The sequence below is a fragment of the Oncorhynchus clarkii genome, chromosome 32 (genome assembly GCF_045791955.1).
Source record: "Oncorhynchus clarkii lewisi isolate Uvic-CL-2024 chromosome 32, UVic_Ocla_1.0, whole genome shotgun sequence".
In the NCBI taxonomy this organism is placed as follows: domain Eukaryota; kingdom Metazoa; phylum Chordata; class Actinopteri; order Salmoniformes; family Salmonidae; genus Oncorhynchus; species Oncorhynchus clarkii.
In genome coordinates this window covers 14,799,517-14,860,464 of record NC_092178.1, presented here as the reverse complement: position 1 = coordinate 14,860,464, position 60,948 = coordinate 14,799,517, and the positions used below count along the sequence as shown (strand labels likewise).

At 44.1% G+C, this 60,948-nt stretch overlaps 1 protein-coding gene across 1 annotated transcript; it reads left to right on the top strand.

Moving 5' to 3' along the window:
- Positions 1 to 4,914: 4,914 nt before the first annotated feature.
- LOC139392222 (zinc finger protein 385D-like) lies at positions 4,915 to 45,435 on the top strand. Its single transcript, XM_071140054.1, has 8 exons — positions 4,915 to 5,006; positions 9,267 to 9,388; positions 32,609 to 32,719; positions 34,401 to 34,566; positions 43,330 to 43,587; positions 43,973 to 44,154; positions 44,390 to 44,494; positions 45,084 to 45,435. The coding sequence occupies exons 1-8, from the start codon at positions 4,997 to 4,999 to the stop codon at positions 45,321 to 45,323; spliced, it is 1,194 nt and encodes a 397-aa protein (XP_070996155.1). The 5' UTR covers positions 4,915 to 4,996; the 3' UTR covers positions 45,324 to 45,435.
- The last annotated feature ends 15,513 nt before the right edge of the window (positions 45,436 to 60,948 follow it).

The following is a 60,948-nucleotide window of genomic DNA, read 5'->3' as shown; positions in this document are numbered from 1 at the left end:
AGTTTTACAGGATAAAAATAAATGGAATAGAGCTAAGCACAGGCAAACTTCTAGTGGAAAACCTGGTTCAGTCTGCTTTCCACCAGAGACTGGGAGATGTTCACCTTTCAGCAGGACAATAACCTAAAACACAAGTCCAAATCTACACTGGAGTTGCTTACCAAGAAGACAGTGAATGTTCCTGAGTGGCCGAGTTACAGCTTTAACCTAAATCTACTTGAAAACCTATGGCAAGACCTGAAAATGGTTGTCTAGCAATGATCAACAACGAATTTGACAGAACTTGAAGAATTGTAAAAAGAATGGGCAAAAGTTGCACAATCCAGGTGTGGAAGCTCTTACACCGAACCCAAACCGGATGCGCGCATGCGCCATCGTGCATACAGTGGGGCAAAAAAGTATTTAGTCAGCCACCAATTGTGCAAGTTCTCCCACTTAAAAAGATGAGAGAGCCCTGTAATTTTCATCATAGGTACACTTCAACTATGACAGACAAAATGTAGGATTTTTAATGAATTTATTTGCAAATTATGGTGGAAAATAAGTATTTGGTCAATAACAAAAGTTTATCTCAATACTTTGTTATATACCCTTTGTTGGCAATGACAGAGGCCAAACGTTTTCTTTATATTGCGATTGGCAACTTTCATAAATAAGGTGCATTACCACTACCGACCTCTTTCATCTTTCAGTCACCCACGTGGGTATAACCAATGAGGAGATGGCATGTGGGTACCTGCTTCTACAAATCAATGAGGAGATGGGAGAGGCAGGACTTGCAGCGTGATCTGCGTCAGAAATAGAACTGATTTCTATTTTAGCCCTTGGCAATGCAGACGCTCATTGGCATGCGCGAGCAGTGTGGGTGCAATAATTGAATAACATGTATGTCTAAATTTATTTTGCAACGCTCGCGCTCACGCTTGCGCACGCGAGCGGTGTAGTCAGCCTGTTAGAAACTTACCCAGAAAGATTCACAGCTGTAATCGTGAGTGGTGCTTCTACAAAATATTGACTCAAGGGTGTGAATACTTATGTAAATGAGATATTCCTGTATTTTATTTTCAATACATTTGCAAACATTTCTAAAAACATGTTTTCACTTTGTCATTATCGGGTATTATGTGTAGATGGGTGAGAGAAAATCAAATCTATTTATTCCATTTTGAATGAATTCAGGCTGTATAACACAACAAACTGTGGAATAAGTCAAGGGGTATGAGCACTTTTTGATGAGAAGAGTGTATTTAAGAGCCATGCTTGAGCCAGCCTGCGTGTGCGTGTGTGTGTGGACATCTTTAACTATACTTGTGGTTTACTACCACGAGAGTACATTTTGTTTTGTCCCCACAAGGTGAAATGTTATTTCTAGGGGCTTTAGGTTTAAGGTCAGAATTAGTGTTAGGGTTAGAATTAGGGTTAGGAGCTAGGGATCGTTTTAGGGTTAGGAGGTAGGGTTAGGTTTAGGGGTTAGGAGGTAGGGTTAGGTTTAGGGTTAGGAGGTAGGGTTAGGTTTAGGGGTTAGGAGGTAGGGTTAGGTTTAGGGGTTACGAGGTAGGGTTAGGTTTAGGGGTTAGGAGGTAGGGTTAGGTTTAGGGGTTAGGAGGTAGGGTTAGGTTTAGGGTTAGGAGGTAGGGTTAGGTTTAGGGGTTAGGAGGTAGGGTTAGGTTTAGGGGTTAGGAGGTAGGGTTAGGTTTAGGGGTTAGGAGGTAGGGTTAGGTTTAGGGGTTAGGAGGTAGGGTTAGGTTTAGGGGTTAGGAGGTAGGGTTAGGTTTAGGGGTTAGGAGGTAGGGTTAGGTTTAGGGGTTAGGAGGTAGGGTTAGGTTTAGGGTTAGGAGGTAGGGTTAGGTTTAGGGTTAGGAGGTAGGGTTAGGTTTAGGGGTTAGGAGGTAGGGTTAGGTTTAGGGGTTAGGAGGTAGGGTTAGGTTTAGGGGTTAGGAGGTAGGGTTAGGTTTAGGGTTAGGAGATAGGGTTAGGTTTAGGGGTTAGGAGGTAGGGTTAGGTTTAGGGTTAGGAGATAGGGTTAGGTTTAGGGGTTAGGAGGTAGGGTTAGGTTTAGGGGTTAGGAGGTAGGGTTAGGTTTAGGGGTTAGGAGGTAGGGTTAGGTTTAGGGTTAGGAGGTAGGGTTAGGTTTAGGGGTTAGGAGATAGGGTTAGGTTTAAGGGTTAGGAGGTAGGGTTAGGTTTAGGGGTTAGGGAAAATAGGATTTTGAATTGGATGAATTGTGTCCCCACAAGTTTAGTTCTACAATACTGTGTGTGTGCGTGCATGCGTGCGTGCGTGCGTGCGTGCGTGCGTGTGTGTGTGTGTGTGTGTGGTGTGAGAGAGAGAGAGAGAGTCTATGCATGTGCACATGTGATGATGATGGTGATGATGATAGCACCTAGTGTGATGTTATGTGTGTGGGACATACGGTGCATTCAGAAAGTATTCAGACCACTTGACTTTTTCTACATTTTGTAACGTTACAGCCTCGTTCTAAAATGGATTAAATTGCTTTTTCCACTCATCAATCTACACAAAATACATCATAATGAAAAAGAAAAACAGATTTTTATACATTTTTGCTCATTTATAAAAAGAAAACAACTGAAATATCATATTTACATAACTATTCAGAACCTTTACACAGTACATTGCTGATTACAGCCTCAAGTCTTCTTGGGTATGATGCTACAAGCTTGGCACACCTGTATTTGGGAGTTTCTCCCATTCTTCTCTGCAGATCAAGATCTGTCAGGTCTCTCCAGAGATGTTCAATCGGGTTCCAGTCTGGACTCTGGCTGGGCCACTGAAAGACATTCAGAGACTTGTCCCGAAATCACTCCTGTGGTGTCTTGGCTGTGTACTTAGGGTTGTTGTCCTGTTGGAAGGTGAACCTTCACCCCAGTCTGAGGTCCTCTGGAGCATGTTTTTATTAAGGATCTCTCTGTACTTTGCTCCGTTCATCTTTCCCTCGATCCTGAGTAGTCTCTCAGTCCCTGCCGCTGGAAAACATCCCCACAGCATGATGCGGCTACAACCATGCTTCACCGTAGGGATGATGCCAGGTTTCCTCCAGAAGTGGCACCTGGCATTCAGGCCAAAGAGTTCAATCTTGGTTTTTACTGCATTTTACTGAGGAGTGGCTTCCGTCTGGCCGCTCTACCATAAAGGCCTGATTGGTGGAGTACTACAGAGATGGTTGTCCTTCTGGAAGGTTCTCCCATCTCCACAGAGGAACTCTGGAGCTCTGTCAGAGTGATCATCAGGTTTTTGGTCACCTCCCCGACCAAGGCACTTCTCCCCCGATTGCTCAGTTTGGCTGAGCGGCCAGCTCTAGGAAGAGTCTTGGTGATTCCAAACTTATTCCATTAAAGAATGATGGAGGCCACTGTGTTCTTGTGGACCTTCAATATGGCAGAAATGTTTTGTTACCCTTCCTTAGATCTGTACCTCGGCACAATCCTGTCTCGGAGCTCTATGGACAATTCCTTCGACCTCATGGCTTGGTTTTTGCTCTGATATGCACGGTCAACTGTGGGACCTTATATAGACAGGTGTGTGTCTTTCATAGCAAAGGGTCTGAATACTTATGTAAATAAGGTATTTCTGTTTGAATTTGTATTTTTATTTAAGCAATTTTACAATAACACTGTAACGTAACAAAATATGGAAAAAGTCAAGGGGCCCGAATACTTTCCAAATGCACTGTATCTGCATGCTGTATGTGGTTTCCTTCCGAACCAGTGAACACAGGGAGCATCTAAAAATACCAGCCACTGGAGGAATGGAGTGAGGATGTTAAAGGATTTACACACAGGCTCATCCAAAGACAACAGCCTGGTCAGCCTCCATAGACTCACAGTGGAGTGAATGAATCACAGTGAGGAGGCAGGGATTTCCCCATTTTTAGGGCTGGATGGTGACCATGGTATCCCATATGCCGCATCAGATCACATCAGTTCTCCTGCCTGCCTGCCTCCCTCCCTCCCTCCCTCCAACCCTCTGGAGTGAATGAATCACAGTGAGGAGGCAGGGATTTCCCCATTTTTAGGGCTGGATGGTGACCATGGTATCCCATATGCCGCATCAGATCACATCAGTTCTCCTCCCTCCCTCCCTCCCTCCCTCCCTCCCTCCCTCCCTCCCTCCCTCCCTCCCTCCCTCCCTCCCTCCCTCCCTCCCTCCCTCTATTTATATGTGTGCACGCACACGTGTGCATGTCAATAGGTTAACAAGAGCACCTGGCTCAGTGAGGAGTTGACCAATAACCTCAAATAGCATACTACAGATGACACAGACACACCCTGCATATGGAGCCTACACTCCAATAAAGTAAAATTCTTCACACATCTCAGAGCAAGACAGAGGGAGGTGGAGGGGGAGGGAAACAGAAGCCATGTTTACACCTGGTTCTAACATGTACCATTTTTCCTGATCTTGTTTACATTCTGATTGTGCCCACATTTTCAGGCAGGTGTAGACGACTAAAAGACCAGCCTCAAGAGGTATTCAGGGACACATTGTACATGGATATCAATCAAGTTTTAACAGATCTGGATGGTCAAATAATTTAAATCACTATTATACCGGCCTCTCAAATCATTGACAGGTTGCACCATTGGCGTATGGCATCAATAACTGTCTTAAAATAAATACATTCATATTATTTTGAAAGAAAGTCAAATAATTTGTATACAGGCAGGCACCAGGAAATCTAGTCACAATGCGAGCACAGTGGACGGAAAAGAGAGACATTTTACCTCCATGTGTAAACGAACCAATAGTGATTGGGACCACATGTTAGCTCAAGGTGTAAACAAGGTTAGAGAGAGAGGGAGTTTAGAGGAGGGAGAGTAAGCCTACCTCAGCAGTGAGTGGTAGACTATTGTGGAGGAGAGGAGACTCATTCTGGACCCATCATACCACCATGCTCAGCTAGAATCGATTGAAGACTTGACCAGGGGTGGTGAAGTTGCATGCAAAAGGAATACTGATTGTTGATAAGACCAGCATGTATTTTGGTAAGGAGATACTTATTTTTACTTCAAGTATAGTAGGAAATTACCAGAATGCATTTAGGTAGCCTTAAATAAATACAACATTGCCTACTCAAACGGGTTAGGTTAATTACAATTTAAGGCTCAGTAAATGCACAGTTAGATGCTTCATGTAAATGTCTGCTGTAAAGATGCAGACGTATGGATCACAGAAATAGCCTGTTGCCCATCCTGGCAAGTTGAGTCCACCTTTTTGTTTTGTTGTCCCCAACGATGAAATCGGGAGGGGTCTGTGGATCTGTCTACGTCCTTTAGTACGTACATACATACATGCTTTTGCAGACTGTACGATTTTAGCCGTTTTATGCCCCAATTGTATCCCCAGACAAGATTGATTTCCACGTCGTGGGAAAATTCTTAGGTCGTAAAGGATTGTCGAACGTCTTGGACCGTTCAGTGTGACAGGGTCTAGGTCTGCCGATTAAATACCACTACGTGAGATTGTAGATTCCGACAAAGTTCTGGTAGTGTCAGAATGTTTAGCCTTTATAGTGTAATGCGGCAGCTGTTACACAACGATCCGAGTGACTGACCAATAGGAAAACAGCTGGCACTGAGTAGTATGCACACAGTAATACGGAATAGTCAGATTCATATAATTGTCCATGTTTTAAACGTTGATGATGTGCAAAAAGAACGATGTCCCAAAAAATCTTGTTTAACATGTAATTTGAAATCAGGCTACTTGATGGGATTTTGATGAATGCACAAAATCGCCAATCAAAATAAACGTTCTACCACAGCGACCATGTTATTTTGGGGAAGACTATTTGATTATGAGTTGGACACAAAGTTTCTATGTGAACTATTTCACACATAGTTTTGAGGAGTTCGAATCAGAGTTCACTTTGGTCATCCAACAACAGCGCAATATCACAATCTGCTACGTGAGTAGGCTATATTCAGTAGCCTATATATAGCTCCCTTCTCCCACTAATCCGAATCGGATGCGCTCATAAATGCGCTGCTACTACTCACATATTTCTGAGATCTCAAATGATGATGCTGTGTGCATTTAATCAAATGCTGTCAAAACAACCAATGAGCGCAGTCAAACAACCAATAATAATGCGTGACTGGTTATTTTCCTGTGTTCGCTACGGACTGCGTTCTGTTCTCACCGTGAGCGAACGGCACCACAGTACGAATTGAATCGGACCGAGACCACCCTTTTTGAGTGTACCACGGCGCGTTGTTTAGTGCGTTCCCGAGTGCGGATAGATCGTTAACACCAGATTTCGGAAAAAACTCACCAAATAATTTCGGTGTAAAATCCCCCTAAAATTAATAGAATAAATGATGTTTTCCGAACTCACTTCACTCGCGCATAATCATAGAGCAGGGGCTCCCAAACTTCAAGTGGTCTGAATACTTTCTAAAGGCACTGTATTTGAAAACCACACCACAAAAAAACGACATACATGCAGTGCATTCGGAAAGTATGCAGACCCCTTGACTTCTCCACCTTTTATTACGTTACAGCCTTATTCTAAAATGGAATTAAAACATGTTTTTCCTCATCAAACTACACACAATACCCCATAATGACAATGGGTCTGAATATTTTCAGAATGCACTGTAAGTACAGAAATATGGTATTGCTCTTGTTTACTCAACTCAGGGCTTCTGCCTCCAACTCTATTTGATGATAAAGTGTGACTTTGCTCCATGCTGTCATGCCTGGTGCTACATAATAAACCTTCTCAGTCTGCTTCCCAAATCGACCCCTGTTCCATACATAGTGCACTGGTTTTGACCAAAGTCCGATGGGAGGGATCAATGGGATTTAGAAGGGAGAAAAAAGTAGGATGCATTGTTCTCCTGCATGTCTCTCAGCCAAAGGCAATGATATTACTAGGGAGGGAGTCAGAGAGAGAGAGAGACAAAGAGTGAGAAAGAGAGACAGAAAGAGAGACAGACAGAGCAAGACAGAGAAATAGACTGAGAGAGAGAGGGAGACTCCCATATCTACTGGGTAAAATACCAAAGTGTGCCATCACAGCAGCAATATTTGTGACCTGTTGCCACAAGAAAAAGGCAACCAGTAATGAACAAACACCATTGTAAATACAACCCATATGTATATTTATTTATTTTCCCTTTTGTACTTTAACCATTTGCACATCGTTACAACACTGTATATATACATAATATTACATTTGTAATGTCATTATTATTTTTTTAACTTCTATGAGTGTAATGTTTACAGTTAATTTTTATTGTTTATTTCACTTTTGTATATTATCTACTTCACTTGCTTTGTCAATGGTAATATATGTTTCACATGCTAATAAAGCCCCTTGAATTTAATTTAATTGAGAGGGAGACAGACAGACAGACAGACAGACAGACAGACAGACAGACAGGCAGACAGGCAGACAGACAGACAGACAGACAGACAGACAGACAGACAGACAGACAGACAGACAGACAGAGACATCGAGAGAGGAGGGAGGGAGTGAGGTAGCGACAGACAGAGAGATCAAGAGAAGATGAGAGGACGGAGGGAGCGAGGTAGGGACAGACAGAGAGATCAAGAGAAGATGAGAGGATGGAGGGAGCGAGGTAGGGACAGACAGAGAGATCAAGAGAAGATGAGGGAGCGAGGTAGGGACAGACAGAGAGATCAAGAGAAGATGAGGGAGCGAGGTAGGGACAGACAGAGACATCAAGAGAAGATGAGAGGACGGAGGGAGCGAGGTAGGGACAGACAGAGAGATCAAGAGAAGATGAGAGGATGGAGGGAGCGAGGTAGGGACAGACAGAGAGATCAAGAGAAGATGAGGGAGCAAGGTAGGGACAGACAGAGAGATCAAGAGAAGATGAGGGAGCGAGGTAGGGACAGACAGAGACATCAAGAGAAGATGAGGGAGCGAGGTAGGGACAGACAGAGAGATCAAGAGAAGATGAGGGAGCGAGGTAGGGACAGACAGAGAGATCAAGAGAAGATGAGAGGACAGAGGGAGCGAGGTAGGGACAGACAGAGAGATCAAGAGAAGATGAGGGAGCGAGGTATGGACAGACAGAGAGATCAAGAGAAGATGAGAGGACAGAGGGAGCGAGGTAGGGACAGACAGAGAGATCAAGAGAAGATGAGAGGACGGAGGGAGCGAGGTAGGGACAGACAGAGAGATCAAGAGAAGATGAGGGAGCAAGGTAGGGACAGACAGAGAGATCAAGAGAAGATGAGGGAGCGAGGTAGGGACAGACAGAGACATCAAGAGAAGATGAGAGGACGGAGGGAGCGAGGTAGGGACAGACAGAGAGATCAAGAGAAGATGAGAGGACGGAGGGAGCGAGGTAGGGACAGACAGAGAGATCAAGAGAAGATGAGGGAGCGAGGTAGGGACAGACAGAGAGATCAAGAGAAGATGAGAGGACAGAGGGAGCGAGGTAGGGACAGACAGAGAGATCAAGAGAAGATGAGGGAGCGAGGTAGGGACAGACAGAGAGATCAAGAGAAGATGAGAGGACGGAGGGAGCGAGGTAGGGACAGACAGAGACATCAAGAGAAGATGAGGGAGCGAGGTAGGGACAGACAGAGACATCAAGAGAAGATGAGGGAGCGAGGTAGGGACAGACAGAGACATCAAGAGAAGATGAGGGAGCGAGGTAGGGACAGACAGAGACATCAAGAGAAGATGAGGGAGCGAGGTAGGGACAGACAGAGAGAAAACACACAATCAGCTTGTGCTCTAACACTCATCTTTCTCTTATTAGCTCTTGTACTTGCTAGTCCTCTTTAGTCTTCACTCTCTTTCTCTCTCTCTCGCTCAGACACACACACACACACACACACACACACACACACACACACACACACACACACACACACACACACACACACACACACACACACACACACACACACACACACACACACACACACACACACACACACACACACACACACTTAAGGTAATCAGGCCAAATGTTTGTGCAGCAGGGTGTACATGGGTGGGGCTGTGATTGTTATGATTATCAAACTGTAATCAGGCTCAGTGGAAATCCCAAAACAAAACAAACTCTCCATAATCAGGAACTCACTCACACAAACAGAGCTAATCACAGAGGATGCACTAATGACCTTATTGAACCAAACTGTGTGTGTGTCTGTGGGTCAGTATGTGTGTATGTGTATGTGAGTGAGTGTGATTAGCTCCTCGCCCTCACCTTCTTTTTAAAGTGTATTAATCTGTTTTTGACGTGATGACTGTCTCCTAGGTAACGTCTGTCAGACCGCTACCCTGCCTTCATTGGACCTTGGGCCTCCTGTGGGAGGAGTCCACCAATCCATGGCGCTGAAGCCCCTCCTCCCGCTCAGCCTGTTCCATGGTTTCACTGAAGTGAGTAGTGTCTATCACTACCATCACCATAGTTAGATAGTAGTACGCAATGCTTTGACATTTTTCCACACAACCTGAGGTGAGCTTTACTCTGTTGTTTCTGCACCAAGCTTTTCTTAGAACTCTGTCCAGGTCACGCTAGACAAGGTAGAATCTTTTTGTGGCTGTAAAATGTATTATGTGAGAAATGTCAGTGTAAACGCTTTTATGCACAAATATTGATATAATAACCATCGTTTCTAAGTAAACTTGGAGTCATGCGATGACGTGTGGTCCTCTCACTATGACTTGTCAGGAAAGCATGCAGTTTATTAGGCTACAGATGAAATAAGTTATGAACTTCACAGGGTGGTAAAAGTGCACAGTGATGAGCTTGATGCTCCTTTCAATACATATCAAGGGTCTTATTCTGGTGACATGGTGATCTATGCTTGGCTGCCATTTGACAAGTAAAAAGAATCTCGCTCTTTTGTCCATAATAATAATCTCATCATGTAGGCTACACGTGCGCTCTAGCCAAGCGCACAGATAGAGCTGTTGTGGTGCCCACAATACCAGAGTGGGCACACTCACTGTATAACGCAACAGTTTTTGTGAGACAACCATCAGTATAGTTGAAAATGAGATGGAAACCCATTTAACTAGTATTTTTTATTCGGTACATGGGAATTTGAATACAAAAAGTATTTTGATGTGCATTACGTCATCACGCACAGCCTTTTATCTGCAACAAGTCTATTTGATGGAAAATGTGCATATTGTTTTTATGCAGATTCTTTTATATTCGTATTAAAATCCAGATTTTCTTCTCAAATCAAATCAAATGTGTTTCGTCACATGCTTGGTAAACAACAGGTGTAACAGTGAAATGCCTACTTACTGGTCCTTCCCAACAATGCAGAGAGAAAATAGAGAAATAATAGAAAAGTAAAACACGTAATAATAGATACACAATGAGAAACAATAACTTAGAGTCGATGTGCAGGAGTACGAGGTAATTGAGGTAGATATGTACTGTACATATAATTAAACTCAAACCCTGTCTTTCAAAGATATTTCGTAAAAATCCAAATAACTTCACAGATCTTCATTGTAAAGGGTTTAAACACTGTTTCCCATGCTTGTTCAATGAACCTTAAATAATTAATGAACATGCACCTGTGAAACGGTTGTTAAGACAATAACAGCTTACAGACGGTAGGCAATTAAGGTCACAGTTTTGAAAACTTAGGACACTAAAGAGGCCTTTCTACTGACTCTGGAAAACACCAAAAGAAAGATGCCCAGGGTCCCTGCTCATCTGCGTGAACGTGCCTTAGGCATGCTGCAAGGAGGCATGAGGACTGCAGATGTGGCCAGGGCAATAAATTGGAATGTCCGTACTGTAAGATGCCTAAGACAGCGCTACAGGGAGACAGAACGGACAGTTGATCATCCTCGCAGTGGCAGACCATGTGTAACAACACCTGCACATGATCGGTACATCCGAACATCACACCTGCGGGACAGGTACAGGATGTCAACAATTGCCCGAGTTACACCAGGAACACAAAATTCCAAAAAGTGCTCTTCTCTGGCGAGTCGCGGTTTTGTCTCACCAGGGGTAATGGTTGGATTCGCGTTTATCGTCGAAGGAATGAGTGTTACAGCGAGGCCTGTACTCTGGATAGGGATCGATTTGGAGGTGGAGGGCCTGTCATGGTCTGGGGCGGTGTGTCACAGCATCATCAGACTGAACTTGTCATTGCAGGCAATCTCAACACGGTGTGTTACAGGGAAGACATTCTCCTTCCTCATGTGGTACCCTTCCTGCAGGCTCATCCTGACATGACCCTCCAGCATGACAATGCCACCAGCCATACTGCTCGTTCTGTGCGTGATTTCCTGCAAGACAGGAATGTCAGTGTTCTGCCATGGCCAGCGAAGAGCTCAATCCCATTGAGCACATCTGGGACCTGTTGGATCGGAGGGTGAGGGCTAGGGCCATTCCCCCCAGAAATGTCTGGGAACTTGCAGGTGCCTTGGTGGAAGAGTGGGGTAACATCTCACAGCAAGAACTGGCAAATCTGGTGCAGTCCATGAGGAGGACATGCACTGCAGTACTTAATGCAGCTGGTGGCCACACCAGATACTGACTGTTACTTTTGATTTTGATCCGCCCCTCCTTTGTTCAGGGCCACATTATTCAATTTCTATTAGTCACATGTCTGTGGAACTTGTTCAGTTTATGTCTCAGTTGTTGAATCTTGTTATGTTCATACAAATATTTACACATGTTAAGTTTTCTAAAAAATAAACGCAGGACGTTCCTTTTTCTGCTGAGTTTAGGAATAAAGTGACAGATAGTAAACACTAGTAGAAGCGTATGTGATGAGTCAAAGTTAGTGCAACAAGGGTCACTGCAGACAGTCCAGGTAGCTATTTGGTTAACTATTTTATTTTATTTTATTTTTTACCCCCTTTTTCTCCCCAATTTCGTGGTATCCAATTATTAGTATCTTGTCTCATCGCTACAACTCCCGTACGGGCTCGGGAGAGATGAAGGTCGAAAGTCATGCGTCCTCCAAAACACAACCCAAGCCGCACTGCTTCTTAACACAGCACGCATCTAACCCGGAAGCCAGCCGCACCAATGTTTCGGAGGAAACACCGTGCACCTGGCGACCTTGGTTAGCGTGCACTGCGCCTGCCACAGGAGTCGCTGGTGCGCGATGAGACAAGGATATCCCTACCGGCCAAACCCTCGCTAACCCGGACGACGCTAAGCCAATTGTGCGTCGCCCCACGGACCTCCCAGTCACGGCCGGCTGCGACAGAGCCTTGGCGCGAACCCAGAGTCTCTGGTGGCATAGCTAGCGCTGCGATGCAGTGCCCTAGACCACTGCGCCACCTGCAAGGCTTTTGGCTAACTATTTAAATAACTATTTAGCAGTATTAGTAGAGTAAAAAGTACATTATTTTATTTTTGAATGAACAGTAAAAGTTGTCAAAAATAGAAATAGTATGTATACCCCCAAAAACTACTTTTGTAGTACTTTAAAATATTTTTACTTAAGCACTTTACACCACTGGTGCCAGTGCAGTGTTCGGATGCTGGCTTCCCCTAAAGTAAATTGACGTTTTTGCCAAAATTATATAATTACTCCTGTCTAAATAAAATAATTCAAAATCTTTCACTAGAGAGCATGATTTGACGACAGCGGATCCTTAGCTTCTTTTAAAAAATAGTTGAAGATTGTTTCAAATCACAAGTGTGTAGGCCCATGCCTATTTCATTTGGAAGCCCACCATTTGGTTTTTAAGGCCAGGTCTCTCTACAGAATGCATGCACTCAACTCTCCATGATGCACTCAACTCTCCATAATGCACTCAACTCTCCATAATGCACTCAGCTGTCTCCTGACAGTTCTTGCGCATTCATTTGTTTGTGTGAATTGTTTGCCCTTTGATTGTTTATTTTGTTATATATTCCCCATTACACATGTCACCAGTAGGCCTAATAAATGTACTGTTAATTCATTTCTGTTCACGCATGTATTAATTAAAGTAATTTACTGTTGTCATTCTCGGAATGGAAATGGTTGCCGAGTTCACAACCTACTACACTTGTGAGAAATGACTTTTGTAAATGTTTTCATTGTCTACTCCATGTGAGCAATGAGAATGTGACTGGTTTCTCTGTTATGATAACGTTTAGGGAGAGCGCGCCTGAGCACGCATAGAAGTACCCGGCCTGCTGTGGGATAATGTAGACATTTTCCCATTTGGGGATGTCTGATTTCTGATTGTCTTAACTCACCACTACCACCACTAATAACCTGAGCTTCTAAGTCATTCTTTCTTCACCTCACACAATAAGTCAAAAAGGTATTCTTTTTTTTTACATCCCGGCTTCGATTATCACCAAGCCTCGGTGTGAAAGCAAAATATCATGTTCATCCCAAATATCCAGCGGAAATGTCCTAAAAAACAGCTTTCTGTACTGAGCCCACTGGCGGTGGGAAACTATTAGTGCCCGCGGAATAGGCTAGTTCAGTGGTTCCAAAACTGTGGGGCGCGGACAGTTTCACTCTTGAAAGTTGTAATAGTAGAATGGACAAAAACAGGTTTTTAGAAATGTTTGCAAATGTGTTACAAATATAAAACAGAAATACCTTATTTACGTGTTCAGAGCCTTTGCTATGAGACTCGAAATTGAGCTCAGCAGCATCCTGTTTCCGTTGATCATACTTGAGATGTTTCTACAACTTGATTGGATTCGACCTGTGGTAAATTCAATTGATTGGACATGATTTGGAAAAGCACACACCTGTTTATATAAGGTCCCACAGTTGACCGTGCATGTCAGAGCAAAAACCAAGCCATGAGGTTCGAAGGAATTGCCCATAGAACTCCGAGACAGGATTCTGAAGATTCAGAGATCTGGTGAAAGGTCCCCAAAAAGGTCCTCAAGAACACAGTGGCCTCCATCATTCTTTAATGGAAGAAGTTTAGAGCCACCAAGACTCTTCCTAGAGCTGGCCGCCCGGCCAATCTAAGCAATTGGGGGAGAAGGGCCTTGGTCAGGGAGGTGACCAAGAACCTGATGGTAACTCTGACAAAGCTCCACAGTTCCTCTGTGGAGATGGGAGAACCTTCCAGAATGGCAACCATCTCTGCAGCACACCACCAGTCAGACCTTTAGGTTAGAGTGGCCAGACAGAAACAAGATTCTCTGCTCTGATGAAACTCTTTGGCCTGAATGCCAAGCATCACGTCTGGAGAAAACCTGGCACCACCCCTACGGTGAAGCATGGTGGTGGCAGCATCATGCTGTGGGATGTTTTTCAGGGTCATTTGTAAAAACCTGTTTTTGCTTTGTCATTATGTGGTATTGTGTATAGATTGATGAGGGGAAAAATACAATTTAATCCATTTTAGAATAAGACTGTAACGCAACAAAATGTGGAAAAAGTCAAGAGGTCTGAATACTTACCGAATGCACTGTTTGTTGTAGCAATGTTCGAGTCACTCATATCAAATGAATACACAATAGTCACGTCAAAATGTATAGAATTTCAACAAAAAAGGGCTATACAACGGCAATATGTTCTTTACACCCCATGACCATATGTGTGGAATTGCAAGACATAACCTTTTTCTGCAATGGGGGTCTGAGTGAAAAAGTTTGGGAACCCCTGGACTAGTTGATACAATGTTGAAAGTTCGCTAGTAACAGCTTCAGCTGGACCCAGTTGATTTATCTGATAGCCTTGTTGCACTTCACTAGTGATAGCTCAAGTCAACACCGATAGAGAGGCGGCCGACTGGCGGCGGTTGATTTATCTGATAGCCTTGTTGCACTTCACTAGTGATAGCTCAAGTCAACACCGATAGAGAGGCGGCCGACTGGCGGCGGTTGATTTATCTGATAGCCTTGTTGCACTTCACTAGTGATAGCTCAAGTCAACACCGATAGAGAGGCGGCCGACTGGCGGCGGTTGATTTATCTGATAGCCTTGTTGCACTTCACTAGTGATAGCTCAAGTCAACACCGATAGAGAGGCGGCCGACTGGCGGCGGTTGATTTATCTGATAGCCTTGTTGCACTTCACTAGTGATAGCTCAAGTCAACACCGATAGAGAGGCGGCCGACTGGCGGCGGTTGATTTATCTGATAGCCTTGTTGCACTTCACTAGTGATAGCTCAAGTCAACACCGATAGAGAGGCGGCCGACTGGTGGCGGTTGATTTATCTGATAGCCTTGTTGCACTTCACTAGTGATAGCTCAAGTCAACACCGATAGAGAGGCAGCCGACTGGCGGCGGTTGATTTATCTGATAGCCTTGTTGCACTTCACTAGTGATAGCTCAAGTCAACACCGATAGAGAGGCGGCCGACTGGCGGCGGTTGATTTATCTGATAGCCTTGTTGCACTTCACTAGTGATAGCTCAAGTCAACACCGATAGAGAGGCAGCCGACCGGCGGCGGTTGATTTATCTGATAGCCTTGTTGCACTTCACTAGTGATAGCTCAAGTCAACACCGATAGAGAGGCAGCCGACCGGCGGCGGTTGATTTATCTGATAGCCTTGTTGCACTTCACTAGTGATAGCTCAAGTCAACACCGATAGAGAGGCAGCCGACCGGCGGCGGTTGATTTATCTGATAGCCTTGTTGCACTTCACTAGTGATAGCTCAAGTCAACACCGATAGAGAGGCGGCCGACTGGCGGCGGTTGATTTATCTGATAGCCTTGTTGCACTTCACTAGTGATAGCTCAAGTCAACACCGATAGAGAGGCAGCCGACTGGCGGCGGTTGATTTATCTGATAGCCTTGTTGCACTTCACTAGTGATAGCTCAAGTCAACACCGATAGAGAGGCAGCCGACTGGCGGCGGTTGATTTATCTGATAGCCTTGTTGCACTTCACTAGTGATAGCTCAAGTCAACACCGATAGAGAGGCGGCCGACTGGCGGCGGTTGATTTATCTGATAGCCTTGTTGCACTTCACTAGTGATAGCTCAAGTCAACACCGATAGAGAGGCGGCCGACTGGCGGCGGTTGATTTATCTGATAGCCTTGTTGCACTTCACTAGTGATAGCTCAAGTCAACACCGATAGAGAGGCAGCCGACTGGCGGCGGTTGATTTATCTGATAGCCTTGTTGCACTTCACTAGTGATAGCTCAAGTCAACACCGATAGAGAGGCAGCCGACTGGCGGTGTAGAGAGATTAATACGATTGAAAGAATCTGAATTTTCATCAGGATATTTACTATTTATTTCTCAGCTTTAGGCCTACAGTATGTATTTTTACTTAGTTGATGATGGAAGTTAAAGGCCTACTGCTGCATTGGCTTATAGGAGATCTCTGAGTTCCATGCGCTCACTTCTTTAGCTTCCAATGGATCACAGTTTATCAATGTGCCCATATGACCGAGGCTGATTGTCACAACGACTCCTGCTCCCTCCCGGCGTTCAACGTCACCGGTCTACTAACCACTGGCCATGGCTTCATTATTACGCACACCTGTTCCCCATCATTATGCACACCTGGTCGTCATTGCCTCCTTGATTTCTCCCCCTTTATTTAGCCTTCAGTCACTAGGTGTTATTGTTTTCTCTCACGTTCAGTACGCGCCTCGTGTTTGTTCATCTGCAACAGTTCTTTATTAAACCTACCTTTAGCACCAGTTCTTTATTAAAAAAAATAATCATAACTGGCACACAGGTCAGTAGAAATGGTAGCTTCCCCAAACTTTAAACTCATAACACAAATACAAAAAAATTATTCACGTGTTTGCCTTCTCATTTCCTACATATCCCTCTCTCCCTCCATGTCCCTTCTCACTTCCTACATATCCCTTTCTCCCTCCATGTCCCCTCTCACTTCCTACATATCCCTCTCTCACTCCATGTCCCCTCTCACTTCCTACATATCCCTCTCACTTCCTACATATCCCTCTCTCACTCCCTCCATGTCCCCTCTCACTTCCTCCATGTCCCCTCTCACTTCCTACATATCCCTCTCTCCCTCCATGTCCCCTCTCACTTTCTACATATCCCTCTCTCCCTCCATGTCCCCCTCTCACCCCGACCATGTCTTCTCACTCCCTCCATGTCCCCCTCTCACTCCCTACATATCCCTTTCTCCCTCCATGTCCCCTCTCACTTCATACATATCCCCCTCTCCCTCCATGTCCCCTCTCACTTCCTACATATCCCTCTCTCACTCCCTCCATGTCCCCTCTCACTCCCTCCATGTCCCCTCTCACTTCCTACATATCCCCTCTCACTTCCTCCATGTCCCCTCTCACTCCCTCCATGTCCCCTCTCACTTTCTCCATGTCCCCTCTCACTTCCTACATATCCCTTTCTCCCTCCATGTCCCCTCTCACTTCCTACATATCCCTCTTTCACTCCATGTCCCCTCTCACTTCCTACATATCCCTCTCTCACTCCCTCCATGTCCCCTCTCACTCCCTCCATGTCCCCTCTCACTTCCTACATATCCCCTCTCACTTCCTCCATGTCCCCTCTCACTCCCTCCATGTCCCCTCTCACTTCCTCCATGTCCCCTCTCACTTCCTACATATCCCTTTCTCCCTCCATGTCCCCTCTCACTTCCTACATATCCCTCTCTCCCTCCATGTCCCCTCTCACTTCCTACATATCCCCTCTCACTTCCTCCATGTCCCCTCTCACTTCCTACATATCCCTCTCTCCCTCCATGTCCCCCTCTCACCCCGACCATGTCCTCTCACTCCCTCCATGTCCCCCTCTCACTCCCTCCATGTCCCCTCTCACTCCCTTTATGTCCCCCTCTCACTCCCTCCATGTCCCCTCTCACTCCCTCCATGTCCCCCCTCACTTCCTCCATGTCCCCTCTCACTTCCTACATATCCCTCTCTCCCTCCATGTCCCCTCTCACTCCCTCCATGTCCCCCCTCACTTCCTCCATGTCCCCCCTCACTTCCTACATATCCCTCTCTCCCTCCATGTCCCCTCTCACTTCCTACATATCCCTCTCTCCCTCCATGTCCCCTCTCACTTCCTACATATCCCTCTCTCCCTCCATGTCCCCTCTCACTTCCTACATATCCCTCTCTCCCTCCATGTCCCCTCTCACTTCCTACATATCCCTCTCTCCCTCCATGTCCCCTCTCACTTCCTACATATCCCTCTCTCCCTCCATGTCCCCTCTCACTTCCTACATATCCCTCTCTCCCTCCATGTCCCCTCTCACTTCCTACATATCCCTCTCTCCCTCCATGTCCCCTCTCACTTCCTACATATCCCTCTCTCACTCCCTCCATGTCCCCTCTCACTCCCTCCATGTCCCCTCTCACTTCCTACATATCCCTCTCTCCCTCCATGTCCTCTCTCACTCCCTCCATGTCCCCTCTCACTTCCTACATATCCCTCTCTCCCTCCATGTCCATTCTCACTTCCTCCATGTCCCCTCTCACTTCCTACATATCCCTCTCTCCCTCCATGTCCATTCTCACTTCCTCCATGTCCCCTCTCACTTCCTACATATCCCTCTCTCCCTCCATGTCCATTCTCACTTCCTCCATGTCCCCTCTCACTTCCTACATATCCCTCTCTTCCTCCATGTCCCCTCTCACTTCCTACATATCCCTGGCTAGGGCAATGGGAATACGCCCCTCTCACTTCCTACATATCCCTGGCTAGGACAATGGGAATACGCCCCTCGAACGCAGCACAGATGATTTGAACCTGTGGGTGTTTCAGTTGCGTAAGTGTGTACAGTTGAACTGAACTCTGGCCGTGTGTGTGTGTGTGTGTGTGTGTGTGTGTGTGTGTGTGTGTGTGTGTGTGTGTGTGTGCGTGCGTGTGTGCGTGCGTGTGTGCACGCGCGCTACTGTGTTTTGTGTTACTGTTAGAATTTACCCAGGAGTCTGTAAGCACACACACCATCTCCAACGTTACTTTTTGTTTGTCGTCGACATGTGGGTTGTCATGGTTACAGGAATGTGTATGTTGTGTGCCAAGCAGCATGTCTAATGGGGAGGGATTGAAGGGTTGTTTGGCTTGTTGTGTAGTGTTTCTTTGGGAACGGGAGAGACGGGTGTCTCAGTATCCTAAGTGGCCTCTTAGTGAGTTGAAAGAGTTAAACAAACACTTACCCTTTCATTTCATTTCAGGTCTGTGCCATCTAATAACAAACAAGTTATTACAATGTAACAGCAGTCAAGAGTTGTAATAACAGTCGAGAGATGTAATAACAGTCGAGAGATGTAATAACAGTCGAGAGATGTAAAACAGTCGAGAGATGTAATAACAGTCGAGAGATGTAAAACAGTCAAGAGATGTAATAACAGTCGAGAGATGTAATAACAGTCGAGAGATGTAATAACAGTCGAGAGTTGTAATAACAGTCGAGAGATGTAATAACAGTCGAGAGATGTAATAACAGTCGAGAGATGTAATAACAGTCGAGAGTTGTAATAACAGTCGAGAGATGCAATAACAGTCGAGAGATGCAATAACAGTCGAGAGTTGTAATAACAGTCGAGAGATGTAATAACAGTCGAGAGATGTAATAACAGTCGAGAGATGTAATAACAGTCGAGAGATGTAATAACAGTCGAGAGATGCAATAACAGTCAAGAGATGTAATAACAGTCGAGAGATGTAATAACAGTCGAGAGATGTAATAACAGTCGAGAGATGCAATAACAGTCGAGAGATGTAATAACAGTCGAGAGATGTTAAAACAGTCGAGAGATGCAATAACAGTCGAGAGATGCAATAACAGTCGAGAGATGCAATAACAGTCGAGAGATGCAATAACAGTCGAGAGATGTAATAACAGTCGAGAGATGTAATAACAGTCGAGAGATGTAAAACAGTCGAGAGATGTAATAACAGTCGAGAGATGTAATAACAGTCGAGAGATGCAATAACAGTCAAGAGATGCAATAACAGTCGAGAGATGCAATAACAGTCGAGAGATGTAAAACAGTCGAGAGATGTAATAACAGTCGAGAGATGCAATAACAGTCGAGAGATGCAATAACAGTCGAGAGATGCAATAACAGTCGAGAGATGTAAAACAGTCGAGAGATGTAATAACAGTCGACAGATGTAATAACAGTCGAGAGATGCAATAACAGTCGAGAGATGCAATAACAGTCGAGAGATGTAATAACAGTTGAGAGATGTAAAACAGTCGAGAGATGTAATAACAGTCGAGAGATGTAATAACAGTCGAGAGATGTAATAACAGTCGAGAGATGTAAAACAGTCCAGAGATGTAATAACAGTCGAGAGATGTAATAACAGTCGAGAGATGTAAAACAGTCGAGAGATGTAATAACAGTCGAGAGATGTAATAACAGTCGAGAGATGTAATAACAGTCGAGAGATGTAAAACAGTCCAGAGATGTAATAACAGTCGAGAGATGTAATAACAGTCGAGAGATGTAATAACAGTCGAGAGATGTAATAACAGTCGAGAGATGTAATAACAGTCGAGAGATGTAAAACAGCCAAGAGATGTAATAACAGTCGAGAGATGTAAAACAGCCAAGAGATGTAATAACAGTCGAGAGATGTAAAACAGTCAAGAGATGTAATAAGAGTCGAGAGATGTAATAACAGTCGAGAGATGTAAAACAGTCAAGAGATGTAATAAGAGTCGAGAGATGTAAAACAGTCAAGAGATGTAATAACAGTCGAGAGATGTAATAACAGTCGAGAGATGTAATAACAGTCGAGAGATGCAATAACAGTCGAGAGATGTAAAACAGTCAAGAACAATCACCGTACAGTTGAACAGTTAACCTTCTGAATGTACTCAGATTGAACTGGAGCTATACTCACTTCTCTGTCTGGATTCCTATAGTACACACAGACATAACTCATGCTAATGACTGTAATGACCATGATCATCTCTAACTCATAACTCTGTCTGTCACCTCCCTCAGAAAGGGACAAGGAAGTGTGAGCTCCAGTACAGCAGTATTTACACTATGTATGATGTGTTTCCATCTACTGACACATAGCCCATAACTCTTTCTCCTAAAGAACAATAAATAGACAAAGAGAGATTATATGAGGGATGGAGAGATTGAGAGGTGAGATTTGTAAGTGTGAAAAGAGGAAGATATATACAGACAGAGAGAGAAAAGGAGAGAAATTGACAGTGTAGAGGAGAAAGCGAGAGAAAGGCAGGAAGAGAAAGAGAGAGAGAAAAAGCAGCAATAGTAATGTTTTTCCAGCTTGAGACACCGTAGCCACTATATACATCATGAATCATATATCGTATATTGTGAATCATATATCGTTGAATGACAACAAACACTTAATTGAAGAATACCTACGGTTGACCAATGGAGAAATGACTGACGGTGTAGGCTTGGCTACCGAAATCTGACTTGCCTCACTAATTTTCTGGGGGTGTGCACAAACAGCCCCAAAAAAACCTGGCTGAAGACCAAAACGAACAAAAACGTCAGAAAATGTTGTCATAATATATGCAAGATACTGTTTTGGATGGGAAGCATGCAGATGCCTTAATAAGAGCTAGAAAGTGATACAGTGCAGTGTCATGACGTTGCCCTCTTTGGGTACAGCAAGCCCCATCCCCCTCTCCCTGCCTCCCCCTGCCCCCTTCAACTAGGCTGCTGTGGTCAGAGAGAGGTCGTAAATTCCTGAGGAGAAGACCTGCCCCATGACCACACAGTATAAGAGACAGAGTGAATTTTCATAGAGAACAAAGGAATTTCTTCCACCTCACAGAAATTGAGGTACGAACAACATTTATGTTCTGGAGAAGGTATAAAAGATCGGTGAAGAATCCAGCTACGAACTGGTCCGTTTGGTACAATTTGGTGAAACTCATGGGAGACGGTGTGGCTACATTACCATAACGCTGTTTATATAATAGCCTCAGATATGAGGTTTACATCTAATTGTTGTATAAGATGAATGAGTGAGTATGATACTGTTTACACAATTTTACAATGTGATTTTGGACTGTTTAATGAAGGAAACTCCAATTCTCTTTTGAGTTTAACTAAATCAGAGGACCGCCCCTGAGCTCAGTTAGGGTCAGGCATCCTGGGACAGCCCCTTTTCTGCAATTCCGAATAAAACCCAACTTTGAGAAATTACTACCACCACCACGTTTCTCTCAATCACGGGAGTACAAAGGTTGTAGATCATTGCTGAATCTTTTAACCATACCACGTGGTTAAACTCTTAGACTATTGATACTGACAGAATAAGAACAAGTCTTTGATTTTAATTACTAGTCTGCAGCTAGGAATTCGGTATCATTGAACGCGAAGAACGACAACCGCCGAAACATCCATCCTATAACAAAACAAATGAATGTCACTCTGAACTATCCATCCTAACCACAGAGAGAGAGAGAGAGGACAGAAACTAACTTTTCAACAGCGATCAAGATGACACACTGAGCGTAAATATATATATTGATTGCAATTGTTCCCGAATAAGTGAGCGTTCATGTGTAAAGGATTAGCATTTCAATTGTTATAATTATTAACTCTGTAGTGACTTCTTGGTCAACCACCACTTCCCTTTTGTCTAACAAGCCGCAATACCGGTTTAGCCCACTAGGGCACATTCTCCTATCATTTCTTGTAACCATATTTACCTTGTTTGTTTGTTTGTTTATGCATTTCTGTGAATTGCTTAGTAAGTAATAAATAAATTATTTAAGACAATTGATGTATGGATGACTCATAGTGAAGACTGGGTTCATGCAGATAACCAACAACTTACGACGTTTGGAATGAGACTAACGTGAGGTATAGTAAATAATTAATTAATCAGAAGACTATGGATCAGATATGAAAATATCTGAAAAGTTATTTTAGGAAATGATACAAGTAATCTTGTAATCTGAATATTTTCCTTGGTGCCCCGACTTCCTAGTTAATTACAGTTACATAATTAATCAGTTTGATCGCGTAATACTAATTACGGGGAATCTTTCATAAAACTAAGTCTTCAATTAAATGATAGTAAAGACACGACAGCAGTAACCACATGTGGAAGACAGTCCATCACACTCAGAGGAGAGTGTCTGAGACAACAGCTCCTTGGGGAGACCTGAAGGTGACTTTGATCAGACAAAGACAGAGGAGGTGAGAAAGAAGGATAGAGAGGGTAAAGAAGTGGAGCGGTTTCATAGTGGAGCAAAAAGAGTGCCGGCTCAGAGATGGGTCAGAGGGTGATATAAGGGTTGAGGGTGCTGAAGGTTTAAGGCTTCAGTTCTGCTGGCACCTAGCTGAACTTGACATGGTGAACCGAATGAATGTGCTCGCATACTCCCTTAAAAGACCTGTTCTTGAAAAATAAGAAAAAACAATCCCTACCGTTGATCAATCACAGACGAAGGGGTGTAGATTTTGGCTCCTGAACTTCAGCTTGCCTCCAGTAAAAATTGAGCTGAAGGGTTGTGTGTGGGGGGGTGCTGAAGGGTTAGGAGCAATGATTTATAGATGACTGTGTTGAAGCTACCGTGCCTCCATCTTGGCACTCCCTCACCATTGTATAAAATATTTTGTAAGCTGTAGAAATGTATTTATTTATGTCTACATTCATTTTTGTCATAGTTGTTCTATTACAGATACCTTAATACATACTTTTAAATTAGATTATGTGAGCATGCTAGCAGAAACTCATAGACTTCAAGTTATTGCGCTAACTCTATTTAGCATTAGCTCGCAAAACTGCCTCTATGTCATGCCCTGACCTTAGTTATCTTTGTTTTCTTTATTTTTTTGGTTAGGTCAGGGTGTGACGAGGGTGATTTGTTTAGTTTTTGTATTGTCTAGGGTTTTTTGTATGTCTAGGCGGTGGTTGCCTAGATTGGTTCTCAATCAGAGGCAGCTGTTTATCGTTGTCTCTGATTGGGGACCATATTTAGGTAGCCATATTCCTTGGGTAGTTTGTGGGTTCTTATTCTATGTTTAGTTGCCTGTCTGCACTAGCCATATTAGCTTCACGGTTCGTTTTGTTGTTTTGTATAGTTTGTTCAGTGTTCTTTCTTTATTAAAGAAGTATGTACGCTTACCACGCTGCGCCTTGGTCTCCTCCATATGACGACCGTGACACTCTAACTGGACACAGAGACATAAAAATGATATCCACTAGTTCATCTATTCTGTTGAAGTAAATAAAGGTTCCCTTTAAGTCACGGTACAATGCTTCCCAGTGACCACAGGTAGAGGGAGACAAAGTTGGTTAATAAACAAAATAAAAACGATTTTATTATACTATAAGAGGTCAGATTTAGAATAAACGTTATGTGCTGTGAATGTGATCTTGTCAAGTCATGAATTGTATTCCTCTAGAGAGGTGGTGGTCAATTTACCTCCTTGAGAGTTACTGGGTGTGCAGGCTTTTGCTCCAGCCCTACGATAACACACCTGATTCAGATGTCAGTAGAAGCAGTAGTATCAGGAGAATCAGGAGAGCCAGTAGAATCAACAGCCTCCTTCATTAATATTCTACCTGTAGGTTTACCATACAATTAAAGTGCTTTTTGGCCAAGTTCAAGAGTTTATTTTTGAACTTGTCGAGGTGAACTCGGAGATGCTCGTCTCAACCCAGTTTTCAAAACCCGTCTCTGTAGCCAATAATGACCGTCACCCTTTAGAGAGGTGTCCAGTAAGGGATGTTGGACCTGCCCACCTTTTAAGTGCACTTTGAGGTGTTTAGGGGTATTTACTGTTGAAAGGTACCATGGACCATGTAATCAGTTATGGAGCGATAAGATTTTTCTCAACCGGGACCTCTTGATCAACCCTAAAATTAACCCCATTTTACCACTTGCTCACTGTTGAAAGGTAGGAGTTGGTCACCCTGCGCCCTGTTATAAGGAACAAAATCATTATTTTTAGTGTCTGGCAGAATCTGGTCAAAAGTAGTGCACAAAAGTGGTCCACTACATAGGGAATTTGGAACATAACATCTGGCTAATATGCCTGTCTAGTCAAGGGAGCATTGAATATATAATAATATTAAATGCCATTTAGCAGACGCTTTTATACAAAGTGACTTAGTCATGTCTGGATACATTTTAAATATAGGTGGTCCCTGGAATCAAACCCACTATCCTGGTATTGCAAGCGCAATTCTCAACCAACTGAGCTACAGATGACCATTTCTGGTCTTCTTGCTCAACATTGACCTGTTGCTTAACCCTATGCCGACCGCATTATCTACCAAGAGAATTCTCGTCAATCATAATCACAGTCGTGTATATTCCCCCCCAAGCAGACACATCGACTGCCCTGAAAGAACTTCATTCGACTCTATGTAAACTGGAAACCACATATCCTGAGGATGCATTTATTGTAGCTGGGGATTTTAACAAGGCTAATCTGAAAACAAGGCTCCCTAAATTCTATTAGCATATCGATTGCGCAACCCGGGCTGGCAAAACCCTGGATCATTGTTATTCTAACTTCCGCGACGCATATAAGGCCCTCCCCGCCCTCCTTTCGGAAAAGCTGACCATGACTCCATTTTGTTGCTCCCAGCTTATAGACAGAAACTAAAACAGGAAGCACCCACACTCAGGTCTGTTCAACGCTGGTCCGACCAATCGGATTCCACGCTTCAAGATTGCTTCGATTACATGGACTGGGATATGTTCCGCATAGCGTCAAACAACAACATTGATGAATACGCTGATTCGGTGAGCAAGTCTATTAGCAAGTGCATCAGCGATGTCGTACCCACATTAACTATTAAAACATTGCCAAACCAGAAACCGTGTATTGATGGCAGCATTCGCGCTAAACTAAAAGCGCGAACCACTGCTTTTAACCAGGGCAAGGTGACCGGAAACATAACCGAATACAAACAGTGTAGCTATTCCCTCCGCAAGGCAATCAAACAAGCTAAGCGTCAGTATAGAGACAAAGTAGAGTCACAATTCAACGGCTCAGACACGAGAGATATGTGGCAGGGTCTACAGTCAATCACGGACTACAAAAGAAAATCCAGCCCCGTTGCGGACCACGATGTCTTGCTCCCAGACAGACTAAACAACTTCTTTGCTCGTTTTGAGGACAATACAGTGCCACTGACACGGCTCGCTACCAAAACCTGCAGGCTCTCCTTCACTGCAGCCAACGTGAGTAAAACATTTAAACGTGTTAACCCTCGCAAGGCTGCAGTCCCAGACGGCATCCCTAGCCGCGTCCTCAGAGCATGTGCAGACCAGCTGGCTGATGTGTTTACGGACATATTCAATCAATCCTTATCCCAGTCTGCTGTTTGCAAATGCTTCAAGAGGGCCACCATTGTTCCTGTTCCCAAGAAAGCTAAGGTAACTGAGCTAAATGACTAGATCCCCGTAGCACTCTCTTCCGTCATCATGAAGTGCTTTGACAGACTAGTCAAGGATCATATCATCTCCACCCTACCTTACACCATAGACCCACTCCAAAATGCTTACCGCCCCAATAGGTTCACAGATGACGCAATCTCAATCACCCTACATACTGCCCTAACCCATCTGGACAAGAGGAATACCTATGTAAGAATGCTGTTCATTGTCTTTGGCTGAATCAGAATTAGTTAGGTAACATTGATAAATAAGATGTTTTATCAATGTTCATAAGTATGCTTATGTGGGAAAGTTACTTGGGGCCCAGAGAGGGGAGAGGTCAGGCTTGTCTTCATATGTGAACGTATCTTTTAAACCATGTGAAGGGATGATTGAGGGGGAACCAATTATCTATTGGCTCCACAATGTCTGTGTGCTAGTCACTCCCTGCTGTTCATCGACTATAACTCAGCATTTAACACCATGGTACCCTCCAAACTCGTCATTAAGCTCGAAACCCTGAGTCTCGACCCGCCCTGTGCAACTGGGTCCTGGACTTCCTGACGGGCCGCCCCCCAGGTGGTGAGGGTAGGTAACAACATCTCCACCCCTCTGATCCTCAACACTGGGGCCCCCAAGGGTGTGTTCTCAGCCCTCTCCTGTACTCCCTGTTCACCCACGACTGCGTGGCCATGCACGCCTCCAACTCAAATCACCAAGTTTGCAGACGACACTACAGTGGTAGGCTTGAATACCAACAATGATGAGACGGCCTACAGGGAGGAGGTGATTGCCTTCGGAGTGTGGTGTCAGGAAAATAACCTCACACTCAACGTCAACAAAACAAAGGAGATGATCGTGGACTTCAGGAAACAGCAGAGGGTGCAGCCCCCTGTCCACATAGACAGGACAGGAGTGGAGAGGGTGGAAAGTTTTAAGTTCCTCAGCATACACATCACGGACAAACTGAAATGGTCCACCCACACAGACAGCGTGGTGAAGAAGGCGCAGCAACGCCTCTTCAACCTCAGGCCGCTGAAGAAATTCAGCTTGTCACCAAAAACACTCACAAACTTCTACAGATGCACAATCGAGAGCATCCTGTCGGGCTGTATCACCGCCTGGTACGGCAACTGCTCCGCCCATAACGGTAAGGCTCTCCAGAGGGTAGTGAGGTCTACACAACGCATCACCGGGGGCAAACTACCTGCTCTCCAGGACACCTACACCACCTGATGTCACAGGAAGGCCAAAAAGATAATCAAGGACAACAACCACCCGAGCCACTGCCTGTTAACCCCGCTATCATCCAGAAGGCGAGATCAGTACAGGTGCATTTAAAGCAGGGACCGAGAGACTGAAAAACAGCTTGTATCTCAAGGCCATCAGACTGTTAAACAGCCACCACTAACATTGAGTGACTGCTGCCAACATACTGACTCAACTCTAGCCACTTAAATAATGGAAATATTGATGTAATAAATGTATCACTAGCCACTTTAAACAATGGCACTTTATATAATGTTTACATACCCTACAGTACTCATCTCATATGTATATACTGTACTCTATACCATCTACTGCATCTTGCCTATGCTGTTCGGCCATCACTCATTCATATATTTTTATGTACATATTCTTATTCATTACTTTACACTTGTGTGTATAAGGTAGTTGTTGTGAAATTGTTAGGTTAGATTACTTGTTAGATATTGCTGCATGGTCGGAACTAGAAGCACAAGCATTTCGCTACACTCGCATTAACATCTGCTAACCATGTGTATATGACAAATAAAAAATACAATTTGATTTGATATTCTTAAGTCTTCTTTTAACCCTTATCTTAACCCTACTCTTAACCCTATCCATACCACATTTTCCCTCTGGTTTGGTTTGGGAAGGTAGGTCTGCATAGGTCACCATATGTTATAAGTAAAGGAAGGACCATTACTCTAAGCCTGTTTAAGTCTGAGATAGGGCTGTTACGGTAACCATATTAACTCCACACCGGTGGTCACGAGTCATGACGGCAGTCAAATTCCCCGTGACCATTTAGTCACAGTAATCAGGCTTCTCCAAGCTCTGATGCTGCTGATGGTCATTAGTAGCCTACCAAACGTGCTAACTGCCTGGTACTCAGCACTCTATTGTCCCTCTTATCGCTCTGCATCAATGCAAATGTAATTGAAAATCTAATCAAACACTTAATGAGAGCCCATGAGCTCATGTTGTGCAACATTTCTTTTCTATAGGGTATGCAATTGCATGAGAAGATAGAGTTTTGATGGCCTCTATTAAAAAGAGGAGGAACCCATCAGCTTTCTATAGGCTAGGCCTACAATAACTATTTGTCAACTTTCATAATATTTAGCAAATTGCTTGTCTTTACAACAGGAGTATAGCCTACAGTACCTGGCTGGCATGAAAATGAACCATGGGAAATGTGTCCTCCATTCGCTATTTATGTGCATAGATTACATGTATTTTTTCCCCTGCCCCTGTTTTGAGAAAGGAGCATGATAATGGTCTATTCTAAATCAAAACAAATTCCAACATACAGTACCATTCAAGGGTATTCTTTATTTCTTTATTATAGTAAGCAAAAAAGTGTTAAATAAATAGATTTTATGTTTGAGATACTTCAAAGTAGCCACCCTTTGCCTTCATGACAGCTTTGCACACTCTTGGCATTCTCTCAACCAGCTTCATGAGGTAGTCACCTGGAATGCATTTCAATTAACAGGTGTGCCTTGTTAATTTGTGGAATTTATTTCCTCCTTAATGCATTTCAGCCAATCAGTTGTGTTGTGACAAGGGTGGTATACAGAAGATAGCCCTATTTGGTAAAATACCAAGTCCATATTATGGCAAGAACAGCTCAAATAAGCAAAGAGAAATGACAGTCCATCATTACTTTAAGATATGAAGATCAGTTAATCTGGAAAATGTTAAGAACTTTGAAAGTGCAGTCGCAGAAACCATCAAGTGCTATGATGAAACTGGTTCACATGAGGACCGCCACAGAAAAGGAAGACCCAGAGTTACCTTTGCTGCAGAGGACAAGCTCATTAGATTTAACTGCACCTCAGATTGCAGCCCAAATAAATGCTTCACAGAGTACAAGTAACAGACACATCTCAACATCAATTGTTCAGAGGAGACTGTGTAAATCAGGCCTTCATGGTCGAATTGCTGCAAAGAAACCACTACTAAAGGACACCAATAATAAAAAGAGACTTGCTTGGGCCAAGAAACACGAGCAGTGGACATTAGACCGGTGGAAATCTGTCCTTTGGTCTGATGAGTCCAAATTTTAGATTTTTGGTTCCAACCGCCATGTCTTTGTGAGACACAGAGTAGGTGAACGGATCTCCGCATGTGTGGTTCCCACCATGAAGCATGGAGGAGGAGGTGTGATGGTGTGGGGGTGCTTTGCTGGTGACACTGTCTGTGATTTATTTAGAATTCAATTTCTTAACCATCATGGCTACCACAGCATTCTGCAGGGATATGCCATCCCATCTGGTTTGCGCTTACTGGGAATATCATTTGTTTTTCAACAGACAATGACCCAACACACCTCCAGGCTGTGTAAGGGCTATCTGACCAAGAAGGAGAGTAATGGCGTGCTGCATCAGATGACCTGGCCTCCACAATCACCTGACCTCAACCCAATTGAGATGGTTTGGGATGAGTTGGACCGCAGAGTGAAGGAAAAGCAGACAAGTGCTCAGTATATGTGGGAACTCCTTCAAGATTGTTGGAAAAGCATTCCAGGTGAAGCTGGTTGAGAGAATGCCAAAAGTGTACAAAGTTGTCATCAAGGCAAAGGGTGGCTACTTTGAAGGTTCTAAAATCTCAAATCTATTTTGATTTGATTAACACTTTTTTGGTTACTACATGATTCCATATGTGTTATTTCATAGTTTTAATGTCTTCAATATTATTCTACAATGTAGAACATAAGATACATAAAGATAAAACCCTTGAATGAGTAGGTGTGCCCAAACTTTTGACTGGTACTGTATATTATTTAGTATATGTAAAGACAAGATTAAATCAAGATTAGTCTGATGGGTGACAATATTAGCCTATTACTTGGGAATTATATATTATCATTTGTGAATGATGCCCAGCTTGTGCAGTGTCGTGGAAATTCTAATCAAAAGGAAGAGAGACTGCAGATTCTTCACTTTTTATTATAAGGTTTACAAATATGGAGCTGGTTAACAATCCACTCAACAACATTGCAGAGTTAAGAGCCAAACAAGCAAGAGTTGGGTCTCAGCCTTTATAGGAAAATACAACCACTGTCACATGGCAGTTTAGCAGATGTGCGAGGATCATGGTGGGAGCATAGCGCACAAACTAGTGATAACGCCAGTTTTGTTACTCCTTTCTGCTGGTAGAATGTTCTCTGCTGCTCAAGCTAGTCTCTGTTCTCTTCATATCTCCACACAGCTGTGCCCTTGAAAGATATGAAAAGAACAGGATGGACCAAAATCTGTGGTCATTCTTAGAGGCTCTTTGTCTTTGGCCGCGTGACCAAGTCACTCAGAAACAAGAGAGGAAAAAACAATGGCTTCTTACATGAGAGAAACAGACAGTGGAAATGTACAGGTTTATGGCTCATACAGTGCATTTGCATAATAATGTTTCTAATTTTGCCACCATAGCAGTAAGGCAAGAAACAGCATATGCCTTTTTTGTTGTTGACTTTTTCAAATCATAATCGCACACCTCATGTAGCCTAGCCCATATGCCTATATGTTTTGAGGTTTGTATCACAACTGAAGGGGCCAAATTACTTCTTAAAATGAAGCACATTAATCCGCTTTACAACAGGTGTAGCGCCTAACACACGCAGTGCTTGAGTTTAAAGTTTGGGGAAGATAGTTTTCACCATAAAAATGCACCTTTATAATAAAAGCATTACATGCATAATTGCATTTGTGATCACTTTTGAGAATTCCCGCTAATTGATTGCATTTTGGAACATTTGAGCTTATAGCCTAGTGTGTGCATTGCTGCTTAATGTGAAGAAATTGCCTAATAGTTTATCAACATTTTAAGCTAAACGTTCTGATCTGTTGCATCCGCCTCATTGGTTTTTGTTTTTGATGCTAGTGGTTGTATTCATTTGGGATCTATCGCATCCCAGACTATGTTTGGAATATTTATTTCTCGCACAGAATAGAATAAGTCAATTTTTATACTATGCAGGATAGTAGATTGACATAGGCTAGTGCTTTTGATATTCGTTAGGCTTACTCATCTTGTTGGCTGATGAATAGTAAATATGGATAATTCTTCAATATGCGCCTCGGAATTTCGCAGTTGCATCCCTGATGTGTCTGTCTTCACTTGTAGCCTGTGAGAAGGACCCGATCACATGACGGGCTTAATAAGAATTTAGATATCTGAGAGAGCCATGTGAGTGAGAGGTGCTTCGGAGCACTCAGCCGGGAGAAGGGTATTATAATTATTATATTCAGCCCAAGGGAACAACGACCACACAAAGGGGATGCTGCCGGGAAAATCGAGACATTATCAAGTGCTTGTCAAATTGTGAATGAGAGACTGATAAAGAGTGTGCAGCCTGCACAAAAAATAAAGCAGAGCTCATTCCTTTTCAAATCATCATTAGAGTCGCATCATACAGCCTTCAAATGTATTAAAATCAAAACATATAGCCCAATGTTTGTATCACAACTCAAGTTGCATAAATAACCCTAAATTAAGCATATAGGAGGACCAGTTTCTTTGTTACCCACTCAACACAGAAAAGCTGCATGTGACACTCTCTCAAATAATTTGGAGAAAATATCCTTTCTATTTTATTCAGCTATGTTCAATTGTATTCTTCATACTATAATATAAAATAATGCCACTGAATTCTCTGCAAATCTTGTCTACTAAATTAACTAGTGTATACGGCCATATGGCATAGCCAGACCTGGGCCTAACATAAGGATAGCTCACAGTATGCTATTCTGTTCAACTGAAAAAGACTACATTTTCTTCATATCATGTTTCTTTAGACTGGTCTAAAATAAATAATGGATTTATGTGTATTTATGGTGTAGGCTATATTATATTGATTTATTAGACTTTTTAAAATGTAGATATTCCAAAGATTTATGTCAGTGGCTTGTAGGCTATGTGTGGAAGCCACGAGATGCTAAATGTGTTTATGTTAATTAATGGTCAATTACCGTGAGACTGGCAGTTATTTGCTTGACAATCACCAGCTGACAAAATGTCATGACCGCCACAGCCCTAGTGTGAGAGCATTTAAGGTACTCTTTAACATTGACATCTTGCTCAACCTTCACTTCTGCCTCAGCCCTAGCCATACCACAGTAATTCAACACCTTTTCACTCTTGTTGTTGCAGATGGACCGTGATCACAAATCCCGTTTTGGTCCAGGATTTGGACTAACCACGCCCTTTATGAGGAAACCCAGCTCATCGTGTGTCGTTTGCCGACTGAGGTTCAACTCAGAGGTAGGCAGAGTTTGACCTCTTACAGGGCAGTACCAGGGATGCTGCAGAGTTTCACCACATACAAGGCAGTACCAGGGATGCCGCAGAGTTTCACTACATACAAGGCAGTACCAGGGATGCTGCAGAGTTTCACCACATACAAGGCAGTACCAGGGATGCTGCAGAGTTTCACCACATACAGGGCAGGACCAGGGATGCTGCAGAGTTTCACCACATACAGGGCAGGACCAGGGATGCTGCAGAGTTTCACCACATACAGGGCTGCACCAGGGATGCTGCAGAGTTTCACCACATACAGGGCAGTGCCAGGGATGCTGCAGAGTTTCACCACATACAGGGCAGGACCAGGGATGCTGCAGAGTTTCACCACATACAAGGCAGTACCAGGGATGCTGCAGAGTTTCACCACATACAGGGCTGCACCAGGGATGCTGCAGAGTTTCACCACATACAGGGCAGTGCCAGGGATGCTGCAGAGTTTCACCACATACAGGGCAGGACCAGGGATGCTGCAGAGTTTCACCACATACAAGGCAGTACCAGGGATGCTGCAGAGTTTCACCACATACAGGGCAGGACCAGGGATGCTGCAGAGTTTCACCACATACAAGGCAGTACCAGGGATGCTGCAGAGTTTCACCACATACAAGGCAGTACCAGGGATGCTGCAGAGTTTCACCACATACAGGGCAGGACCAGGGATGCTGCAGAGTTTCACCACATACAAGGCAGTACCAGGGATGCTGCAGAGTTTCACCACATACAAGGCAGTACCAGGGATGCTGCAGAGTTTCACCACATACAGGGCAGTACCAGGGATGCTGCATAGTTTCACCACATACAGGGCAGTACCAGGGATGCTGCAGAGTTCCACCACATACAAGGCAGTACCAGGGATGCTGCAGAGTTTCACCACATACAAGGCAGTACCAGGGATGCTGCAGAGTTTCACCACATACAGGGCAGTACCAGGGATGCTGCAGAGTTTCACCACATACAGGGCAGGACCAGGGATGCTGCAGAGTTTGACCTCTTACAGGGCAGTACCAGGGATGCTGCAGAGTTTCACCACATACAGGGCAGTACCAGGGATGCTGCTGAGTTTCACCACATACAAGGCAGTACCAGGGATGCTTGCAGAGTTTGAACTTAACAAGTAGATATATAATAAATGTTGTGTGGTGTTGACCAGTAGATATATACTAAGTGTTGTGTGGTGTTAACCAGTAGATATATAATACATGTTGTGTGGTGTTGACCAGTAGATATATACTACGTGTTGTGTGGTGTTGACCAGTAGATATATACTAAATGTTGTGTGGTGTTGACCAGTAGATATATACTAAGTGTTGTGTGGTGTTGACCAGTAGATATATACTAAGTGTTGTGTGGTGTTAACCAGTACATATATACTACGTGTTGTGTGGTGTTAACCAGTAAATATACTTTGCGGATGGCACAGGTTTGATATTGGATGAGATGTATGAGATGAAAATCTCAGAGTTTATAAGTTGCTCTGGATAAGAGCATCTGATAACTGATGAAACACTAATAATGTTAGATCTCTGGCTTGACCCTGTGGCTATATGACTTGATGACTTGAGTTCTTACTACTGCATGGTCATTGGAGTTGTTGTCGCTTGTGTGACTCAGTGGTTCTGGTTCTATTCTCTCTGTGTAGAGCCAGGCCTCATCCCATTACAATGGTACCAAACACTTCAAGAGGCTCAAAGCCCTCGACCCACTGGACTGCAAGACCAGAGCCCCCGACACAGTAACCAAGGAAACCACGACCAAGAGCGTATCACCCTGCCTTGTGCCGCCCAGCTCAGAACCCAGTTCAACAGGTTAATGTGTGTGTGGTGTGTGTGTGTGTCTAGCCACTTTAAACGATGCCACTTTGTTTACATACCCTACATTACTCATCTCATATGTATATACTGTACTCGATACCATCTACTGCATCTTGCCTATGCCGTTCTGTACCATCACTCATTCATATATCTTTATGTACATATTCTTTATCCCTTTACACTTGTGTCTATAAGGTAGTAGTTGTTAGGTTACTATTGTTAGGTTAGATTACTCGTTGGTTATTACTGCATTGTCGGAACTAGAAGCACAAGCATTTCGCTAGACTCGCATTAACATCTGCTAACCGTGTGTATGTGACAAATAAGATTTGATTTGATTTGATTTCAATGACTGTACCATGGTCGGCCTTGAACTTCAGTGGCTTCAATGAGAGGGGGCAGTCTTTCCCCTTGTGTGCACTGCGTGCATACGCGCGTGTGTGTGTGTGCGTGCATTCATGAGTGCATGTGCACGTGTTTGTGTGCACCTGTCTATCCTCACTGTCAAAAAGTGCAGATTGACTAAAAGGCTGAAAGGCATTAAACACTCCTTCCTCTACATTACCCTAAATACATATTAAATACAGTGCATTCGGGAAAGGATTCAGACCCATTTACTTTTTCCACATTTTATTACATTACAGCCTTATTCTAAAATGAATTAAATATTTTTTTCCCTCATCAATCTACAAGCAATACACTATAATGACAAAGCAAAAACAGGTTTTTAGAAATTTTTGCAAATGTATTTAAAAAATATCACATTGACATAGGTTTTCAGACCCTATGTACATGTATACACACATACAGTTGACTCAGAAGCTTACATACACCTTAGCCAAACACATTTAAACTCAGTTTTTCACAATTCCTGACATTTAATCCTAGTAGAAATTCCCTGTCTTAGGTCAGTTAGGATCACCACTTTATTTTAAGAATGTGAAATGTCAGAATAATAGTAGAGAGAATGATTTATTTCAGCTTTTATTTCTTTCTTCACATTCCCAGTGGGTCAGAAGTTTACATACACTCAATTAGTATTTGGTAGCATTGCCTTTAAATTGTTTAACTTCGGTCAAACGTTTCAGGTAGCCTTCCACAAGCTTCCCACAATAAGTTGGGTGAATTGTGGCCCATTCCTCCTGACAGAGCTGGTGTAAGTCAGGTTTGTAGGCCTCCTTGCTCACACACACTTTTTCAGTTCTGCCCAAAAATGTTCTATAGGATTGAGGTCAGGGCTTGTGATGGCCACTCCAATACCTTGACTTTGTTGTCCTTAAGACATTTTGCCACAACTTTGGAAGTATGCTTGGGGTCATTGTCCATTTGGAAGACCCATTTGCGACCAAGCTTTAACTTCCTGACTGATGTCTTGAGATGTTGCTTCAATATATTCACATCATTTTCCTACCTCATGATGCCATCTATTTTGTGAAGTGCACCAGTCCACAACATGATGCTGCCATCCCGGTGTTTCACGGTTGGGATGGTGTTCTTCGGCTTGCAAGCCTCCCCCTTTTTCCTCCAAAAATAACAATGGTCATTATGACCTAACAGTTCCATTTTTGTTTCATCAGACCAGAGGACATTTCTCCAAAAAGCACGATCTTTGTCCCCATGTGCAGATGCAAACCCTAGTCTGGAATTTTTATGGCAGTTTTGGAGCAGTGGCTTCTTCCTTGCTGAGCTGCCTTTCAGGTTATGTAGATATATGACTCGTTTCACTGTGGATATAGATTCATTTATAACAGTTTCTTCCAGCATCTTCACAAGGTCCTTTGCTGTTGTTCTCAGATAGATTTTCACTTTTCGCACAAAGGACGTTAATCTCTAGGAGACAGAACGTGTCTCCTTCCTGAGCGGTATGACGGCTGCGTGGTCCCATGGTGTTTATACTTGCGTACTATTGTTTGTACAGATGAACGTGGTACCTTCAGGCGTTTGGAAATTACTCCCAAGGATGAACCAGACTTGTGGAGGTCTACATTTTTTTTCTGAGGTCTTGGCTGATTTCTTTTGATGTTCCCATGATGTCAAGCAAAGAGGCACTGAGTTTGAAGGTAAGCCTTGAAATACATCCACAGGTACACCTCCAATTGACTCAAATGATGTCAATTAGCCTATCAGAAGCTTCTAAAGCCATGACATAATTTTCTGGAATTTTCCAAGCTATTTAAAGGCACAGTCAACTTAGTGTATGTGAACTTCTGACCCACTTGAATTGTGATACAGTAAATTATAAGTGAAATAATCTGTCTGTAAACAATTGTTGGAAAAATTACTACACAAAGTAGATGTCCTAACAGACTTGCCAAAACTATAGTTTGTTAACAAGTCATTTATAGAGTGGTTGAAAAACGAGTTTTAATAACTCCAACCTAAGTGTATGTAAACTTCCGACTTCAACTATATATTCTCAGTCTTTAGAGGTTCAAACGCAGCACTTTGCTTGTGTGTTTGTAATGTATGCAGATCTGTGAGTATGTATGCATCCACAGCTGTAGGAGTTTGCATTGCTTGTTAATCTCTGCAGATCTGGGAGTGTGTATGTGTCTTTATATCACAAGAGGTTGGTGGCACCTTAATTGGGGTAATGGCTGGAGCGGAATCAGTGGAATGGTATCAAATACATCAAATACATGTTTCCATGGTTTCCAGGTGTTTGATACATTCCCTTATCATATTGGTGTGCATGAGTGTTTTAGAGAGTGGGAGGCATATTGTTTGATAAATATGCGACATAGTGAGAGACCATTTTGATTTCATGCGATAGCGATAGACTGAGTTTTTCTGTGTGTGGAAGAAACAGGGGAGCTTTGTGATGATGACTTAGTCAAACAGCCTTATTGCCATTTTAGAGAGACAGTCAATGAAAACAGACAAACAAACCCTCACAGGCCTAATCACCATTACCAAGGCAAGGTTACCAAATTCCATATTTCCAGTCTGTCTCACTGCAGATAATGGAGTATAATCATCTCAATCCAAGCCTCTAATTTTCCTACTCCAGATCCAGATGAATTAAGACCATGGAAGAACTACTCTGAGAAATGGAATCAGATTCCCATAGGGGTAAATCCAGATGAATTAAGACCATGGAAGAACTACTCTGAGAAATGGAATCAGATTCCCATAGGGGTAAATCCAGATGAATTAAGACCATGGAAGAACTACTCTGAGAAATGGAATCAGATTCCCATAGGGGTAAATCCAGATGAATTAAGACCATGGAAGAACTACTCTGAGAAATGGAATCAGATTCCCATAGGGGTAAATCCAGATGAATTAAGACCATGGAAGAACTACTCTGAGAAATGGAATCAGATTCCCATAGGGGTAAATCCAGATGAATTAAGACCATGGAAGAACTACTCTGAGAAATGGAATCAGATTCCCATAGGGGTAAATCCAGATGAATTAAGACCATGGAAGAACTACTCTGAGAAATGGAATCAGATTCCCATAGGGGTAAATCCAGATGAATTAAGACCATGGAAGAACTACTCTGAGAAATGGAATCAGATTCCCATAGGGGTAAATCCAGATGAATTAAGACCATGGAAGAACTACTCTGAGAAATGGAATCAGATTCCCATAGGGGTAAATCCAGATGAATTAAGACCATGGAAGAACTACTCTGAGAAATGGAATCAGATTCCCATAGGGGTAAATCCAGATGAATTAAGACCATGGAAGAACTACTCTGAGAAATGGAATCAGATTCCCATAGGGGTAAATCCAGATGAATTAAGACCATGGAAGAACTACTCTGATAAATGGAATCAGATTCCCATAGGGGTAAATCCAGATGAATTAAGACCATGGAAGAAGTGGTCAAAAAGGGACTTTTTGGACCTGAATGCCTAAACAGGTGCTCAAAGTTGACCCATTTTGTATTCCCGCTCATACAATGAGACATCTATGTCTTCATCACTGGAAAAGATAAACAGTTGAGTTTAATATAATTTAAAAGCTTATTAACAGAGTTGTCCATCTATTTTAAAATGTCTTGAAATAAAAAATTTTTTTAATGAAAACAATATATTTTTTAACCTTTAATCTCAGATTCTTCTCATATTCGCATATGTTGTAGCCTAGAACCGATGTGAGGTTTTTGTGCTGTGCCCGCCATTGGTTGAGACACAACATGGTCTTGAATACAGGGTGTCATTTCAATCATAGAAATAGAATTCATAGAATGGAGCTATCCCTTTGGACTATTGCAATTCAGCTGGTACACCATTGAAATTGAATTTAAATTTTAACTTTAACTTTAGAAGCCTTTCAAAACTCAAATACCCCACAAGTTTGCATTTCCTACTAGGCAGGAAGATTCTCAGAAACAAAAGAGTGATCAAATTAAGATCCTACATCTGTAGGTCTCCTATGGAGAATTGACAGTATAATTTAAAACAACAGATCTTCCCATTCAACTCAACATTCTCTGATGTGTGGATGTCCAACCATCTTTGTGGTACTAGTTTCATTACATACAGTCGAGAAGAACTACTGAATATAAGATCAGTGTCAACTCACCATCAGTACGACCAAGAATATGTTTTTCGCGACGCGGATCCTGTGTTCTGCCTTACAAACAGGACAACGGAGTGGATTCCATGCAGCGACCCAAAAAAACAACTCCGAAAAAGAGGGAAACGAGGCGGTCTTCTGGTCAGACTCCGGAGACGGGCACACCGTGCACCACTCCCTAGCATTCTTCTTGCCAATGTCCAGTCTCTTGACAACAAGGTTGATGAAATCCGAGCAAGGGTAGCATTCCAGAGGGACATCAGAGACTGTAACGTTCTTTGCTTCACGGAAACGTGGCTCACTGGAGAGACGCTATCCGAGGCGGTGCAGCCAACGGGTTTCTTCACGCATCGCGCAGACAGAAACAAAAATCTTTCTGGTAAGAAGAGGGGCGGGGGCGTATGCCTTATGACTAACGTGACATGGTGTGATGAAAGAAACATACAGGAACTCAAATCCTTCTGTTCACCTGATTTAGAATTCCTCACAATCAAATGTAGACCGCATTATCTACCAAGAGAATTCTCTTCGATTATAATCACAGCCGTATATATCCCCCCCCAAGCAGACACATCGATGGCTCTGAATGAACTTTATTTGACTCTTTGCAAACTGGAAACCATTTATCCGGAGGCCGCATTCATTGTAGCTGGGGATTTTAACAAGGCTAATCTGAAAACAAGACTCCCTAAATTTTATCAGCATATCGATTGCGCAACCAGGGGTGGAAAGACCTTGGATCATTGTTACTCTAACTTCCGCGACGCATATAAGGCCCTGCCCCGCCCCCCTTTCGGAAAAGCTAACCACGACTCCATTTTGTTGATCCCTGCCTACAGACAGAAACTAAAACAAGAGGCTCCCACGCTGAGGTCCGTCCAACGCTGGTCCGACCAAGCTGACTCCACACTCCAAGACTGCTTCCACCACGTGGACTGGGACATGTTTCGTATTGCGTCAGACAACAACATTGACGAATACGCTGATTCGGTGTGCGAGTTCATTAGAACGTGCGTTGAAGATGTCGTTCCCATAGCAACGATTAAAACATTCCCTAACCAGAAACCGTGGATTGATGGCAGCATTCGCGTGAAACTGAAAGCGCGAACCACTGCTTTTAATCAGGGCAAGGTGTCTGGTAACATGACCGAATACAAACAGTGCAGCTATTCCCTCCGCAAGGCTATCAAACAAGCTAAGCGTCAGTACAGAGACAAAGTAGAATCTCAATTCAACGGCTCAGACACAAGAGGCATGTGGCAGGGTCTACAGTCAATCACGGACTACAGGAAGAAATCCAGCCCAGTCACGGACCAGGATGTCCTGCTTCCAGGCAGACTAAATAACTTTTTTGCCCGCTTTGAGGACAATACAGTGCCACTGACACGGCCTGCAACGAAAACATGCGGTCTCTCCTTCACTGCAGCCGAGGTGAGTAAGACATTTAAACGTGTTAACCCTCGCAAGGCTGCAGGCCCAGACGGCATCCCCAGCCGCGCCCTCAGAGCATGCGCAGACCAGCTGGCCGGTGTGTTTACGGACATATTCAATCAATCCCTATACCAGTCTGCTGTTCCCACATGCTTCAAGAGGGCCACCATTGTTCCTGTTCCCAAGAAAGCTAAGGTAACTGAGCTAAACGACTACCGCCCCGTAGCACTCACTTCCATCATCATGAAGTGCTTTGAGAGAGTAGTCAAGGACCATATCACCTCCACCCTACCTGACACCCTAGACCCACTCCAATTTGCTTACCGCCCAAATAGGTCCACAGACGATGCAATCTCAACCACACTGCACACCGCCCTAACCCATCTGGACAAGAGGAATACCTATGTGAGAATGCTGTTCATTGACTACAGCTCGGCATTCAACACCATAGTACCCTCCAAGCTCGTCATCAAGCTCGAGACCCTGGGTCTCGACCCCGCCCTGTGCAACTGGGTACTGGACTTCCTGACGGGCCGCCCCCAGGTGGTGAGGGTAGGCAACAACATCTCCTCCCCGCTGATCCTCAACACTGGGGCCCCACAAGGGTGTGTTCTGAGCCCTCTCCTGTACTCCCTGTTCACCCACGACTGCGTGGCCACGCACGCCTCCAACTCAATCATCAAGTTTGCGGACGACACTACAGTGGTAGGCTTGATTACCAACAACGACGAGACGGCCTACAGGGAGGAGGTGAGGGCCCTCGGAGTGTGGTGTCAGGAAAATAACCTCACACTCAACGTCAACAAAACTAAGGAGATGATTGTGGACTTCAGGAAACAGCAGAGGGAACACCCCCCTATCCACATCGATGGAACAGTAGTGGAGAGGGTAGCAAGTTTTAAGTTCCTCGGCATACACATCACAGACAAACTGAATTGGTCCACTCACACAGACAGCATTGTGAAGAAGGCGCAGCAGCGCCTCTTCAACCTCAGGAGGCTGAAGAAATTCGGCTTGTCACCAAAAGCACTCACAAACTTCTACAGATGCACAATCGAGAGCATCCTGGCGGGCTGTATCACCGCCTGGTACGGCAACTGCTCCGCCCTCAACCGTAAGGCTCTCCAGAGGGTAGTGAGGTCTGCACAACGCATCACCGGGGGCAAACTACCTGCCCTCCAGGACACCTACACCACCCGATGTCACAGGAAGGCCATAAAGATCATCAAGGACATCAACCACCCGAGCCACTGCCTGTTCACCCCGCTATCATCCAGAAGGCGAGGTCAGTACAGGTGCATCAAAGCTGGGACCGAGAGACTGAAAAACAGCTTCTATCTCAAGGCCATTAGACTGTTAAACAGCCACCACTAACATTGAGTGGCTGCTGCCACCACACTGACACTGACTCAACTCCAGCCACTTTAATAATGGGAATTGATGGGAAATGATGTAAATATATCACTAGCCACTTTAAACAATGCTACCTTATATAATGTTACTTACCCTACATTATTCATCTCATATGCATACGTATATACTGTACTCTATATCATTGACTGTATCCTTATGTAATACATGTATCACTAGCCACTTTAACTATGCCACTTTGTTTACATACTCATCTCATATGTATATACTGTACTCGATACCATCTACTGTATCTTGCCTATGCTGCTCTGTACCATCACTCATTCATATATCCTTATGTACATATTCTTTATCCCCTTACACTGTGTACAAGACAGTAGTTTTGGAATTGTTAGTTAGATTACTTGTTGGTTATTACTGCATTGTCGGAACTAGAAGCACAAGCATTTCGCTACACTCGCATTAACATCTGCTAACCATGTGTATGTGACAAATAAAATTTGATTTGATTTGAAAGTCTACATTTCTATTTCATTCCCATTTTAGTACATTTATCAGTCAAAACATGACACCCACCCTGTATTCAAGAGCATGCTGTCTCAACAGATGGCTGGCACAACACAAACACCTCAGATGATGTAAAATAGGGTCTAAGCTACAACATATGCGAATATGAAAAAATGTGGACACATTTTAGATAATTGAAAAATAAAAAAAATAAAAATGTTAAAAAAATTAAAAATGCCATAATTGCTATAAATAAATAAATCAATAAAACATTCAATAAATTATAGAATTGTTTGACAACCCTGTTTTTGTAAACTTTTAAAGGACATCAATCTCAACCGTTTATCTTTTCCAGTGATCCAAAAAGGTTAACTTTCAGGACTTCTATCTCTTGAATATTTTGAATGTTCCAAAAAGTAACTTTCTGAGCAAGTCAACAATGGGCAAATACTGTATGTAATGAAGGTTTTGTTCAAATCAAAAGGAGTGCTGAATTCAAGTGGATTTACCCCATAGGAAGTCTTGGATTATTACCAAGATTACAGCTAATGAATCTCACACACACTGGTGTGCTTTTATCTGTCTCATTGAGTTATGGTAAGAGTTGAGAAACTTGAGATGCTTGCGAAAATGGGCCCTGGTCAAAAGTAGTACACTAGATAGTGAATAGGGTGTCGTTTGGGACGCAGACCCTGCAGTGGTAATCAGCATTAGAGACTCTGTTAGAGTTTGATGTAGGAGAGAAGAAAGCATCAGAGTTAACTTATCTCCCCTCTCTCTCACCACCACTGTCACACACACAAACACTCTCCCCACTAATTCACCATTCACCACACTCAAATTCGTTTTAATTTTACGATGACAGAAAATGGAGGGATAAACCCTTATCACGATGCTCTTTTCTAATCTTCTGTGTAGATGTCACAGCCGGAGCCGTGTTGTCACCACCCTCTGCCTCTAGGGTGGTTCCATCGACCTGCAGCCCATCTGTATCCATGGAAATGCCCTCTGACCCTTCTCTGTCACTCTGTCCCCTGGTGGAGAAGGAGAAGGAGATGGAGGGAGAGGTGGAGGAGGTTGTGGAGTCGGAGGAAAAGAAGGCTAAGAGACTACTATACTGTTCTCTCTGCAAGGTGGCGGTCAACTCTGCATCCCAGCTACAGGCTCACAACAGCGGTGAGAATGAAGCTTTACTGACCTGTTTGTGCACAGGTGTGTGTCATCATCATGTTTCAACAAGTCTGTCTTCTTAATCATTGCTCTCATCGGGTCAATACCACACCAATCGATCACTCACTCCCTATTCCCAAGGGCTAGGCCATTATTGCCATCTTGATCTGACAGGTAAAGTGATGAAGTTTGATTATACCCTGATGAAGACAGCTTGGCTGTCGAAATGTTGGATATTAAATATTTGTATCTGGGAAAAAAACAACCAAATAACGCATATTACATTTTTGCTTCTGAGCTCCTAGAGTGTGATGTCCCACTTTGTTAATACTGTACTTAGTTGGCGTCTCTGCTTCTAACCTTTGACCCATCTGACCTTTCACCCTGTCAGGCACGAAACACAAGACAATGCTGGAGGCCAGGAGTGGCGACGGAGCCATAAAGTCATTCCCCAGGTCAGGGGTCAAAGCCAAGCTGGCCACTCCCACTGAGGTGTCGACTGGGCTACAGAACAAAACTTTCCACTGTGAGATCTGCGATGTGCACGTCAACTCCGAGACACAACTCAAACAGGTTAGTTGTATACTCTATTTAAACTGAAATCCGCCCTTTTATGACTATTTATACTTCTGCGTTCCAGAGATGAGAGGAAAAAGATGGATTTTAATTAGGTTTAGTGTTTCCGTTAACTTCCTGTGACCTGATGAATCTATGAGCTAGACTGACCCATGTGGCTAAGACATCTCCTTCTCCCTCATCCCTGTCGCCCCCCCACTCCTCTCTCCACCCGCCCTCTCTCTCTCTTCAGCACATCAGCAGTAGAAGGCATAAAGACCGTGCAGCAGGGAAGCCAGCCAAGCCCAAGTTTAGCCCCTATGGTCTGCCGCCTCAACGAAACCAGAATCTGCAGACAGTGAGTACCACATTATTGTCTTTTGGAAGTACTTTACTGGAGGTTTTGTTGTGGACTGTTTGTGGTTTACATCTGGTATGATTGGATTGGAGTTGTTTTGCAAAGTGTTGTAGATTGTGGAACAGGTGTGATAGCGGTATGGTTGTGATCACGTTGTGATTTAATTGTAGACCGGTTGTGATCATGTTGTGATTTAAATGTAGACAGGTTGTGATCATGTTGTGATTTAATTGTAGACTGGTTGTGATCATGTTGTGATTTAAATGTAGACTGGTTGTGATCATGTTGTGATTTAATTGTAGACTGGTTGTGATCATGTTGTTATTTAAATGTAGACTGGTTGTGATCATGTGGTGATCATGTTGTGATTTAATTGTAGACTGGTTGTGATCATGTTGTTATTTAATTGTAGACTGGTTGTGATCATGTTGTTATTTAAATGTAGACTGGTTGTGATCATGTTGTGATCATGTTGTTATTTAAATGTAGACTGGTTGTGATCATGTTGTGATCATGTTGTGATTTTAATTGTAGACTGGTTGTGATTTAATTGTAGAAGGGTTTTGATCAAGCTGTGTGTGGTTTCCAGGTTGGGATCACTCTGAGGAAGGAGGACTTGGCAAAGCCTCTCGTCTCGCGCCTCTTACAGAGCCATCTCTCCCTCGCTGCTGCTGCTGCCATGGCAACCCTGTCCCCGTTCCATTTGCTCCCTGCCCCTACATCTGGCTCCGCCCTCTTTCAGACTCAGCCCCTCCACCAGACCCTATTACATCCTGCCCCAGGACCTCTCCGTACGGCACATACATCAGTTCTGTTCTCACCGTACTGACTCAGACCTGAACCAGATTTGGCCTACTCCTGACTCAGACCCATGTCAGATGGACCAGAACCCAACTCTGTGGGACCAGTGCAGACAAACTGCAGTCTGTAAAGTTGGAAACAGAGCTGGGATCAGATTCAGAGTATTTATCTCTACTGACCATCTTGGACCAGGGTGTCTATGTTGGTTTTTGTGCGATGCTTGAGTGTGTGCGTGTGTGTGTGTTCATGTGTTCGTTTGTGTGTTTGTCATGAAATACGAGTATTGTTTTTCAAAAACAATTTGTTGCTTACCTTGATACTAATCCCTCTTTGGGTCCCGTTCAAGAATTTCTCAAAAACTGAAATGAATTAAGAGACGCCGATCCTTCATTTTGGCTTCAAACGATGGGCCTCAATTATTTATTACTTAAAGTACAGGTAATCCCCTTGGCTTTACTTCTTCAGATAAATCACAACAGGAATGTGCTCCATGACCGTTAATTTATTGTCTGGGAGATGCTGCTGTGCACAGGAGGACCCAGGCCCCATGAATCTCTGTAGAGATCCATTTAATCAGACATATGTTGGTATATCTAATGTTTTGGTGGGAGGTAGTCTATAAGAAGGGGTTAACCCCTATCAAATACAACTATTTGATAAAGGCATCCTTAACAGGATTTTTTACAATATACATATATATATATACATATATGTTCTCTGTGGAGATGGGAGAACCTTCCAGAAGGACAACCATCTCTGCAGCACTCCATCAATCAGGCATTTATGGTAGAGTGGCCAGACAGAAGCCACTCCTCAGTAAAAGGCACATGACAGCCCCCTTGAAGTTTACCAAAAGGCACCTAAAGGACTCTGATCATGTGAAAGAAGATTATCTGGTCTGATGAAACCAAGATTGAACTCTTTGGCCTGAATGCCAAGCGTCACGTCTGGAAGACACCTGGCACCACCCCTACGGTGAAGCATGGTGGTGGCAGCATCATGCTGTGGGGATGTTTTTCAGCGACAGGGACTGGGAGACTAGTCAAAGTAAAAAAAGATCCTTGATGAAAACCTGCTCTTGAGCGCTCAGGACCTCAGACTGGGGTGAAGGTTCACCTTCCAACAGGACAACGAACTGAACCACACAGCCAAGACAATGCAGAAGTGGTTTCGGGCCAAGTCTCTGAATGTCCTTCAATGGCCCAGACTTGAACCAAATCGAAAATATCTGGAGAGACCTGAAAATAGCTGTGCAGTGACACTTCCTATCCAACCTGACAGAGCATGAGAGGATCTGAAGAGAAGAATGGGAGAAACTCCCCATTGGTGTGCCAAGTTTGTAGCGTCATACTAAAGAAGACTTGAGGCTGTAATTACTGTTTAAAGTGCTTCAACAAAGTACTGAATAAAGGGTCTGAATACTTCTGTAAATGTGATATTTCCAGTTTGTTTTTTATACATTTGCAAATAAACATTTAAAAACCTGTTTTTGCTTTGTCATTATGGGGTAATTTGTGTAGATTAATGATTTTTGTTTAGTTGAATATGGATGTAATATAACAACATGTGGAAAAAGTCAAGGGGTTTGAATAATTTCCGAATGTACTTCATCTAAGGAACTGTTTCAGAGGAAGACGTGTTTATAATCTGCTGAATCCCAGTCGACCTTCAGTGACTAAGAATACCAGCATACATCTGAGAGAAAAGTGCTTTTTGGGGATTCTAGTGGTACATGTAAAGTGCTTTTAGCCTAATGGCCACGATGAAGGAAGGCTCTTATATAAACAACATCCCACTCATTAGATCAGATCTCCTGCTGCTCTTACGGATGTGCTTGAAGGATCTAAGAAGCACTGCCCATTCTCTTCAACTCAGTGGTTTGTTTCCAGTGGTTTGAGATGAGATTAGCAAAATGGATTGTGTGTGTGCATGTAACATTTTAGATATGCTTCAATTGACCACTTCAATCATTTCAGAGGTCATGACCTTTATGTTACCTTTGAACCTACTGCATTGCTCATGGAGTGGTCATGGAGTGGTCTCAGAAATAAACATGATTCCTGCTATATTTTAGATATGCTTCAATTGACCACTTCAATCATTTCAGAGGTCATGACCTTTATGTTACCTTTGAACCTACTGCATTGCTCATGGAGTGGTCATGGAGTGGTCTCAGAAATAAACCCGATTCCTGTTATATTAGAAACTTTCACCGAAGTCCGCCACTAATGCTAATATCTACTCACAGTTGCTCCAGTACTAATAACTAAATTGGCCTGGCAAGAAAATCACCCCTCGCTCGATCACAGCAGCATCCTCATCCTCCCTCTCAACATGGCTGCCATATTGCTTACATTCATTCTCTGGAGCCGTGATTGAGAACATCTGTGTGTGGGATACTCAGGGTAATATTTAATATTCCAGCGCTTGTCAGACAACAGACCCCCTTTTAGCCCTCTGGCCAAGCCGGGCTGCTCTGCTCTTCACCTCATTCTGTCTCTCACTTCCTCTCCCTTTCTTTCTCTCCTTCTCCCTCTCCTCCTCCATCTCAATCTCTCTCTTGCAGTCTCACTCACGCACACACACAATAAAAACAACACACGAAGAATCTGAAAGCGCTTTAAAGCAACAAAAAAATACAAGAACTTTAGAGAAAAACGATTTAATTCATGAGATGGAAGGTCATAAGAGGGTCGGGAAAGTTCATGGCTTGAATGTTCATTGGAGGAAGGTGGTCAAAGGGGGCAAGCAAACTAAGATGGTCTCTGAAGCAAGTCTGGGGGGCCGGTAGGCAGCACGGTGTAATCTAGGTGTCTCACCATCCCTGCTGTCTGTGTGGCTTCTCCATGGTAGGATTTGGATTGAGTTTAAACTAACCTACTCCAGTTCATGGAATCTGTATAAGTGTAGCTAGTTATCTACTCCTTCAGTACTAACAAAATTAATCACCCACTTGAGTGAAGCTGTGGCAGTCAAGTGGTGCCGGAAAGCACACCACATTTCAATAATAACTCAAAAGTAGCCTTCCAACTTAGTCTTCCCTTAGATCCTCATCACTGCACAAATCTACTGTGCCGTCTTGCTTTCAGCTTCTCTCCATCCTCAACCTCCGGACACTGGCTGGCATTCGAATCAAAACAATTGCCAGCTAGCCAGCTAACATTAGCTAGCTAGCCAAACAAACAAATGGCTTAAGTCTGTAACTGAGGTGGCCTGTAATAATAAAAAGAACGGACACAAGTTTATGTCTGCAAAGTTCTGGCACTTTCTTTATTCTGAAGAATGTTTTTTTTTTCTCTTGTTCAATTGTCTATTTTCTTGATTGTACTTTTAAAACCTTCACATCAAACAAGTGCACACTTTCAATTACACAACATAAATGCACTTTACCTCAAGCAGAATTCTAAAATATTCCACAAATAACCCTGTCTTACTGTATGATTTCAAATGAAAACCAAAATGTATATCACATTCATACAACAGAAACCTTTATATATGAAGACAAAAATAACTGAATGTATTTCTACATGCTGCTACTGATATAGAAAACTGACAACAATACATTCAGCTGTAAAATAGTGGCACCTCCGTAAAATCGTCTCTCTCTCATGCACCAGCACTGTCTGCACTAAAAGTCCACGGTCCAGACTGAGCGTGCACGGCCAGTTTACCAGCTCATGAGCACAATTTTACATAAAACCAATAACACGTAAAACAAACTCAGAAATTCCTAACAAATGGATTCTTTATAAAATCTCCTAGACAAAATTCAGTACAAGTGAGCTACTCAGTAAACATAGTCTCTGTGACTTGTAAATTGTTTTTACCTCAGCTAGCATCAAGCTAACATATACTCTCACTCATTGTAAATCATGTTCTTCTCTCACTCAGTTCGACACAAAACCAACACAAAACCATTCCTAATGTGATAATACCTTGACAAAGTTGTTTTACAGCATGTTATTACATATTCATTCTATATTAGAATGTTTGGAAGTTCTGTTACATACGTGTAATAGTAAAAAAATGGACACAAGTTTACTGTCTGCAAAGTTCTGCCACTTTCTTTATTCTGAAGAATGATGCATGCGCTTGGCCAGAACTTGCTGTTTCTCCTATTACCACAGTGCAACAGCGCCATCTATAGGCCTGATGGAATACTAATGCTAAAGCATGCAGAATATGCCATTTAGATTAATTAAGACAAATATATAAACAAATTGGTTAAAAAAATATCAAAGGGGTGTCTGTTTTTAGTGAGTTTGTTTTCAACCCAGTACACTCTCCCCTCCTCTTTTTGATGACTCCTGACATCTATTTGTTTGCTGTCTATAGTCAAGTCAATTTCTATTCAGTGTCGAGCATGTCCAGACAAGTGGTGTTCCTTCGTGCCAGTAACCTCCTTGTAACACTAGATAAGTCATTATGTTTCCAGGCACCATGTAAAAATTGAGCACAACTGCGTTTGCTCCTTGCCTCCATAACTGGTATGACAGTTGTGTTACGTGGAGTGGAACAGGGGAACCCAAGAACAGACTCAGACGCAAAGACTGGGATGAAGTAACCAAGGTATTTATTGATACACAGGGGGAAGATGGAGTGCAGACCAGGGGAAGCTCGGGCGGGTTGCAGGAAACCAGGTGCGGAGGCTGAGGCTGGAGCGAGAGGGGTTGGAACAGAGGTAAGCAGGTCCGGAGGGGGAATCCAAGGGAGCAGTAGAGTGGGGTAACCAGGACAGAGTAGCAGGATGACGTGATGTAGGACTGGAGAGAGGAAGCAGAGTCAGAGCGGGCAGAATGACCAGAGATTACGATCTGGCAGCGTGGAAGTGGCAGGGCTGAGTATTTGTAGAGGTCTTGATTATGGAACAGGTTGCAGCTGGTGGGGATCTGCACTGACTCCAGCACACCTGTCTCCGCCCACACAATCACACACACACAGAGAGAGGGGGAGAGGGAGAGAGCACTAAGGGAGTGGGGCAGGTCAAGGAGACACAGAATGAGCAGTAGAGGGAGTGGCAGGAGCAGATGTAACAAGTTGTCCCAGACTCTCATAGCTAAGCATTTCTCTGGGCCTTCCAGTGCGCTTGGACCTTCTCACAGGTAAGTATTCCTTTCCATTGACCTCTTGCCACTGTACTAGCACAACATCTTGGAGTTCCTCCTGCACTTCATCCTCCACTCCGTGCTGTTCAGGTCCTTCAGACTGCTGCTGGATCTATTCTATTTTCTGTGCCACTGTAGGTCTGAACTCCTGAGCAGTAGCTTGCAGTCTGGTATGTCACTCTGGTTGACTTGGTTGTTGTCTGACATCGATCTGATGGACCCGAGGACTGTGCTGGTTAGTATAGTAGCTTTCCTCTTCATCTGAACTGTCAGATTCTTGGTCAATCAGGTTACTGATGGTTGTCTGTTTTTGTCTTGCTGTTTTCACAGGTTTGGATAGAGTGTCTTGATGCACTGGCAAGTCATTTACAGGTAACAGGAGGTTCCGGTACAGCACACACAGAGTGTTGTCTCCAGACTCTGACTGGATGTTATACACTGGACCCTCTCTAATTCTCTCCACAACTCTATGTATTGTCTTCTCCCAGTAAACACAGAGTTTCCCGGGGCCACCTCTTTCCGATAGGTTCCTCACAAGGACTCGATCACTTTCACTGTTCTCAGAAGCGATTTTGTTTGCATCTTGCATCTTTGTTGCCCACTTCTCTACGGATGTTTGTTGGGTTCTTGTCACTATTTCTGGTTCGAGGTTGAACAGTAGGTCGATAGGAAGGCGTGGGGCTCTGCCATACAGGAGGAAAAATTGTGAGTATCCTGTTGCCTCGTGCCTTGTACAGTTACAGCCATGGATGATGTTTGGTATAAGGTCTTTCCACTCTGTCTTCTTCTCTTCTTGCAGAGTACGGAGCATCTGCAGGAGTGTTCTATTAATCCGTTCCACAGGGTTACCATGTGGATGGTAGTGTGAGATCCCTGCAAATCCATGAGCGTGTGAGATCCCTGCAGATCCCTGAGAGTGTGAGATCCCTGCAAGCTGCTGGAGTCTCTGGAACCGGTTGTTCGCGAGCCCTTGGTCGTGGTGAAACTTATTAGGGTAGCCAAACAGAGGAACGAAGTCTTGGAATATCTTCTCAGCTGCAGTTTTTCCTGACTTGTTCTTCATTGGTTAGGCCTGTGCAAAGCGTGTGAAATGATCGACCAGTACAATAATGTATTCATAGTCTCCTTTGCTTGGCTCAAGGTACATGTAGTCGACAGAGAGAAGCTCAAATGGTGCACTGATGGTGATAGAACCCATACGTGCTTTCTTTGGAACACAGGGACTGCAACGATGTGCGCTGAGAGTCAGGAAGCAAGAACAGGAGTGAGTGTTTTAATAAATAAACAAAACAATTAACATGAAACACAAACAACGCACCAACATGAAACAGAGACAATAACACCTGAGGAAAGAACCAAGGGGAGTGATAGACATAGGGAAGATAATCAAGGAGGTGATGGAGTCCAGGTGAGTGTCCTGAGGCGCTGGTACCCTTGATGATGGTGACAGGTGTGCGGGATAATCAGTAGCCTGATGACCTAGAGGCCGGAGAGGGAGTATACGTGACAGGTGTGCGGGATAATCAGTAGCCTGATGACCTAGAGGCCGGAGAGGGAGTATACGTGACAGGTGTGCGGGATAATCAGTAGCCTGATGACCTAGAGGCCTGGAGAGGGAGTATATGTGACAGGTGTGTGGGATAATCAGTAGCCTGATGACCTAGAGGCCGGAGAGGGAGTATACGTGACAGGTGTGTGGGATAATCAGTAGCCTGATGACCTAGAGGCCGGAGAGGGAGTCTACGTGACAGGTGTGCGGGATAATCAGTAGCCTGATGACCTAGAGGCCGGAGAGGGAGTATACGTGACAGGTGTGTGGGACAATCAGTAGCCTGATGACCTAGAGGCCGGAGAGGGAGTATACGTGACAGGTGTGTGGGACAATCAGTAGCCTGATGACCTAGAGGCCGGAGAGGGAGTACACGTGACAGGGACGTTTCTGCTTGATACATGCACACTGTTTGATGACATAGTATTTTATTTCATGCTGCCAGTGAAATGTTTCCCTGACTAGATGGATCACTTTGTCTGCTCCGTCGTCATGTAAGTTCTTCAGCACCACTGACTTCAGCTTGCTGGTTAGTTAGTACAAGTTGTTTTCGTTTTCCTGCCTTTCTGTACAGGATTCCATTTTCCATGACCAGCTTGTTCCACTCACTAGTCTCTTTATTTCTGTTCCGGTGAGCTTTTTCTCTTTCTCATTTGGATTCCATCTTGTTTTTCAGTAAGATGATTTCTCTGAATGCAGCATCCTCGTGCTATGCAGCCTTAATATCCTCTGGTGTGATGGCAGGCACGCCTTCAGGTGACACACCACCCTCTCTAGAGTTGACTTGCAGCACAGCCACCCATGGAAAATCCAAATTTTTCACTGCTCTGCTTCCTTGCCATTCCGCTGAGATTACTTCTGGTGAAATAGATTCTGTGTATTCACCCACGTGGTTGTGGAGAACGACAGGACAACGAGACAGTATGTCAGCGTCTGCATTCATTTTCCCAGGCCTGTATTTCAAGTCGAAGTGAAAGTCAGCCAACTCCCCAACCCAGCGGTGACCTACTGCATTGAGTGTAGCTGTGCTCAGAACATAGGTCAAAGGGTTGTTGTCTGTGTTTACGGTATAAGGTGGGTGCATAGTATAGATAGTCTCTAAATTTGTCACAGATCGCCCATTTAACTGCTAAAAACTCAAGTTTGCCAGAATGGAGGTGGTAGTTTTTCTCTGCTTGAGTTAACGATCTGGACCCATACCGATTACACATAGTCTCCCATTCTGATGTTGGTAAAGGACAGCCCCTAGACCCTCATTGGAAGCGTAAGTGTGGAGCAAAAATGGTAAGTCACAGTCTGGGTACGCTAGTATGGGTGGATTGGTTAGCATGTCAACCAACTTGGCTATGATGGCTCTGTGTACAGCCGTCCACTGAACTGGTGTCTTGGGATGCCATTGTCCATCGCTAACCTTTTTGGCCTGGGTTTTTCCTTTGGTTGATTTGGGCTTTTCTTCTGATGGACTTTGTAGCAACTCAAATATGGGTTTGGCCATCCTGGAGAAACCTTGGATGAACGACATGCAGTAGCCGAAGAATCCCAGCAGTGTTCTGACCTCTCCAACTGTCTGTGGGTCCGTCTCCTTTAGCTGCAACACAGCCTCCAAGTATTTTGGGTGGATTTGTACTCCCTTGCTGGATACGATCTGACCTATGTACCTCACTTGGCGTCTGAAGACTTCACACTTTTCGGGCCCAGTTTGATACCGTGCTTCCTCATCCGACTAACCACTCTTCTTAGGCCTTCCACATGTTCACTGAACGTCTTGGAATAGCAGAGAACATCGTCCAGATACGAAGATCAGCTGTCGTCTCTCATGCTTTCTGGAACTCCTTCCATACACCTCTGGAAAGCGGGTGGGGCGTTGGTCATACCAAAGGGGATGCGAACCAACTCATATAGACCCCAGGGGGTGCTGAACGCGGTGGATAGTCTTGAGCATTCATCGACAAAGCCTTGGTGGTAAGCACTGCCTTGGTCGAGTATCAAGAACCATGTGTATCCCCCTAGGTTATCAAGCAGGTCTTGTAAACCTTGGCAACGGATGATAGTCAGGGATGGTCTTGCGATTCATCTCCCTGAAGTTGACACATAAACACAGGCTGCTGTCCTTCTTGCACACGCAGACCACCTGGGATGAATATGGAGATTTGTTGATCCAGCCTCTCTCCAGTAGGTTTTGGACATTCTTTAATTTCTTTGTATAGAGGTTTCGGAATGGAGTTGTAACTTTTCTGGACAGGCGTGTGATCCTTCAAGTTGAGTTTTAAGGTTCGGAATGCAGCCCATATCTCCATCTTCCTGTGCGAACACATCAGATCCGTCATATAGCATTCTTCTAACTATTTTTTGTTCCTCTTCCTGTAGATGTTCTAAGTCAACAGGCGGGTGCCATTTTTCTCTGAACCCAACTGGTGTGTGACACTCTCTTCTCATGGTGAAGCTGAGTGGAGCATTGAAAAGCATTAATAGACTGACTCACATGCTTTTTCTGACAGTCAGGTGCTGTGATGACAGGTCTGATGTCGTCCATCAACTCTACCCAACCCAGCACTGTTCTCTGAGAGAGATAAATGTCATGTTGTCTGGAATTCTGAATTTGAATCTTTACCACCATCGAGGCTCCACAGGACACATCCACGAGGCATAGAAACAGCTGAAAACCTTCTGGGCAATGGCTGTCCATGGCTGTCTCGAACACAATTGTTCCTCACTTCGGCCAGGCCCTGATTCTAAATTTTAACTCAGCTATTTGACCTGTAGGAATGGTAAGTCCTTTCTTTCACACTTTTAGACACTTTTAGACTTTCCAGATAGCTCTGAGACATTTCTTCATTGGCCATCACTTTAATTGCAGAGACAATGGTTTCAACCGCTTTTTATTTTACATTCATCAACTCACTCAGCAGTGCACTGAGATTGACACCATCAGTCTGTTCACTGTTTTCTCTGATGAGTTCCTCTATGACATTAAAGTCTAGTACTGGACAGTCTACACAGCTCTGACTAACTAGCATAGGCACACGTATGGCCATTTCCCATGTTTACTACTAAGAAGCTACAGGGACACTTCAATTCATCCATCAATGGGGACAATAGTTCAGCTTGCTGTAGTCATGTGGAGCTGGCCTTCAGTTAACAAAGTCTCAATGGTTTGGATCTCAACACTTGGCAAAGAGTTCTCTACTGGCAAACAGTGCTGCTACATCAGTAACCCTCATCAACCCAGATACCTGCTCTGCAACCGGGGGTGCTGCATGTGCTGACCAAATCAAAATAAAATCAAATGTATTTATATAGCCCTTCGTACATCAGCTGATATCTCAAAGTGCTGTACAGAAACCCAACCTAAAACCCCAAACAGCAAGCAATGCAGGTGTAGAAGCACGGTGGCTAGGAAATACTCCCTAGAAAGGCCAAAACCTAGGAAGAAACCTAGAGAGGAACCAGGCTATGTGAGGTGGCCAGTCCTCTTCCGGCTGTGCCGGGTGGAGATCATAACAGAACATGGCCAAGATGTTCAAATGTTCATAAATGACCAGCATGGTCCAATAATAATAAGGCAGAACAGTTGAAACTGGAGCAGCAGCACGGTCAGATGGACTGGGGACAGCAAGGAGTCATCATGTCAGGTAGTCCTGAGGCATGGTCCTAGGGCTCAGGTCCTCCGAGAGAGAGAAAGAAAGAGAGAAAGAGAGAATTAGAGAGAGCACACTTAAATTCACACAGGACACCGAATAGGACAGGAGAAGTACTCCAGATATAACAAACTGACCCTAGCCCCCCGACACATAAACTACTGCAGCATAAATACTGGAGGCTGAGACAGGAGGGGTCAGGAGACACTGTGGCCCCATCCGAGGACACCCCCGGACAGGGCCAAACAGGAAGGATATAACCCCACCCACTTTGCCAAAGCACAGCCCCCACACCACTAGAGGGATATCTTCAACCACCAACGTACCATCCTGAGACAAGGCTGAGTATAGCCCACAAAGATCTCTGCCACGGCACAACCCAAGGGGGGGGGCGCCAACCCAGACAGGATGATCACATCAGTGACTCAACCCACTCAGGTGACGCACCCCTCCCAGGGACGGTATGAGAGAGCCCCAGTAAGCCCCTGTAATAGGGTTAGAGGCAGAGAATCCCAGTGGAAAGAGGGGAACCGGCCAGGCAGAGACAGCAAGGGCGGTTCGTTGCTCCAGAGCCTTTCCGTTCACCTTTACACTCCTGGGCCAGACTACACTCAATCATATGACCCACTGAAGAGATGAGTCTTCAGTAAAGACTTAAAGGTTGAGACCGAGTTTGCGTCTCTGACATGGGTAGGCAGACCGTTCCATAAAAATGGAGCTCTATAGGAGAAAGCCCTGCCTCCAGCTGTTTGTTTAGAAATTCTAGAGACAATTAGGAGGCCTGCGTCTTGTGACCGTAGTGTACGTGTAGGTATGTACGGCAGGACCAAATCAGAGAGATAGGTAGGAGCAAGCCCATGTAATGCTTTGTAGGTTAGCAGTAAAACCTTGAAATCAGCCCTTGCTTTCACAGGAAGCCAGTGTAGGGAGGCTAGCACTGGAGTAATATGATCAAATTTTTTGGTTCTAGTCAGGATTCTAGCAGCCGTATTTAGCACTAACTGAAGTTTATTTAGTGCTTTATCCGGGTAGCCGGAAAGTAGAGCATTGCAGTAGTCTAACCTAGAAGTGACAAAAGCATGGATACATTTTTCTGCATCCTTTTTGGACAGAAAGTTTCTGATTTTTGCAATGTTACGTAGATGGAAAAAAGCTGTCCTTGAAATGGTCTTGATATGTTCTTCAAAAGAGAGATCAGGGTCCAGAGTAACGCCGAGGTCCTTCACAGTTTTATTTGAGACGACTGTACAACCATTAAGATTAATTGTCAGATTCAATAGAAGATCTCTTTGTTTCTTGGGACCTAGAACAAGCATCTCTGTTTTGTCTGAGTTTAAAAGTAGAAAGTTTGCAGCCATCCACTTTCTTATGTCTGAAACACATGCTTCTAGCGAGGGCAATTTTGGGGCTTCACCATGTTTCATTGAAATGTACAGCTGTGTGTCATCCGCATAGCAGTGAAAGTTAACATTACGTTTTCGAATGACATCCCCAAGAGGTAAAATATATAGTGAAAACAATAGTGGTCCTAAAACGGAACCTTGAGGAACACCGAAATTTACAGTTGATTTGTCAGAGGACAAACCATTCACAGAGACAAACTCTGATGCAGTATCCAAATCCCAAGATACAAAGAAATACAACTTTTATACTGTCTCAAGATGCAAAGAAATACAACAATACATGACAAAACAACAAATGGTGTCTTTTCCATTTTTAACTGTGTTTTTGGAATTCTTCTCACAGACACAGGAATGGTAACTTTCACACAACAGAAATAAATAACTCCTCTCCTCGATGGATGGAGACACTCAGTCCAAAAACTTGCGGTTCTGACCCATTGCTCAGTGTGTCTTTGGTTGTTGATGTGTTGTTGGTCTCGGTCAGTGACTGATAATAGTATCAGTCAGTCATTGTCTGTGGCTGATAATAGTTCATCAAGTTGATCATGCAGATGAAGTAGATAAGACAATCCCTTGTCCTCCAGCTTCAGTATCTCCTCACCCATGATGTAGTCAAAAAGTTCTGGTTCGTTAGACTCCGATGCCTCTGGAATGTCTCTTTCGCTCTCGTTGTCTAGTGCCATTGATAGTGTGTGCAGCTGGCTTCCATTCATTGATGGGCGGCAGGTAGCCTAGTGGTTAGAGGGTAGGACTAGTAACTGGAAGGTTGCAAGATCAAATCCCCGAGCTGACAATGTAAAATCTGTTGTTCTGCCCCTGAACAAGTCAGTTAACCCACTGTTCCTCGGCTGTCATTGAAAATAAGAATTTGTGCTTAACTGACTTGCCTAGTTAAAGGTAAAATAAAAAGAAATAAAAATAAGTTTCTGAAGATTCCAAATAATCTTGTGACGCTTTACCATCATTACTGGATACTGGATGTCTTGATCTGCTCTCTGGTGACTCTCAAAGTTGTCTCTGGATAACTCTTGCAGCCTTCATGGCAGCTCTGACATCTGTATCACCCAGGTTTAGGATCAGCAATTCACAATATGGTAGCGCTATCCTGGACAAGCCCCCAATCTTGCTACTCCGTGCTGGATTCTGATGACATTAATTAGCTATATTTATTGTTAATTCTTAAAACAACAAGTTTGTATGGAAGAAATACCATAATTGATTCATTATAAAAATATTTACAAAATGTACAGCAGCTCTCTGCCAAGGCAACCACAAAGTCACAACACAAGGTTGTATCAAGGTTTTTTTTGCACTGAGATGATGTCATAATGATGTTATAAGGTTGTTGTAGTACTGAGATGATGTCACAATGATGTTACAATGTTGTTGCAGAGCCATTTATTTAGAATAATAGTTTACTCAACCTATATAGTGCTTTTCAATGAATCTCTAAGCGTTTCAAAGCACAAAAGACAAGAGATTTAGAAAAACAACATCACAACATCATGAGATGAACAGTCATTAGAAAGTTCATGGCTTGACTGGTCATCTGTATCAAGACCTAGATGCAGACAGTTCGAATCACAGATGTTTTTTTAGAAAGGCAAACGACAGGTCAAGGGCAGGCAAACGACAGGTCAAGGGCAGGCAGAGGTCAGTAGTCCAGGGCAGAGTCAGTGAAGTATAGAACGGCAGCCAGGCTTAGGGTCAGGGCAGGCAGAGGTCAGTAATCCAGGGCACTGTCAGAAAGGCAGGCACGCTCAGGGTCAGTGCAGACAGAATGGTTAAAACTGGGAAGACTAGGAAACAGGACAAAGGGCTGTGAGACGGGTTTAATTGTAGATACATGGAAAGTGGGATGTGTACAGAGAGTGCGGGGCAACAGAAGGTGAACAGCAGAGGGGCTAAGGACCTTAGAGATAGAGAAAGTGCCGATAAAATGGGGGGAAAGTTTGCAGGACTCCACCTGGAGGGGCAGATCCCGAGTGGACAGCCATACGTTCTGCCCGAGATGATAGCGGGGATCAGGGGTCCGGTGGTGGTCTACCTGTCGCTGATACTTGCAGGTGGTCTTGAGGAGGGAGGACCGGGCTCTCTTCCAGGTATGGCGAAAGCGGCGGACGAACATCTGGGCCGAGGGTATGCTGACCTTTCCCCCCTGCTCAGGGAAGAACAGAGGCTGATAACCCATGGAACACTTGAACGGCAAGAGACCAGTGGCGGAGCATGGAAGGGTGTTGCAGGCGTATTCCACCTACACGAGTTGCTGGCTCCAGGTAGTGGGGTTGGCGGAGAGGAGGCAACGAAGACTCGTCTCCAGGTCCTGATTGGCTCGCTCCAACTGGCCATTAGAATAGGGTTGAAACCCAGAGGACAGGCTGGCAGATGCCCCAATGAGGGTGCAGAACGCCTTCCAGAACCGGGACGAGAACTGTGGACCGCTGTCGGAGACCATGTCCTCCGGAAGACTATGTATCTGGAAGATGTGCTGCACCATGAGCTGGGCCTTGGCTGAGAGTAACTTGGGAAGGGGATTGAAATGGGCAGTTTTGGAAAACCTACCCCCCACTGTGAGGATAGTGGTGTTACCATATGATGGAGGGAGACCTGTGACAAAGTCCAGGGAAATATGGGACCAGGGGCGGTGAGGAATGGGAAGAGGTTGAAGGAGGCCAGCCCCCCCCCCCCCCCCTCTCTATACCCCAGCCTCGAGGCAAGAGGTAGGGAGAATGGTCTCGGGGTCCGATGGTGTAGCAGCGGGGCTATAGAGGCATGAAAGCGCATTCAGCTTCACATTATTGGACCCTGGGCGGTAGGCGATGGTGAAGTTGAATCGAGTGAATAGCAGGGCCTATCGAACTTGCCTGGAGTTGAGGAGCTTGGCGGTGCGGAGATATTCCAGGTTCTTGTGATCTGTCCATACAATGAATGGATGTTCCACCCCCTCAAACCAGTGCCTCCACTCCACCAATGCCATTGGAAAATAAAAGGGCTGTAGCTCAAAGATGAGGAGGCACTGGGAGGGAAAGGACTGACAGGTCCCTGAAACTACAGTGAAGCGTCCCGGACGAGGTAAGCAGGGTTCTTGGGAAGCCGGGGGGCTGGGGGGACGCGCTGCTGACAGCGGGGGTTACTGAGAGGCTGGAGGGTTACGGTAGTGGCTGGCTGTCTAACAGACAATCCGCAGACTTGCTCCAGCAATTTATGGAAAGCACAGTCGTGGCATTCCACCAAGGTCTGGAATCCATCCGTAAGGCTGTGAAATAACTCCTCGTATCTTCCAATGGTGGCTCTGTGGGAGGAGACAGCATCGCGGAGCTGGTCCGAGTCTTCTGGGTCAGTCATGGCCAGTTCGTACTATCCGGACTCAGGATATGACCTAGATGCAGACAGTTAGAATAACAGATGTTTATTTACAAAACAGGGGGCAGGCAAACAGGTCAAGAGCAGGCAGAAGTCAGTAATCCAGGGCAGAGTCACTAAGGTACAGTACAGCAGGCAGGCCCAGGGTCAGGGCAGGCAGAAGTCAGTAATCCAGGGCAGAGTCACTAAGGTACAGAACAGCAGGCAGGCCCAGGGTCAGGGCAGGCAGATGTCAGTAATCCAGGGCAGAGTCACTAAGGTACAGAACGTCAGGCAGGCACAGGGTCAGGGCAGGCAGAATGGTCAAAACTGGGAAGAGTAGGAAAAACAAAACTAGAGCACAGGAAACACGGGAACACGCTTGTAGGCCTTGACAGGAGAAGACAAACTGGCAACAGACAACAAAAAAACGCAGGTATAAATACACAGGACATAATGGGGACAAATGGGAGAAACGTCAAAGTTTTATGGTCGTGTCACGGCAGATTTCCTCCTCTTCCTCTGAAGAGGTAATATAAGGATTGGACCAAAATGCAGCGTGGTAGGTGTCCATGGTTTTAATAGGAAAACTCAACATGAACACAACTACAAAACA

Excerpts from the sequence above, each read along its gene's own strand:
- LOC139392222 (XM_071140054.1), top strand. Across the intron at positions 9,389-32,608 it reads TGTTCCATGGTTTCACTGAA|ATGGACCGTGATCACAAATC; the intron begins GTGAGTAGTGTC and ends TTGTTGTTGCAG. Across the intron at positions 34,567-43,329 it reads CTCAGAACCCAGTTCAACAG|ATGTCACAGCCGGAGCCGTG; the intron begins GTTAATGTGTGT and ends TCTTCTGTGTAG.